Genomic DNA, 72,089 nt, shown 5'->3' on the forward strand with positions numbered 1-72,089 from the left:
CCTCCATTTATGAGGTGAGTGTGATATATTCCTCCCTCTTTGACCTATCAGTCTGGGGTGAGTGTGATTATGTTCCTCCCTCTTTGACTTCTTAGTCTGAGGTGAGTGTGGATGCGTACTCATTATATAGCTAGCTTCCTCCCTCATTGATTTCGATTATTGGGGTGAGTGTGTCTTATCGTGGTGTACAACACGGCATGTGTGGAAAAATTGTCATGGCTTAAATTGTGATATTGATTGGCAACACTGTATTCTTCAGTTATTTGACCAAATGGTGATATTGATTGGCAACACTGTATTCTTCAGTTATTTGACCAAATGGTGATATTGATTGGCAACACTGTATTCTTAAGTTATTTGACCAAATGGTGTTATTGATTGGCAAAACTGTATTCTTCAGTTATTTGATCGAATTGTGTTATTAATTGGCAAACTGTATTATTCAGTTATTTGATCAAATTTATGTTATATGAACTTTGTAAATTGCGAAATGGAATTGTGAACTATTTGATTTGTGATTTGTTAATAAAAGATTTATGTATCGCAATTCAAATTGTTATTGTGCACCACTGAGTAAATTTTACTCAGCGATAGCTTTTCATTCTTTATGCAGTGGAAATGTGAGCGTGTGAGACTAGGCTGCTAGTACTACATTGAGAGATCATCGGGTATATTGAGTATACCACATTTTGTATTTTGTACTGTAATGTATGTTCATTGTATGTATATATTGTTCTTGGTTTTGAGCAGTTGTAAATTAAAATTGTACATTGAAGTTGTAAAGTAAATTATGAGTATTTTTGCTTGAAAAATTTGTTCTGTATTTCTTTTATCTCAGCCTTTGAAAAATTATTGTGGATTTGAATTGAAAAACATATTTTGTTGAATTATGTTGGAGTTTGAGATTGAGAAAAATATTGAAGTGCTTTTTACAGGGTTTTTTTTTTTTAGAATTGTTTTGTCTAAAATACAGATGGCACTCTGCCAAAATTTTTACAGAAATCATTAATAGTCCAAATGTGTTAGTTGTTTCACTTCAGTTCAAAAAGGTTTTTAACACCTGTAAATAGTGCTCACTACTGTAAAAGAAGTAAGAAAAGTTTTTAAAATCCCTTGTAGTGTATTTAATGGGTTATCAGTAGATGGAGTTGGTAATTCATTAGGTATACTATGGGATCATGTTATGCCTTACAGAGGGGTAGGGTGTGACATTTTTGTTGAAAGAAAGCTAGGGAAAATGAAGGTTTGGGAGCTTGTTAATGGAGGAGTGAGGAAGGAGAGCATAAGTGATGTTTTGAAGAAGGAAGAGGCTGCTGGTTTGTTCCATATTTTTTGCCCTCTTTTTTTCTATTTTTAATGTATTATAATTGTCTTGCTTTAATTTGCTTGGCCATAGCATTTTTAATTACCTCATGCTTACATAAGCATGAAGTAATAAATCCCATAATTTTCATTTTCTTTTCTTTCATTGCCTATTCATTTTTAAATAATTTTTCATCAATATTTGTTCATATTTTATGTCATATATTTCACTTACATAAATGGACAAGTTGGTCAAAAATCATCTCTGAAGATGAAATGACCAAAATGCCCTCCTTTTGGCTTAACGAGCCAAAATTGTGTGTACCGATTGATTAAATTTTCCTTATGTTTTTGTTAACATTTTATTGTCATTGGAACCCCAATAATCCTTCCCTGAGGTCCCAAAAATTATTTCATAAAGTTTTCCCTGGGTCTCGGGTTGCTAATGGCCTTCATCGTTACTTCCCTTTCGGGTTACTCATTCTTGGGGTTTCGGCTCGTTTAACTTTAGTGTATTTCTTTCCTATAAAATTTTCCTTGATTTTTATGAGCATTATTTGGTTTCTTTATAACTCCCCACTTTAGTCTAATTATAATTTCAAACATTCTAGCTGCCCGGACTGATATTGGTCATTGGAACAGTAGACTGTACGGACTAACTAAAGTGAGAATGTTACATGACAAGTTTAAAGGAGTTAGTCAAAAGGTTGTACTCTTAGCTAACAGACTGAAGATTGGTCTCCTTGAGGACCAATGGCAACTCATCCATGGGTAAGTTCTCTTTCCTTGAAGACGACGCTTGTTTTGACTTGGTCACTCAACCATGGACTGGGATGATGGTCGTAGAAGGTTAAAGTCGCTTACTTGGTTTGGCCACTCCACCTTCGTTTAATGTCCATGAAATGTGAACAGAAGGAGGATTGGTAGCTCTCTGACAGTCAGTTCCACTCATTTTTGAAGATAAAGATAAAATTCGTAGGAAAAAGATTAAAGCTCTTACCGGAGTGTAAAACGGTGTCGAAAAACTTCAAAAGGCAGGAAAGAGCGTCGTAGTTGCTCTGAGAATCTTAAAATGGAATAAGTAGGAAAATGGCCAATACTCCTCCCTATTTATACCTGCCCGAGCATTAAATGCTCATCAAGCCCCAAGAGATGCATCGGTTAATGGGATTAGACTATTTTGATGACTCATTAAACGTGAATTCCAGAAACGTGGTAGAGAGATCGGATATTTAAAGAGCGATACGGAGAGATCGGTCAATGAGTGTGAGTTGTGAGATTAGATCAGATACAGTTATAAGAGATCGAAAAATAATGCAATAATAAAATAAAATAAACCATCAATTTTAAATAAATAAAACTTCATTTCATTTCCAAAAGTTCAGATTACATCATTTTAGTGATCTCTCAAGATCAACAATTACAAATTTCCCTTCACTACATTTTACCTATCTTGTTCTTGCGGTTTAGACCACTCTCAATTTCAAGATGCCATTCAAGAGATACGTGGAGATCGGGAGGGTAGCACTCGTCAACTATGGCAAGGACTATGGGAAGCTTGGTGTCTTCGTCGATGTCATAGACCAGAACTGAGCTACGATCGGAACCCCTAAGATGGTTAGGAGCCAAATGAACTTCAAGAGGCGATCACCGATATTAAGATTGAAATTAGTGGTCCCCTTGTCAGAGATTGGTCTGCAAGCCATACCAGTAAGCCGATCTGAGATCAATGCGGCAGTCAGTTTTGACCTTGATCGGTCAATTAGTCCAGTTTCCTCACCGTCATCAGACGATGCCCTCATAAACCTCTGATCACTGAAATTGTTCATTTTCAGGAGATAGAAAATAAAACATTCCGCAAAAGATTAAGGTGGTTGTTGTGAGAAGAATTCTTATCGGAAAAGCCAATAACGGGAAAATAAAATATTAGAAATTCACTAAAGAAAGGAGGTTTTGAGTATGTGAAGGACAAAATTCTCCTGCATATATATAGGGCCTTGGCATTTATTATGTGCAGAACTCAAAGTGGTTCATCTGTAATCGAAGGATTTATTGCTTTGACTGATATAAGTTGGAATCAAGAAATAAGAGAGATCAGGTAAAACAAGGAACAACCTATAGAGATCAGAGGTGATAGAGGAGTCCAATCGTTCCCAATCATAATCTTTAATTTATGAGTTTAGCCCCTTGCCATTGGAATGCAGGCGTTTAAAATAGCCCAGTACATTCCAATCTATTCCATTGATCATAATTGTAAGGATAGATTTGAAACCCTTAGATTAAAAGTAAATAACCAATTTGGCACCTTTTGTTCCCAACCTTCAGATCCATTCTATAAGGCGTGACTCCTAACCGTTGGATGAAAGGACAGGAATTTGGAATGCAATCCTAACCTTTAATTTTGATCATTTTTAATTCTGGAATGTAGGATTATGTCCTTTTAGATCCTAACCCTTTATTTCCTCTTGCTGAAATCTTGACCCTCTATATCTGAGCACCCATCTCTTATAAATACCTGCATGCAATGCTATGGAGGTAGCAGTGATTATTAAGGAAAAACCCTAGAATTTTGCTATAGCTTTATTTTCAATCAGGAACTCTCAAGGTTCCTGGAGACTTTAGAAATAAGTTTTCTAAAGAATCTTACCGTGAAAACTATAAGCCTTACAATCCATACCTTGAACAACCGCGCATTGTCTTGAAAACTCAATCACTGTCTGTCAAGAAGATCTCATTTCAATCATTTGTAACTCCTTAGAATCACCTTACCGTCTCAGTTTTAGTGGCTCCAGATACACAAGGACATCGGTACTAGCTTACACATTATTTCAGCCTTTTCTGTAAGCAAGTGCTCAACTTATCATTCTCAAATGTTCATGACATAGAGTCTTTGTTAGATCCTTCGTCACAACAAATCTTCATAATAAGTTTACATCGAATTAGACTTATTTCACCTTTTTTTGTGACATTCGTGAATTTTACCTTTTATTTTTACATTGTCCTAAAATTCTTTATGTTATTTTGTGTAAAAAAAAAAAGGTAGTTCAGGACACTGATATTCTTTAAGTACCATAAGGAGTACAAATGGGAGAAGACAATATGGAGATTCCCGATTAGGATAAAAATGATTAGGAATAGTACGAACAAAATGAGAGGTTAGCTACTCAGACTAGCTCTGAAAAATAGAAATGAGATCGAGATTCGAGATTAAGCTTGGACGGAAACCTCTAAAATAAGATGTCTAGAAGACTCCAAATGAGGAGTTGTAATAAGCTGAAGAAAGTTTGGATAAATAAATCATGAGATCGGAAATTAAAAGTCTGGGATAATATGAAAAGCAAGAGGTGACGTGAGCGATGCTCTCATATCTAATAGGGTTAAATGAGTTCGGTCTCATGACTGAGACCTTTTAAAATTCATTTTCGACGAATTAGAAGCGAACCAGGAGAGAGTCCTTTCCTAAATCCTCTTAACGAAAGTTCTAATATATACATTTTAAGAGATCGAAAGAGAGTCCTTACCCGAATTCTCTTAGAAAAAATTCTAATAAAAAAAACATTTTAAGAGGTTGGGAGAGAGTCCTTACCCGAATTCTCTTAGCTAAAACTTTAATAAAAACATTTTAAGAGATCGGGAGAGATTTTTTACCTCTCTTAGCTAAAACTCTAATAAAAACATTTTAAGAGATCGGGAGAGAGTCCTAACCCGAATCCTCTCAATGAAAGTTCTAATATATACATTTTAAGAGATCGAAAGAAAGTCCTTACCTGAATTCTCTTAGCAAAAATTCTATTAAGAATATTTTAAGAGATCGGGAGAGAGTTCTTTCCCGAAATCTTTTCAATCAAAATTTTAATATTACTAACACCTAAATATCGAGGTACATAACATGTGAGCTGGGAATCCTCCTCATTCATTATGAATCTTTAAGGACCCAAATAACACCTCTTTAGAATTAGAATCCCAATTCAAAGTGGAAAAATTAGATAAAATATGTAACAAATTAAATAAACAAAACACCAATTCACTGTAGGGTCACCCCATGCACCTATGTTCTTGGGAAACCCAAAATGGTGAGATATTAAATGCTCCTTTTATCAATAATAAGAACCTACATCGTGACTCTAAACCTCTCCAAATTATCAATCATAAGTTATTAAGAGCATATCGTTAAATTTGCCGACTCTCATTAAGAGACGTGGTGGGGTGCCTAACACCTTCCCCACCCGTGAACAGACTCTGAACTTAGAATTTCTATTTCGGAAGTGGTTTTTATTTTCAGTAATGGTTTCCTTTAATTTTCCTTAAAATTAAAATGGTGACTCCTCACTTTTTCCACTTTAGCGAGAATCGTTTGGCAACCGCAAAACCCTTGCGATAGCTTGGGGACTCCACTAGGGAGCTAAGACCAAAATAACCCTGGTTTAGAAGTCCAAAGAGAAAATTTAATTATGTGTTCTTATAAATCAATAATTATGGGGGTTAACTTCTAGAATCATAAGTTTTAATATTTTGATTATTACTATTATCTCTAACCGTTTTGTTTGTTTTGATTGTTTCATTTATTATAGTAATCCTCGTCTAAATTCCCTTGAATAAGGAAGAGGTAAATGTGTCCCTTCACACACTGATCACCTACATGATGTCCTCACACATTTTAGCCCTACACCCTGGCTCTCTCTTACCCTTTAAGAAGTAGGAGGGAGTCATATAGTGGTACCCATGGGTTTTTACCCCGTTAGTATCCGTGAAGACTTCTGCTTAGATTGGAACTTGTTTCACTTATTGTGATACTAGTGGATTTTTCCCATTAGTATCATAATGGTGAAATGAGGCTCTATTGTTTATAGTAGGGACAATTTGGGTACCTATGGCTTTAGAAAAGTGGACCTTGTGCTAAACTGTCACATTAGCCAGAGCCTATAGAAAACCATCCTTGAGAGTAGGACCATCCAATTAAATAGTACCTACCCGATGTCACGGTTACCCTATTTTAGGATAAAAGAGACGTACTTACTTTCACCTTACTTTATTTATATCTTTAGATTTTTTAAATAATATGAGGGTAATTTTGAATTATATTTCCAAGATAGTCTGAACACCTTCCTACTTTGATAGGTGCATAGATATTGTCACGCTAGCAGTATAATTCAAAATTACCTAAATTTATTCTGCTAACTTATTTCCTCTGCAGGTATTATAAATTGGTGACTGCAAGGGGTAAAGAAAACTTTAAAATGGAATCTTCGAGTTAGTCAACCGAAGAGGTTTCAAAACAAAAATGGGATGGTCAACAAAGATTCAAATCAATCCATGACTCGGAATCTTTACAGACTGATGAGATAGAAGCAGAAACCCATCCATTGCCCCCATTAGATCATACTAAAATTAAGATTAGAACAGCTGGTTTTGATGACTTATTAAATAGTTGGAAATCATTGCCCAATCATGCCCAGACGCAATTCAAGGAAAAATATGGGAAGATTGCCTCTCTGATACGGGTCAAAGCACAAGCTCCGGCACTAAAGGCCATGTTATCTACTTGGAATCCCAGTTATAGAGTATTTTCTTTCAATGATATTGATACGACACCCACGGTAAAGGAATATCAAACGCTGCTAGAGATCCCTTATGCAGCCCAGAATCATATTTATCTCAACCTTGATCACAGAAAAACATGGAAATGGTTCGTACACATAATAGGAGTCCCAAAAGAAGAAGCAAAAGTAAAAGAAACCGTTAAGGGAAACTTGCATGGGTGGCCTTAGATTTACATGAAGAAGCATTTGGAACAGCATATTCAGGGTAAGAGATGAGATAAGGCTTTGTTAGCTCTAGCTCTGAGGATTTATGGACTGGTCTTGTTCCCCGGAGGTTTGGGAATTGTAAATCATAACGTCACAGAATTGTTTTGGGCAGTGGATAAACAAAATGTCTGTAACACCCCTATGTTTGGTAGTGCGTTCTACTGTTCCAGTGACAGTGCCTGTCCAGACAGCTAGGATCTTGGAATTATATTTAAATGTTAGTGAGGAGACATAAAATAATAAAATACAAGAAAGGAAAATATAAGAAAAACAAATGAAAAGTAATAGCAATGAAATGAAACTAAGTTAAATGAGCCAAGACATGTGATGGGTATTTGCATGGGAAGTTACTACAGCGAGGCAATAGCCAGGCCAGGTGTAGAGAACCCTCAGAATTTAGTTTCGAGACATAATTAAAGACTTATTGAAGTATAAATGTCCTTAGAAATATCAAAGAAAAATTAATCAATTAGCACAAAGAAAAACGAGAAATCGAGAAAACAATAAAACTCAGTGCTACCGAAAAATCAGGAATGCAACCTGAATAGGGCCATTGGTTATTTGACATCCCGAGTTGCCTTTTGACCTAAATATCCATTAAAAATACATGATATTACACAAGGAAAGTGTCATCAAAAATTAAAATGGTGGAACATAATCTAAATAGCAAAAGATAGGAGGAAAATGTGGGAAATTGGAAACTTGGAATAAACAAACCTTATAATTGATTTTAGTGCTCCACTAACATCTTCTAAGTGGACCATTAAGCAGATTTGGGCAAAATTATTCCTTCATCTTTTCCATTTATCAAACCAGCCAAAACCTTTAGGAGAGAAACCTCCATGGCCATTGAGTAAAGCTCCATGGCCATTGAGTAAAGCTCCATGCAATACACTTGGAGCCCTCCTTTCCACTAAATCTCTTCTTTAAAGTTAATCCTTACTTTGCAAGGAAGAGTTTGATAGCAATTTTAAGAAGTTTAGTGAGGTTTTGATCAAGCTTCAAAAGTGGTAAGTGAGTGTTTTCAATTCTTGTTTCATTGAAAGTGTAACCAAGGTTGTGGGTAGTTGATTTATGGAAGAATTTTTGAAGTTTGATGTTTTAATGGAGATGTACATTTTGGCAGCCATGGAAATTCAGTATATGTAGCTTGTTTTTAAGATGTTGTTATTGATGGCAGCATGGATATGGGTATAATGGTTTGGAATTGGGTATGTAAATGGGGTATGTTCATGTGGTTAAATGGTGTAAATGGACTTGGGAAAATTCTGTGTTATAGTGTGCATATTGAGTGTAACACCCCTCATCGGACTACAGTGTAGCCGAGCAAGGCGTGCTACAATCAGTGCCGGAGCACCATAACTTATCTTACTTTATTTTTTTTAATAATTTTGAATTCATTTAATTTAATATCAATTATTTTTTTGATGGAGAAACCAGTGGAGTTTCCCCTATTTTATTATCGTTTGGCGTATTTCAATATTCACCTGTTTGAAATTCAACAATATTTTAAAATAAAAATCTCATCCATGCTAATCATAATTATCTCATCAATCATTCTCATAATTTTCTCATATTTCAAATCTCATCCATACATTTCAATTTGATAATCATTTCCATACATTTCCATTCATACTCAATTCATATGTAAACATTCTCAAATTACATAAGCAAAATTTTCAAATTTTCTTAATTTACATAATTTACAAAATAATTATAAAATTTCATAATTTACATGATATATAAATTAATTATATATGAAAAAGCTAATCTATTAATTTACATTGCATTCCTGTTAATTACCTATTCATAATATACATTACAATAAAATATCTAAGCTATTTATACAAAATATAAAATATATTCTATATGGGCCCTATCTACATGCATTGCTGAGGAGGTGACAACCTTGAATACTTCAGGCACTTCTGCAAATCAGAACTCCAAAATCTCTGTTTAATATTTTTATCTGGGCTTTACCTTCAGTACCTGCGCGAGGAAACAATTCCATCGTGCTAACCATTCCTGCTTAGTGGTGCAATAATATAACAAGGAAATAATATACAAATAAAGATAGAAATAAAACATAATTCAAATAACTAAGATTTATTTATACTTCACATGCTGTTTCTAAAATTTAATATGTTTTATCCTAATTTAGTCTTCTTTGGAAATATTTATTTCGCCAATATACAGTAATAATGTACATAAAAGAATGATCTAAAAATAATAAATTTATGCTTATATTATTATGTAAGTCATATTTGCAATATTTATGTATGCTATAATTTTCTTTGCTAATCTTTTAGCATTTTCTCAATACTTTATAGGTTGTCTCAGTTTATTTCATAATAAGTAATTTTAATATCGGTCCAGTTTATTTCGATTCTTTCTAATAAATAACTATTCTAATTTATTTTAAGTCATCTTACTCATTTATTTAATTTCTAATATTTTTAATTACTAATATTCTTAACTTATTTCAATAAATTTCATTGCCCAAGTAACCTATGACAGGCTAACTAAACTGGATAACGGGTCGTTGGCACTGGATACCGCGGTGCCTCGGGCCGTCATACCATGGGACGCAGAACGTCAACCACGTATGTAGTCAGTATGGCTAAAAAGCCATGATAATACATAATCGAGCATAAAAGCCATGAATACGGGCATAAAGCCATGAATACAAGCATAAAGCCTTTCGCAGTACTGCTAAAACAATACTCTATTGGCATGCCAATCTATCCAATCTGACACACGTGTCTAGGCAATACAAGGGCACATAATATCATCAAATATTAATATATTGTGTTTTATGACTTCATTATTTCATGATAAATTTCAATTATAATTCTTACATTCATTTGATCATTTATATGATCACAATTCTAAACAATGGTTCACATGTACCATTGTATTCAAAACATTTTTCCTTTCTCATTTATACATTCAAAAATCTACTTATGTAATTACAAATTTTATATTTCAAGTTGAGTAACTAATATTTTATGAATTCCATTTGTGATGGGTATATAAGCCTTAATTACCTATTCACATCAATTAGGTGACTTATTTTTCATGTTTCAAGTAATCCATAAACATTTCATGGATTTCAAATTTATGGCCTTAATTTCTTTTTAACAAATTTTGACTAGGATGCATAGTCCACATTTGTCATACAATTCTAAGCATTTAAGCTTAGAATTGGTTCTAGGTCTTCATCTTAGTTTGCTAATCATTTTGATTACTATTCACCTTACTAGTCAACCAAAATGTTGACTTTTTCATACTTAATGAATATGTTAATTCTAATTACACCAAGATCCCACATTTTGAGTTTTACATTTGCTAGTATTAATTGCCAATTGCAATTTAAAGTCCCCTAGATGCATTTCTAAATTTTCAGTTTTTATTACCTAAGTTTACTATTCCATTAGACAATTTTAAAGTGGAAACTGGGCTAACTTATCTTCATCAAAGTTGTTCCTTATTGTGTCTTCTTTAATTCCCTTTTTGAATCACTCAATTTGGAGTTTTTTAGCTCAAGTTATGGTCATTTTACCATAACTGGCCGGATTGACCTGTACCCAGATTTTCTGGGCAATTTGGTTCTGCCAGATTTGGTGACCTAGGTTTGGTTGGAAATTTGACTAGGTTATTGTCAGAATTTGGATTTGTGTTCTTCATGAAAGTTTTAGGTCTATGTCTCATCTTTTAGTTGGTAAAATTTCAGGTCAATTGGACCTTTCTACGCTGAGTTATGACCAAATGACTAAACACTGTTCATTTAGTCATTTTGCCCAGGCAGACTGCAGGTCACCCGGATTAAGGCAATTTTTAGGTCAACTTGGTTTGGTTTTCTGGGCAGGCTTTCTTCACTAAAGTTGTGCCATTATGTGTCTAGTTTCATGTTCAATTGTCCTTGCACCAATTGAACCTCTACAATTGAAGTTATTGCTTCCCAAACCTTCTGGACTCATGCCTAGTCTTGCAAGTCACCAAGGGCAGCCACACCACACTCAAATCCCACTACACAATTCACTTTATTTTTCATTTAAGCAGAACCAAATGGTCACTAATTGACCATTAAAGCTTACTTTCACCATTGCATGATCAAAGTCTCAATTTTATACTCAAACCCTAACTCTAATTTCCAATTCATGGCATACACACACCAAACTCATACCAAATCACTTTATCCATCATCTATACTCATCAATAACATAATTAAGCCACTTAATTTCATCAAAATCCAACAATCCTTAAACTTTCTCATGGCTGCCAAACTTAAAGATTTTATTTACTCAAGTTTTTCTTTTAATTTCACACAATTTCTACTTGATTTAGCATGCTTACAAGATTAAAGAAAGAAAAAAAATTGTTTAGTGCACTAACCCTTTTTTAGTAGAATTTTCCCAAGCAATTCCTTCACTTTCTTGGCTTTTCTTGGCTGCCAAACACTCCTACAAGGTGTGGGGGTAATTTTTTATTGAAGGGATCTAGGGTTTTTGGTGCAAGATAAGCAAGGTTTCCAAGCTTGGAAGCTTGAACTATGGTGGAAACCCTCTCCTCTCTCTTTTTTTCCTTTGTTACGGGTGATTGGGGAAGACAAGTGCAGATTGGTTTTTCATTTTGTCTCCTTTTTATTTAGTTTTTATCCCTTTTAAGAGGCTTGTCAATTTGTGATTGGGTGGAGAGTGTTTAATGAAATCATATGATGTCATAATTCTTAATTTCTTTCATTTTTCTTTCCTTTTCTTTTCTACTAATTTCCAATTCAAATTTTAGCAATATTTATTCATATTTTAGATCATAATAATTATTTACTTAACTGGACTAGTCGGTCAAAAATCGTCTCTGAAGGTCAAATGACCAAAATGCCCTCAGTTTGGCTTAATGAGCCAAAATTGTCTGTACCAATTGAAAAAAATTTTTCAGCCTTTTCTTGGCATTCTAATGTCATAGAAACCTCAATGAATCTTCTCTGGAGTCTTAAAAATTATTTTATGAATTTTCTCCGGGTCTAGGGCTCCTAGTTGCGAGAACCGCAACTTCCCACTAGGTTACCCATCGCTAGGGCACCGGCTCATTTAACTTGGTTGTATTTTATTTCTAAAATTTTTCCTAAATTTTTCTTATTAATATTTGAGTGATTTATGACTCCTCACTCTAGTCTAATTATTTTTCCAGATGTTCTAGCTGTCCGGACAAACACCGGTCACCGGAACAGTAGAATGTACGTAATTACTATAGTGTGGGTGTTACAATTCTTCCCCTCTAATTTAAATTTCGTCCTCGAAATTTACTAGGTGTTTTGGATTCTAAGATAATTCTTTTACCTTTTTATTGCTCCCTCTGTCTACTTCTTTTATATATATGGTACTATTTAGTCTTTTCAAATCTATCATTATACACTTAGGCATATCAGAAGGGAAGGATACTTTACCTCAAATTCACATTTGGGGCTTCTTGCTCCTCTCCAGCTTGGGTGACATTTGGAAGTGGTGTTACTATTGTACTTGGTCCTTCCACGACCTCTGTTTGGGTCTGTGGTAAATTCCTCTTAGGACAATCTTTCAGATGATGGTCTATGGCCTCACATCTATAATAGGCTCCAGTCAATCCCCTACATTCACCTTTATGCCACTTGTTACAATGACCACATTTTCTTGCTAGTCCTGGCGCACTCACTACTAGTGTTTCTGGTTGATCTCTTCTGTGTATAGGCCTGGGTCTAGATCTCCTACTTTGATCAGATGTCTGACTTAACTGTTCTCTCAGCCTCTTATTACTAGACTATTCAAATTTCCTCTTTTGCTGATCACCACTCCTCTTCTGTTCCTCTTCATGAACACAGCTAATATATTTCTTTAAGAACTCTATCAGAAAGAATTCCCAAGTTACGTCAGCTGGTGGCACTACCTTGGTTACAACATCCCACCACCGATATGCAGCTTCTTGTAACAATGAAACAACACACTTTAAACTTTGTTCTGGTGTGCAATGGAGTTGCTGCAGGACTCTTTCAGTCCTTTCTAACCAATACTCAGCCGCTGAATAATCATCTTCCTTTCTACAATTGAAATCTACAGCTCCATACTTCCTAATTTTTCCTAGAGGTGATTTTCATTGAGGCGGTGGTGGAATAACCCCGGTCATCTGTCAAAAGAATTCAGTCATCTGCTCAAATAAGGCCTGTTGGGGTTGTACAGAAACCTCTTGCACTGGTGGAGCAGGATCTCCCCGATTTCCAATATCACTCCCAGTCGGGATACGGCTTACTACTTCTTCTTCTACTGCCCTCTGCGATTCTGAGTCCATACCTTAACCTAAAATAACCAAGAAAATAGATCTGCATTAGTGTCACCTCGACTCATATGAATGCAATGCATGTCATGCACACAATCTTATTCTATCTATCTATACCTAGGAATGCCTAAACCGCGCTCTGATACCAATAAATGTAACACCCCTCACCGGACTACAGTGTAGCCGAGCAAGGCGTGCTACAATCAGTGCTGGAGCACCCTAACTTATATTACTTTATTTTTTTAATAATTTTGAATTCATTTAATTTAATATCAATTATTTTTTTGATGGAGAAACTAGTGGAGTTTTCCCTATTTTATTATCGTTTGGCGTATTTCAATATTCACCTATTTGAAATTCAACAATATTTTAAAATAAAAATCTCATCCATGCTAATCGTAATTATCTCATCAATCATTCTCATAATTTTCTCATATTTCAAATCTCATCCATACATTTCAATTTGATAATCATTTCCATACATTTCCATTCATACTCAATTCATATGTAAACATTCTCAAATTACATGAGCAAAATTTTCAAATTTTCTTAATTTACATAATTTACGAAATAATTACAAAATTTCATAATTTACATGATATATAAATTAATTACATATGAAAAAGCTAATTTATTAATTTACATCGCATTCCTATTAATTACATGTTCATAATATACATTACAATACAATATCTAAGCTATTTATACAAAATATAAAATATATTCTATATGGGCCCTATCTACATGCATTGCTGAGGAGGTGACAACCTTGAATACTTCAGGCACTTCTGCAGATCAGAACTCCAAAATCTCTGTTTAATATTTTTATCTGGGCTTTACCTTCAGTAACTGCGCAAGGAAACAATTCAACCGCGCTAAGCATTGCTGCTTAGTGGTGCAATAATATAATAAGGAAATAATATACAAATAAATATAGAAATAAAACATAATTCAAATAACTAAGATTTATTTATACTTCACATGCTGTTTCTAAAATTTTTAATTACTAATATTCTTAACTTATTTCCATAAATTTCACTGCCCAAGTAACCTATGACAGGCTGACTAAACTGGATAACGGGTCGTTGGCACTGGACACCGCAGTGCCTCGGGCCGTCATACCATGGGACGCAGAACGTCAACCACGTATGCTGTCAGTATGGCTAAAAAGCCATGATAATACATAATCGGGCGTAAAAGCCATGAATACGGGCATAAAAGCCATGAATACGGGCATAAAGCCATGAATACAAGCATAAAGCCTTTCGCAGTACTGCTAAAACAATACCTTATTGGCATGCCAATCTTTCCAATCTGACACACGTGTCTACGCAATACAAGGGCACATAATATCGTCAAATATTAATATATTGTGTTTTATGACTTCATTATTTCATGATAAATTTCAATTATAATTCTTACATTCATTTGATCATTTATATGATCACAATTCTAAACAATGGTTCACATGTACCATTGTATTTAAAACATTTTTCCTTTCTCATTTATACATTCAAAAATCTACTTATGTAATTACAAATTTTATATTTCAAGTTGAGTTACTAATATTTTATGAATTCCATTTGTAATGGGTATATAAGCCCTAACTACCTATTCAAATCAATTAGGTGACTTATTTTTTATGTTTCAAGTAATCCATAAACATTTCATGGATTTCAAATTTATGGCCTTAATTTCTTTTTAACAAATTTTGACTAAGATGCATAGTCCACATTTGTCATACAATTCTAAGCATTTAAGCTTAGAATTGGTTCTAGGTCTTCATCTTAGTTTGCTAATCATTTTGATTACTATTCACCTTACTTGTCAACCAACATATTGACTTTTTCATACTTAATGGATATGTTAATTCTAATTACACCAAGATCCCACATTTTGAGTTTTACATTTGCTAGTATTAATTGTCAATTGCAATTTAAAGTCCCCTAGATGCATTTCTAAATTTTCAGTTTTTATTACCTAAGTTTACTGTTCCATTGGACAATTTTAGAGCGGAAACTGGGCTAGCTTATCTTCATCAAAGTTGTTCCTTATTGTGTCTTCTTTAATTCCCTTTTTGAATCACTCCATTTGGAGTTTTGTAGCTCAAGTTATGGTCATTTTACCATAACTGGCTGGATTGGCCTGTACCCAGATTTTCTGGGCAATTTGGTTCTGCCAGATTTGGTGACCTAGGTTTGGTTGGCCATTTGACTAGGTTATTGTCAGAATTTGGATTTGTGTTCTTCATGAAAGTTTTAGGTCTATGTCTCATCTTTTAGCTGGTAAAATTTTAGGTCAATTGGACCTTTCTACGCTGAGTTATGACCAAATGACTAAACACTATTCATTTAGTCATTTTGCCCAAGCAGACTGCAGGTCACCCGGATTAAGGCAATTTTTAGGTCAACTTGGTTTGGTTTTCTGGGCTTTCTTCACTAAAGTTGTGCCATTATGTGTCTAGTTTCATGTCCAATTGGCCTTGCACCAATTGAACCTCTACAATTGAAGTTATTGCTTCCCAAACCTTCTGGACTCATGCCTAGTCTTGCAGGTCACCAAGGGCAGCCACACCACACTCAAATCCCACTACACAATTCACTTCATTTTTCATTTAAGCAGAACCAAATGGTCACTAATTGACCATTAAAACTTACTTTCACCATTGCATGATCAAAGTCTCAATTTCATGCTCAAACCCTAACTCCAATTTCCAATTCATGGCATACACACACCAAACTCATACCAAATCACTTTATCCATCATCTATACTCATCAATAACATAATTAAGCCACTTAATTTCATCAAAATCCAACAATCCTTAAACTTTCTCATGGCTGCCAAATTTAAAGATTTTATGTACTCAAGTTTTTCTTTTAATTTCACACAATTTCTACTTGATTTAGCATGCTTACAAGATTAAAGAAAGAAAAGAAATTGTTTAGTGCACTAACCCTTTTTGAGCAGAATTTTCCCAAGCAATTCCTTCACTTTCTTGTCTTTTCTTGGCTGCCAAAAACTCCTACAAGGTGTGGGGGTAATTTTTATTGAAGGGATATAGGGTTTTCGGTGCAAGATAAGCAAGGTTTCAAAGCTTAAACTATGGTGGAAACCCTCTCCTCTCTCTTTTTTTCCTTTGTTACGGGTGATTGGGGAAGACAAGTGCAGATTGGTTTTTCATTTTGGCTCTTTTTTATTTAGTTTTTATCCCTTTTAAGAGGCTTGTCAATTTGTGATTTGGTGGAGAGTGTTTAATGAAATCATATGATGTCATAATTTCTAATTTCTTTCATTTTTCTTTCCTTTTCTTTTCTACTAATTTCCAATTCAATTGTTAGCAATATTTATTCATATTTTAGATCATAATAATTATTTACTTAACTGGACAAGTCGGTCAAAAATCGTCTCTGAAGGTGAAATGACCAAAATGCCCTCCGTTTGGCTTAACGGGCCAAAATTGTCTGTACCGATTGAAAAATTTTTCTAAGCCTTTTCTTGGTATTCTAATGTCATAGAAACCTCAATGACTCTTCTCTGGAGTCTCAAAAATTATTTTATGAATTTTTTCCCAGGTTTAGGGCTCCTAGTTGCGAGAACCGCAACTTCCCACTGGGTTACCCATCGCTAGGGCACCGGCTCATTTAACTTGGTTGTATTTTATTTCTAAAATTTTTTCTAAATTTTTCTTATTAATATTTGAGTTATTTATGACTCCGCACTCTAGTCTAATTATTTTTCCAGACGTTCTAGCTGTCCGGACCGATACCGGTCACCGAAATAGTAGAATGTACGTAATTGCTACAGTGTGGGTGTTACATTGAGAATGGTTACAAGCTATCCAAAATGACCAAAATATGTTGTTAAATGTGTTAATGGTAAGGTACAAACCAGAATTGGCATGAATGAAGTAGTTTGGTAAGTGTTGAATATGTAATTGGTAAGTGATGAGAAGTGTGTGGTAGGGCAATGTGTGTTTTGGCTTAGAACCTTAAGTGTGTGACTCCAATTGGTATGAGACCAATTGGAGGTGAAACTAGGCACAAAATGTGCTAACTTTCATGAAGGAAGCTTGCCAAAATTCTGCCTAGAAGGTGACTTGAAAAATGACCAAATCCGGATTAGTGACTTGAAAGCCTGAAAATTGGCCATTTGGGCAGTAGTTAGTTTTTTTACCATAACTTACTCAAAACAGGTCCAATTGACTTGAAATTTTTATCATGAATAGTTAAGACATATATCTACAATTCTTATGAAGAAACCAAAGCCTAGAAATGGCCATAACCAAGCCAAATAGCTTGCACAAGTTCAGGTACCAAAACTGGCCGAACCAAAAGTGACCTAAAAATGACCTAAAGTTACCATTTTGGTGCATTCTGTCCAGCATTGGTAAATTGACCATAACTTGGTCTACACAACTCAGAATGACCTGGAATTTTGCCCCACATGCAATAAGATATAGACCTACAAGTTTGTAGTTTGGAGCAAAACCCGAAAATCGAGGGAACTAAGTCATCCGGCTAGATCAAATTAGTATACCGAAATCTGGCAAATTGAAATAAAATGCAATATACTTGAAAATGAATTTGGTAACATGTGCCAACACTAAAAGGCTATAAAATGGGACATATTGGTAACATTAAACATAATTCACTTAGAGTGCATCAAGGGTCAACATTATAGGTTGACTAATGAAATGAATTGAAGGGAATAGTAATAAGAAAATTTAAATATTGGATTTTATTGTTAGAAACAAATTCATTGAGTACTGAAACACTTTAAATTGTGTGTTTCAGTTGAAAAGGATATTGAGAAGCGTAAGGAACACTGAGTCAGGGCCAAGAGGCATATATCAGAGGTCTGTGCACAATACTTTTTATATTCACTGCTTTTACCAGAAAATTTATTTGGAGAAATGAGTTATGAATAATTTTTTATTGTTTTAGCTTTGGAAATTATTGTGTTGCCTACTTTGCAAATGGAAATTTTGAGATAAAATGTGATTTGTGGTTTGTATGAAACATTGTAATTTGAAATTATTTTGATTCACACTTGGCATGACAATATTACTATGTTCCACCTCCATTTATGGGGTGAGTGTGATTATATTCCTCCCTCTTTGACTTGCTAGTTTGAGGTGAGTGTGGATGAGTACTCATTATCTAGCCAGCTTCCTCATTGATTTCGATTATTGGGGTGAGTGTGCCTTATCGTGATGTACACACGACATGTTCGGAAAAGTTTGTGTCATGACCTTAATTGTGTTATTGATTAGCAAAACTGTGTTATTTAGTTATTTGATCAAATTGTGTTATTGATTAGCAACACCGTGTTATTCGGTTATTTGATCAAATTATGTTATTGTTTGGCAAAACTATGTTATTCAGTTATTTGATCAAATGGTGTCATTGATTGGCAAAATTGTGTTATTCAAATGTTTGATCAAATTTGTGTTATATGAACTTTGTAAATTGTGAGATGAAATTGTGAATTATCTAATTTGTAAATTCTCAATAAAATTTTTATATATCGCATTTCAAATTGTTATTGTGCACCACTGAGTAAATTTTACTCAGCGATAACTTTTTGTTGCTATCATAGGTAGACAGACTGACAGGGCAGCAGACTAGGTAGCTTGTACTACATTTTGAGATTTCACCGAGTATATTGAGTATACCATATTTTTTATTTTGTGCTGTAATGTATGTTCACTGTATGTATATATTGTTCTTAGTTTTGAGCAGTGGTAAATTAAAATTGTACATTAAAGTTGTACATTAAAGTTGTAAACTAAATTTGCAAATTATTTTGGCTTGTAAATATTGTGATATATTTCTTTTATCTCAGCTTTTGAAAACACTGAAAAATTATTATGGATTTGAGTTAGCAAATGTTGAGAAACTTATTGTGTTGATTGGATATTAGAGTTTGGGAATTGAACAAAATATTGGAAGTGCTTTTTACAGGTTTTTGAAGAACTGTTTTATTCAAAATACAGATGGCACTCTGCCAAAATTTTTACAGAAATTATTACTACTTTAAATGTGTTATCTGGTTTCACTTCAGTTAAAAATTTTTTAACACCTGTAAATAGTGCTCACCACTGTAAAAGAAGTAAGAAAATATTTAAAATCCCTTGTAGTGTATTTAATGGGTTATTAGTAGACGGAGTTTGGTAATTCATTAGGTATACTATGGGATCATGTTACGCCTTACGGAGGGGTAGGGTGTGACATGTTTTAGTGGTATCAGAGCAAGTTTTTTTTTTAAATTATGTTTTGACTTGTAATTTGAATATTTTTCCTTCATAGTACAACTGCTCAATGTCATTGTTTGATACATACAGTACATTACATTATAAATATGCACTAACAGGAGGAAATCTCCTTGTGTTATTGTTCAGGAGGTCTAAGATCCTCAAATCGACTATGGAAGAAGGGAATCGTTCAGTCGATCAATCAATAGAGGCTGAGGTACCACAATTCCCTCAATACCACAATGCCCTACTCAATTTGCTCAGCAGATGGGTGCGATGTTCCAACAGATGGCTGGTAACATGCCCACTCAAGCTCCACAGCAGACACCAGTAGTACAACCACAGCCTTCTACTAGGCAGTACGAGAAGCTGATTAAGTATGGGGCTACTAAGTTCAAGGGGATAGTGGATCCGCTAGAGGCAGAACAATGGTTGGAGAGGATGGAAAGAGTTTTTAGGAAGCTGTACTGCACCAATGAGCTAAAGTTTGAGTACTCAGTCTTACTTCTACAAGGAGATGCATATGACTGGTGGAAAATCATTCCCCACAGTTTGGTGGAACCCCCAGTGCTGACATGGGACGACTTCCTCAAAGAGTTTAGACAAAAATATATCCCAGATGCCTATGTGGACCAGAAGCTACAAGAGTTCTTAAGTCTGAAATAAAGGAACAGAATAGTGGCAGAATATGAGAGAAACTTCTCTCGATTGAGTCATTAGGCAAGAAGCCTGCTTACCACTCCTAGAGACAGATGTAATCATTTTGAGACTGGGTTAAGGCCTAGTCTAAGAATGCAAGTTGTGGGGTTCTGATACCAGAATTTCTCAGAGCTAATATCGCAAGCCCTGGAACTGGAAAGAATTGAGAATGAAGAAACAGTTAAAAAAGGTACAGAAGAAAAAGAGAAAATTAGAAAGACTACTGATCAAGTTCCTGATAGTGGGTCAGAAAAGAGGAAGCACTTTGGAGGATCTAGCTCACGCGAATCAGGTAGAGATAGATTTTCTGGACAGAAACCACTTCGATCTTATCAGCAAACTCAGCAGAAACCCAGAAATGCACTGTCGGATTGACTTTGTGAAACTTGTGGTAAACCACATAGTGGGGTATGTTATAGAGCCGTAGAAGCATGCTTTAATTGTGGAGAGACTGGTCATTTTGCTAGGGATTGTATAAATCCACGTCATTCTGGAACATTTATTACACCAGAGGGATCAACCCAAGTTTCTACCCCAAAGAGTTCACCATCAGTTAGGAGGTAGAGGTAGAGGTAGGGGTAGTACACCTAGAAGTCAGAGTACTGTGAATCAGCCAAAACAGGATGATGCTTCAGCTAGAGTATACGCTATACAATAGAGGGAAGAGGCTGAAACTTTTGACATCATTGCTGGTACTTTCTAAATTAGTAATATATATATATATATGTATTGTTTGACCTAGGGTCTGCATACTTTTATGTTAGTGCCAGTATTTTTTTGCCTTCCTGCTGTCCCTCATATAAAAAAATTTTTTAGTCACCTAAAAGTAACTTATAATAATGGAATTGCTCTAGATGAGGGCAAAGATGTTAAAGTTAGTAATTGTTAGTGGATATTGTAATCAGAATAAGTTTCGGATATTAGTGAATTCGAAAAAGATAAAAGATAGGAAAGTTTCATCTATTGGAATGTATCGTAGTAACTATGCAATGTTCTTGATGTTTGTACTGTAAGCTGTAGATTACAGTACTGACTTGAGATTATTGTGTAGAGCTACGTACTACTCAATAGTACACCAAGATGAGAATAGTTGCCAGCGACATCTGTTTTGGTATAGTTATGCCAGGACAGAATTTTATTATTGGAAATAAGTTTGAAAATCCTACTTAGGGATTTAAAACTCAAAAGTTAGAATATCGAAAGGTTATAGTTTAGTACAAAAGAAAGTAAGTTATAGAACATTAATAGATAAAAAGAGTTATGGAAGTAAAAAATTTGAACAGTTGGTTCAGATATAACAAAGAAATGTTACGAATGTGAGTAAGATTGTTGACTAGAATGGTCAAAGGACCCATGACTAGATAAATAATTCTAACATGACCTCAAGGGTCATCCAATAAGGAAACATGAACCGAAATATTAGACTGAGCAATAGTAAGAGAAGATTGGCATTATACAAACAAATTAAATGTTGTATTAGATTGTTAAAAGTTTTATACAAATTCAAAGGAAAGAAGATTGTATGATCATATAGAAAGGAGAAAATAAACGTGTGATTATTGTAAGATGGCTATTGGGTAAAAATCCGCCGACGAAATTTATTTTAAGGGGGGGGAGAATTGTAACACCCTATGTTCGGTAGTGCGTTCTACTGTTCCGGTGACAGTGTTTGTCTGGACAGCTAGGATGCTTGGAATTATATTTAAATGTTAGTGAGGAGACATAAAATAATGAAATACAAGAAAGGAAAATACAAGAAAAATAAAGGAAAAATAATAGCAATGAAATGAAACTAAGTTAAACGAGCAAGCATCGCAAATGATGGGTGACCGTGATGGGAAGTTACTACAGCAATAGCCAATCCCAGATCAGAGTGAACTCTCGAAATTTAATTTCGAGACATAATTAAAGACTTATTAAAGTATAAATGTCCTTAGAAATATCAAAGAAAAAAAAATTAATTAGTACAAATAAAAATGAGAAATCGAGAAAACGACAAAACTAGGTGTTACCGAAAAATCGGGAATGCAATCCGAATAGGGGCATTGTGGTCATTTGACATCCTGAGTTGCCTTTTGACCTAAATGTCCATTAAAAATACATGATATTACACTAGGAAAATGTCATGAAAAAATAAAATGGTAGTACACAATCTAAATAGCAAAAGATAGGAGAAAAATGTGGGAAATTGGAAACTTGGAATAAACAAACCTTATAATTGATTTTAGTGCTCTACTAACATCTTCAAAGTGGAACATTAAGCAAATTTGGGCAAGAATATTCTTTCATCTTCTCCATTTATCAAACCAGCCGAAACCTTTAGGAGAGAAACCTCTATGGCCATTGAGTAAAGCTCCATGCAACACACTTGAAGCCCTCCTTTCCACTAAGTCTCTTCTTTAAAGTTAATCCTTACCTTGCAAGGAAGAGTTTGATATCAATTTTAAGAAGTTTAGTGAGGTTTTGATCAAGCTTCAAAAGTGTTAAGTGAGTGTTTTCAATTCTTGTTTCATTAAAAGTGTAACCAAGGTTGTGGGTAGTTGATTTATGGAAGAATTTTTAAAGTTTGATGTTTTAATGGAGATGTACATTTTGGCAGCCATGGAAATTCAGTATATGTAGCTTGCTTTTACTTGTTTATGGTTGTTTAAGATGTTGTTATTGATGGCAGCATGGATATGTGTTTAATGGTTTGGAATTGGGTATGTAAATGGGTTATGTTCATGTGGTTAAATGGTGTAAATGGACTTAGGAAAATTCTTTATTACAATGTGCATATTGAGAATGGTTACAAGCTATCCAAAATGACCAAAATGTGTTGTTAAATGTGTTAATGGTAAGGTACAAACCAGAATTGGCATGAAAGAAGTAGTTTGGTAAGTGTTGAATATGTAATTGGTAAGTGATGAGAAGTGTGTTACGGCAGTGTGTGTTTTGGCTTAGAACTTTAAGTGTGTGACTCCAATTGGTATGAGACCAATTAGAGGTGAAACTAGGCACAAAATGTGCTAACTTTCATGAAGGAAGCTTACCAAAATTCTACCTAGAAGGTGACTTGAAAAATGACCAAATCTGGATTAGTGACTTGAAAGCATGAAAATTGACCATTTGGGCAGTAGTTAGTGTTTTGACCATAACTTACTCAAAACATGTCTAATTGACCTAAAATTTTTACCATGAATATTAGACATATATCTACAATTCTTATGAAGACACCAAAGCCCAAAAATGGTCAGAACCAAGCCAAATAGCTTACACAAGTTCAGGTACCAAAACTGGCCGAACCAAAAGTGACCTAAAAATGACCTAAAGTTACCATTTTGGTGCATTCTGTCCAGCATTGGTAAATTGACCATAACTTGGTCTACACAACTTAGAATGACCTGAAATTTTGCCCCGCATTCAATAAGACATGGGCCTACAAGTTTGTAGTTTGGATCAAAACCTGAAAACCGAGGGAACTAAGTCATCCGGCTAGATCAAATTAGTATACCAAAATCCGGCAAATTGCAATAAAATGCAATATACTTGAAAATGAATTTGGTAACATGTACCAACACTAAAAGGCTATAAAATGTGACATATTGGTAACATTAAACCTAATTCACTTAGAGTGCATCAAGGTTCAACATTATAGGTTGATTAATGAAATGAATTGAAGGGAATAGCACCAAGAAAATTTAAATATTAGATTTTATTATTAGAAATAAATTCATTGAGTATTGAAACACTTTAAATTGTGTGTTTCAGTTGAAAAGGATATTATGAAGCGTAAGGAACACTGAGTCAGGGCCAAGAGGCATATATCGGAGATCCGTGCATAATACTTTTTATATTTACTGCTTTTACCAGAAAATTTTTTTGGAGAAATGAGTTATGAATAGTTTTTTATTGTTTTGGCTTTGGAAATTATTGTGTTGCCTACTTTGCAAATGGAAATTTTGAGATAAAATGTGATTTGTGGTTTGTATGAAATATTGTGATTTGGAATTATTTTGATTCACACTTAGCACGACAATATTACTATGTTCCTCCTCCATTTATGGGGTGAGTGTGATTATATTCCTCCCTCTTTGACTTACCAGTCTGAGGTGAGTGTGGATGAGTACTCATTATCTAACTAGCTTCCTCCCTCATTGATTTCGATTATTGGGGTGAGTGTGCCTTGTCGTGATGTACACACGGCATGTTCGGAAAAGTTTGTGTCATGACCTAAATTGTGTTATTGATTGGCAAAACTGTGTTATTCAGTTATTTGATCAAATTGTTTTATTGATTGGCAACACCGTGTTATTCAATTATTTGATTAAATTGTGTTATTTTTTGGAAAAACTGTGTTATTCAGTTATTTGATCAAATGGTGTCATTGATTGACAAAACTGTGTTATTCAAATGTTTGATCAAATTTGTGTTATATGAACTTTGTAAATTGTGAGATGGAATTGTGAATTATTTGATTTGTAAATTGTCAATAAAAGTTTTATATATCGCATTTCAAATTGTTATTGTGCACCACTGAGTAAATTTTACTCAGCGATAGCTTTTCATTGCTGTCGCAGGTAGACAGACTAACAGGGCAGCAGACTAGGCTGCTTGTACTATATTTTGAGATTTCACTGGGTATCTTGAGTATACCATATTTTGCATTTTGTGCTGTAATGTATGTTTACTGTATGTATATATTATTCTTAGTTTTGAGCAGTTGTAAATTAAAATTGTACATTAAAGCTGTACATTAAAGTTGTAAACTAAATCTGTAAATTATTTTGGCTTGTAAATATTGTGATATATTTCTTTTATCTCAGCTTTTGAAAACACTGGAAAATTATTGTGGATTTGAGTTGGCAAATATTGAGAAACTTATTATGTTGATTGGATATTGGAGTTTGGGAATTGAACAAAATATTGGAAGTGCTTTTTATAGGTTTTTAAAGAACTATTTTATTCAAAATACAGATGGCACTCCGCCAAAATTTTACAGAAATTATTAATAATTTAAATGTGTTATCTGGTTTCACTTCAGTTAAAAAAATTTTAACACCTGTAAATAGTGCTCACCACTGTAAAAAGAAGTAAGAAAAGATTTAAAATCCCTTGTAGTGTATTTAATGGGTTATCAGTAGACGGAGTTTGGTAATTCATTAGGTATACTACGGGATCATGTTACGCCTTACGAAGGGGTAGGGTGTGACAATGTTAATCCAGTACCAGCCAGTCTTGCTGAGACCTTCTTGACTCTAACATATTGCCAGCAACAGGGTAAGGGAGTCATTAAGTGTTGCATCCAGTTGTTGTATCTTTGGATCCTCAGTCATATCTATTCACTAGAAACTAAGGTCTAACCTGGTACTTTGATCAGCCCATTATTGAAAAGATGGTGAAGTTAGTAATAAGTCAAAAGGATGAACAACAATGGCAAGAGCAGATTCTAAGCTTGAGTAGTCATAATTACTGCTGGAGGAAGTTATGGACTATGGGCCAACCCATCTTGATCAGCACAGGAGGTCATCATTTTGTACCATTGGTAAGGCTAACTGGATGCACAAGTTATATCCCAGCCATGGTAATGAGGCAATTCGGCTCAACACAATTCATTCCCAAACTTTGAAGGATTCTGTCAAACTCATTTCTATCATGAACCCGGTAGAGAAGACAAACTTAAAGCTTTGCGCAAATCCTGGGAAAAGATGATCTTGATGGAACGGTCGCCTAAGGGGCCGAGTACAACAAAGTAATATTCCCTATGGAGAAACAAGAGGGATAAGGAGTATCGAATCACCAAACTGATAGGGTCCGGGGAGAGCATATCTCACCAAGAAGTCTTTTTAGAAGAAGTTAATACAGGATTGGGTAGTCCTCTTCAAAGTTCGACCACTGAGAACCAACAACTGAAGGAACGCATAAAACAGTTAGATGATCAATAGCAAATATTTGAAACGAAAGTAAAAAGACTTAGAGAGGAGATGATGGCAAGGGAAATGAAACATGAGGGATAGAAAGCCCAATGGGAAAAAGAGAAGGCTTTGCTCCAAAGCACAATAAAGGAGAAAGAGATACAAAATGATAAATTACGAGAAAGATTGGAATATCATAAGATACTAGTGGAAGAATACAAGCAAGAAAACAAGAGGAGGAAGCTTGAGCTTAAGGATCAGGCACAATTAATCAAGGATATCTCAAAAGAATGTGCCAACGAAAGAAAAGAGAAAGATAGACAAGCCACTCTTTATCAAGAATTGCGAGGGAATGTTGACCTATTAGAAAAGATGATAGCACAAGGGAAACAAGAACTACTGCCTGAATCCGAATATGCTTTGAATGTTAGTAGTATGCGCTAGAGCATATCATTTTATATGTTTTTTGTACATATTTTCCTAATAAAAAGCAATTTCACTTTTCCGTTTACATAATGTATTTATGTGTAATAGAAAATTTCCATTAATATTTTATTAGAAATTCTTTTCTTACGTTGTTAAGAATATGAGTGACAGTATTTCTAGCACAAAGTATCATAAATTGGATCACAATCGAGGATACTTCACAAAGGACATGACTTATCTAGAAAGATTGTAATCATGTTTGTTCCCAAGGTATTTATATGAGATATAAATAAGATGGAGTGGTGAGTCTCATGCTACATAACAAACATGATAGGCACTTATACATGATCAATAGGCCAAACCAGTGACGCATATGACAAGCACATAGAGTTTACTCTTGTCAATGCATTGTCATATATCATATCAGTGCATGTAACACCCCTCACCCGTCTACAGCGTAGGCGAGTAAAGCGTGCCACACAGTGTGCCAAAGCACCTGATCTTATCTTATTTCATTTCAATTATTGATTTATTTATTGGGAGATATGGGAGTGGCATGGTTAACTAAATTATTTAATAAAATTCTAAACTCAAAGAAAATGCCTGATGAATGGAGGAAGAGTATTTTAGTACCTATTTTTAAAAATAAGGGAGACATACAGAGTTGCTCAAACTATAGGGGAATTAAACTCATGAGCCATACTATGAAGTTGTGGGAGAGAGTTGTGGAGCATCGACTACGTCATGATACTTCTATCTCTCTCAATCAATTTGGTTTCATGCCTGGTCGTTCAACTATGGAAGCGATCTTTCTCATTAGAAGCTTGATGGAGAAATATAGAGATGGGAAGAAAGATCTACACATGGTTTTTATTGATTTGGAGAAGGCTTATGATAGTGTTCCAAGAGAGGTCTTATGGAATGCGTTAGAACAAAAGAGGGTATCTATTAGGTACATACAAGTATTGAAAGATATGTATGAAGGAGCAACTACTATTGTGCGCAGTGGGATGTTACACAAGAGATTTTCCGATCTCAATTGGATTACACCAAGGATCAGCCATAAGCCCTTACCTTTTTGCATTAATTTTAGATGAACTGACGAAACATATACAAGAGAGTATTCCTTGGTGCATGATGTTTGCGGATGATATTGTTCTGATAGATGAGACACGAGAAGGAGTCAATAGGAAGCTAGAACTTTGGAGAAGTACTCTAGAGTCAAAGGGTTTTAAGTTAAGTAGAACGAAGACAGAATACATGCATTGCAAGTTCAGTGAAGGCCAAACTGGTGATAGGGAAGGAGTTAGTTTGAATGGAGTGGCACTGTCCCAAAGTAATCACTTTAAATATCTAGGCTCAGTCCTTCAAGTAGATGGGGGATGTGAGGAGGATGTTAGTCATAGGATTAAAGCCGGATGGTTGAAGTGGAGACATGCCACGGGAGTTTTATGTGATCGTAAGATTCCCAATAAATTAAAAGGAAAATTCTACCGTACAGCCATACGACCGGCTATGCTATATGGTAGTGAGTGTTGGGCACTGAAAGAGTCGTATGCATCTAAGATAAGAGTTGCAGAGATGAGAATGTTAAGGTGGATGAGTGGCCATACTAGACTAGATAAAGTCCATAATGAAAGTATTAGAGAAAAGGTAGGAGTGGTGCCAATTGAAGATAAGTTGAGAGAAGGGAGATTGAGGTGGTTTGGTCATGTGAAGCGTAGACATACGGAGGCTCCAGTTAGACAAGTAGAGCACATTAGGCTAGAGGATAGAAAGAAAAAAAGGGGTAGACCTAAATTGACTTGGAGGAGAGTAGTACAGCATGACTTAGAAGCATTACACATTTCTGAGGATTTAACCCAAAATCGTTCAGAGTGGAAAAAGCGAATCCATATAGCCGACCCCAAATTTTTGGGATAAAGGCTTAGTTGAGTTGAGTTGTATTGATTTATTTATTCAAATCTTTATCTAAGGTTTAGGCATTAACATCGTTTATTAAAGTCTAACTAATGTGGCAAATACCATATGATTTCAATAATCAAAATCACAGTCTCATTTATAATCATACTCAACTCTTATTTCGAAATCCTCAATTTCATCAATGTACATAATTTGCATCTAATTACATAAAATCACAGTCTATATATTATGCAAATTGATTACATCATATACGTATTCAATACAATTTCTTAATTTGAATTACAACATAAGAAATAATTAAGATATACAAAATACATAGTATGCTTAATGTGAGCCCTATCTACATGCATTGCTGAGGAAACTATAGCACTTCTGCAAATCTGGACTCCAAAAATATCAGTCAACTGTCTACTGGTTTTACCTTCAGTACCTGCGCGAGGAAACAATTCCATTGCGCTAAGCATTTCTGCTTAGTGGTGCAATAATATAACAATAAAATAATATATATATATAAATAAAGAAAGAAACAAATCATAATTCGGATACTCAAGAATCAATTTAATTTGGTATGGTATTTCTAGTATCAACTATCTTATATACTAGTTTGTTCCTCTTTGAAAGTGCTTAGCTCATAACCTTTCAGTAAATATACTCAGTATACAAATTATTCTAACTATATTGTATTTTAAGTCTCTACAGTTCTGCAAATTGTATTTTTATTATGTTTCTATTGCTAATCTCTTTTACTCATTTCATTCAATACTTAATTTAATTGTACTAAAATTTCATTATACTTAACTGTCTGAATTGAATAATATTTTAATTGACTGCCCGTGTAGCCTACACACCGACCAGACTGGATAAATGAATATAGCACTGGGTACCTAGTACCTCGGGCTGTCACACCATCAGTTACAAAGTATCTCCCAGTGTGCAAACAGTGGATAAACTAGTACTGGGTACCTAGTACCTCGGGCCGTCACACCATCGGTCACAAGTATCTCTCGGTGTGCAAACAGTATGGCTAAGAAGCCATATAATCAGTCAGTAAGGCAATGAGCCAAGTATTATAACATAATCCGTATAGCCATAGGCTATTAAAATCATAGTGTGGCATAATGAGCCATAAAACATAGTGTGGTGTAAAGCCATTTACAATACAACTGTTAGAACCCTATTGGCATGCCAACCTATCCAAACTAATCAACTAGGCAAACTAGGGCATATTACAATATTACATATTTAATTCTTTATTTTTAGGGTTTATACATCATACCTTTCACTAGACAATGAACATGTTGACCTTTTTATATATCATGGATAAGTTGATTCTAGTATCAACATATCACAATTCGTATTTCAATATGCTGCCAGTGTAGTGCAATTTACAAGTCTCACAAGTTGGCATTCATTGCCAAATTATTTCTAGGCTTCATTGCATATTATTGTCAAATTTTTAGTTTTAGTGTACTAGATTGATCTAGCTAAATGTCCTATTTCCATTGGTTTTTAGCTTCTGATCAAAGAAGAAAATTTATAGCTCTATGTCTTATTAAACTTTTGGCATAGATTTCAGGTCATTCTAAGTTGTATAGATCAAGATATGGTCAATTTACTAAAGCTAGACAGATTGCATTTTCAATGCAACTTTAGGTCATTTTTAGGTCAAGTTCAATTCTGGCAGATTTCGTACCCTAACTTGGGCAATCAATTTAACTTGGTTCTTGTCATTTCTAGGCTTTGGTTTCTTCATAAGAGTTATAGCTCTATGTCTAATCTTTCCATTGATATAAATTTCAGGTCATTTGGACTTGTTTCGAATGAGTTATGGTCAAATGAGTGACTACTGTTCATATGGTCAAATTCTGGGTTGCAATGGTTCTGGACAGTTTTTATACCTCAACTTGTGCAAGCAATTTGACTTAGTAAATGACATTTCTGGGTTCTATTTTCTTCACCAAAGTTGTAGCCCTATGTCTAAGCTTTCTGATGGTATAAATTTCAGGTCATTTGGGGTAGTGTAGACCAAGATATGGTCATTTTACCATGGGTGGTCAAGTTGCACTTATATTGCACAATTAAGTCATTTTTAAGTCAAAGTCAATTCGGCCAATTTTTGTAACCCAACTTGGGTAATCAATTTGACTTGCTTAATGGCATTTTTGGGCTTGGTGGTCTTAACCAAAGTTGTAGCCCTATGTCTAAGCTTTTCAATGGTATAAATTTTAGGTCATTTTGACCTATCTACAGTGAGTTATGGTCATTTGATTAACTACTGTTCATATGGTTAAAAATTCTGGGTTACATGTTAAGCAATTCCAGATTTGGTCATTCTTTTAGGTTACTTCTAGGCAGAATTTTGGCATGACCTATGCATGAAAATTGACCTATTATAAGTCCCATTTCACCTCCAATTGGCCTCATACCAATTGGGGTCACTAATCTCCATTTACAACCTAAAATGCATACTGCCCTAATTAACCACACTTTGTATTAAAATTTTGCATTTCTAGTGAACACCATACACATTGCATCTTGGTCAATTGTCTAACAATAATTCAATACAATCAATATCTAGCCACAATATATTTGATCAAGTATCCAGCAATTCAATCAATGTCCAAATACAATTCAACTCAAGCAATTATCCATCAACTCAATGCAATTTAATCAATTGTCCAATATCAATTCAATTGCTCAAACTTAATCCAACTAATCAAGATCAATAATATACATTTAATTGTTCTTAAATCAACATTAATTATATATGAATTTAAGGTCTTCCTAAGCCCATCAAAGCTGCCCAATTTACACTTATACTTCCATCTCCCTTATTGACTTGCTAACTTCACTTTCAATGCATAATTCACACATACACATGGTAATTAAACTCATATACATTTAAGCACTCTAATTAACCCTTCAAATCACCAAATACATGAAGAATTAAATCATACTCCCATGGACACAAGGGCTGTCGAATTTAAAGCTTTGTTAGTACTCATCAAATCCTTCAAATTTCTTCACTAAACTACTCATCTCAACCTTAATACAAACTTTAGTTAAGAGGGCTAAGGAAAACTAGCACTAACCTTAACTTGAGCTTAAAAAAAGTTCACCAAATCCCTTTCTTTTTGCTACCTATCTACTGCCCATGGTGTGAGGATCACTTTTAATGAAGTGACTTGCAAGAAATTATGGCTTGAAGATGGTGAAATGGGAGCTTGCATGGGCGATCGTGGAGGAAGAATATGGAGAATTAAATTCGGCCATGGTTGTGCAAAATGAAGAAAATGAATGTTGAAATGGTGATTACTGTCCTCATATGGGTAATAATAGCCCCACTAAGGTTAGTTAAATTGTTATAATATTCGAAGTTTTCATTATTTCATTTACACCCCCCATATTTCCTTTATTTAGATTACATATATGATTTCTAATTTTCATGGGGTTTTCAAAATTTAATACTACTTATTTTTAATGGAAATTTAGGTCAAAAGTTGACTCTAGGTGTCAAATGACCAAAATGCCCCTCTTCGGGTTGTATTCCTGATTTTTCGGTACTACCGATTAGGTCCTTGACCCACCGATTTCTTTAATTTTTGTTTTTCATTTATACTAACTTATTAATTTTTTTTTGACATTTTCAATGTCAATTACACCTTAGTAGACCTTTAATTTGATCTCAAAAATATTTTCCGGGGTTCCCCGAGGTCCAGGGCTAGTCAACTGTCCTCGCCGTAACTTCCTGGTGCAGTCACCCATCGCTATCGGTTCGGCTGGTTTAACTTAGCCACATTTTATCTCTTTTATTTTTTCTTAATTTTTCTCATCACATATTTCATTGTTTTATACTTCCTCACTGTCATTACAGTATAGTTCCAGACATTTTGACTTTCTGGGGCAAACATTAGCAGTCGGAACAGTAGAACGTATGGACTACGAAATGAGGGTGTTACAGTGTATATAATCTTTAGACCTGAGATAATGTAGTTATCTTGTATATAGGTGGTTTGAGTTTGATACTACTTTCATACTTGTACTGTGTATGGGTATATGGGAATGTGTTGGCTCCTACTACTTATATATGGAGATAGGTGTTGATCAAGATGGAATCTGTTACCTTAAGTAAATAGGAATAAAATTCGATGTTCATTTAATTATTCTTGATGTTTCAAGTTCCCAGCCAGGACAGACAGATTTAGTCAGAAAAGAGTTTCTGACAAAAAAATCTAATTAATCAAGAGCTAGAATTGAAAGAGAGCATAATGTTCATAGCAAATGGGGTTTGACAAGAACCATGACTCCAGCTCGAATTGGGATTTTGTAATAGAGAGATTCTAATGCATGGTAACATATGATTGTAGGTTCATTTACGGTATTCCTTATTACTGATTGGGTGGCCATGGCACGCTAAGCTAGGTGTCAACCATGGTCTATGAGATGCCTAAAATGATTTAAAGAAATCATTTAGGGTAAGAAAGAGTTCTGATGATATTAAGAGTTAATATCATATCTCATTGCCAATTAGTGATGAGCCAAGTAAGTCACACACATGTACAAGTTAATCACCAAGTTGAATGTGATTTAATTGATTAATTAAAGAGTTTAATTAATTAATTAAATAGGTTTGGTTTGCAATAAGATTGTAAAGTCCCTGGTATGGCTTGAAACCAAATCTAGGTTATCAGATGTATAGTATAAGCTAAATTTATATTTAAAGTGTTTAGTTATGAATTTAATTGTGAGAAATTAATTAATGGAGATTAATTAATTGATTTATATTTGATATAAATTGATTAGAAGAGGAAAAATAATTATTTTGGGTTAAGAACTCAAAATTAAAACATAAGGGTAATTTGGTCATTTCACATGGTGATATGTGGCACCATGAGATGGTGACACATGGCATCGTATAACTTTGCTATTTGTCTTCCTATCATGCAAGGTGATAAAAGTCAAGATTAAGTCTAGCTTTGACACTTGGCTTAATGTGATTAAGTTAATTAAAAATAAGATGCAATGTGGTGGTGATATGTGGCAAAGGGTTTAAGTGATTATTTGACCTAATTATAAAAGGGAAAAGAAAAAAAGAAACACATAATTCTCTCTATTATTCTAAAGGTGGCGACACCTCTCTCCCTCTCCCTCCTCTTACTTTTCTTTATCAATTCAAAGAGAATCACTCCATTTCCTTTGAATTAAAATCGCTAGAAATTCTTTCTAGTCTCCTATACACACATATAACCTCTATAAAAGTAAAACCCCAAATTATAATTGGTTGGCAAGGCTTGATAAGCAAAATTGGGGGCTGACCACTGGTGATCTTGGTGTGGACAAGCTAGAGGGACAACACTTGGGGTCCTAGGTGCTTCATAAAGGTGCCAATTTCATCCATAGTGCATCAAAGAGGTTAGTGCCCAAATTCCTCTTTTAAACTAGGGTTTAATTAAATTAATTTATTAATTCACAATCTTAAATGGCAAATGAAGATCCTAATATATGTTAAAAGTGTTTTAATATGCAATTGAGCATTGAAATTAATTAGGCACATAAGAGATGTGGCATGATGCATGAAACCCTAAAAGAAAATTTTTGAAATTCAATGCTCTAATGAACCAATTACCATGCTTCTGCTCCTTCAATTGGTATCAGAGCTACTATATTTTCCATTAGGATTGATTATGAGATTTAATTGTGTGATTTGATCTAATTTTGATTGATTCAAGGCTGTTTGGATTCACCATGGTGGCGGCATGAAATTGATTCACACCCTAAGGGTGTGTTTCACCTATGTGCATGGTTTATGAGCTTATGATGCGATTGTTATATATTTTAAGGCCTACAATTAGTCTTATACCTAATTAAATTGTTTAACTAGGAATTTTAATCACATAATTAATTTTTGAAAATTGTTTTCAAGATATTAATTTTGGAAAGAGTTTCTAAATTTAAGTTTATTTGAATGAGATTCAAATTTGAATTTTTTTGTTGAATATATGATATTCAATTTAATTTTTTTAGTATGTATATTTTATTTAATTGTTAAATTTTAATATGCATGATGGATGATCATGGACAATAAAAGACCAATGTGATTGAATTTATTTCTTTTATTTTTCTTTGGGTTGTAAAATAATTAATTTTATTTTAGTGGCATGTATTATAAGTGTTGTAATAATTTAGGTAATAATTTTATTTATTTGAGGACTTTAAAGTCCATATTCTTATAAATTCACATTGGTATGCCAAGGATTACAATGTAATTGGATTGCAAGAAGAATAAGGAGGTCAAGAGCATTAGTGGGACTAGTTGGAGAAAATCAAGATCAAGTGTTGATTATGTACTCCTTCGGCAACTCTTATAAAATGAATGAATGAAATACACCTAGGAATGCCCTGATTCAATTCTTGGTGTGTTAGAATTAAATCCCTTAGAAAGTCCATGATCATACCATATTAATTGTTTTTACATGTATGCATGAGATGTATGGGAATGTATGCAAGTATATGATATATGCATGCTAATTGGATAATGTGCAAAGTGAGACCATAATAGTAATTGTCACACCCTACCCCTCTGTAAGGCATAACATGATCCCGTAGTATACCTAATGAATTACCAACTCCGTCTACTGATAATCCATTAAATACACTACAAGGGATTTTAAAAACTTTTCTTACTTCTTTTACAGTGGTGAGCACTATTTACAGGTGTGAAAGACTTTGGTGAACTGAAGTGAAACAACTAACTCATTTGATTTATTTGGAATATCTGTAAAAATTTTGGCAAGGTGCCATTTGTATTTTGGACAAAACAGTTCTTCAGAAAACCTGTAAAAAGCACTTCAATATATTTTCAAATCTCAACTCCAACATTTTTATCAACACAACACATTTCTCAAGTCAAATCCACAGTGATTTTCAAAGACTAAGATACAAAGATATAACACAATTTTTACAAGCCAAATAACTCATAATTATTTTACAACTTTACTGTACAACTTAAATTTACAACTGCTCAAAACCAAGAACAAAATATACATACAGTGAATATATATTACAGTACAAAATGCCACATGTGGTATACTCACTATACCCAAAAATCTCTCGCTGGCGATACTAGCAGCCTAGCCTGCTGCCCTGTCTGTCTCTCTACCTGCGCGGACAATAAAGCTATCACGAGACAATGTCTCGATGGTGCACAACATTAACCAAATACAAATTTTAAATCACAATTCATAAATCATATCAATAGTGGATACTTAAAACCATAGTTAAATTCAAGACAATAAATGTCAACAAGAATTTAAACTCCATTTGTTAATATCACAATAATTTTAAATAAGTCAGATCATGGTTGAATTCAATAGACAGTATATGTCAATAAGAGTTTAAATCAATTTCACAATCTCACAATACATAATAACACAATTCGATCAAATAACTGAAGAATACAGTGTTGCCAATCTATAACACAATTTAGGCCATGACACAATTTTTCCATATATGCCGTGTTGTACACCACGACAAGACATGCTCACCCCAATAATCGAAATCAATGAGGGAGGAAGCTAGCTATATAATGAGAACTCATCCATACTCACCTCAGACTGGGAAGTCAAAGAGGGAGGAACATAATCATACTCACCCCAGACTGATAAGTCAAAGAGGGAGGAATAATCACACTCACCCCATTAATGGAGGAGGAACATAATATCCGTGTCATGCCAATTGTGAGTCAAAACAATTCCAAACATTTTATTCAAATGATCCGTAAGAATCCAATAAATTTCCAAAGTTATAATTTCATTCACAAAATGGCAACACAATTCGTAATTCACTTCAATTTCCACAAAAACCATTTTCATTGCTTTTCAATCAATAAGTATCCATCAAATACCATTCAAACAATTTTTCACAGTTTCAAACCATTCACAATGTTTTTCAATCAATAAGTGTCCACCAAACACATTTCCACAATTTAAAACAATGATATGCAAATAGTCAATATTTATTTCCATTGAAAATAATTCAAAAGAAACAGTTGTTGTGCACAAACCTCTGATGACTGTCCCCCTGATCTGGACTCAGTGTTTCCTTCCCTTTTCCTGAGTCTTTGGTAACTGAGAAACACAATTTGAAGTGTTTGATACTAATTTAAACTGTCTCTATCGATGGTGTTTGGTAAATAATGCACTGAACTCAATTATTTACTTAATCACCTAATATACCGACCCTCGTTGCGTTTTAGGTAAATTAGGTTTTAGTGTCGTTAATATGTCACATTTGATAGGGTTTTAGGTTTGGTATGTTTTACCAAAGTCATTTCCTTGCTTAGTGCATTTTAATGCAAATTGCTGGATTTCGGGACACTGGTTTGACCTAACCGGACGATCTAGTTCCCTTGGTTTTCGGGTCTCGGTCGAAACTACAAACTTGTAGATTTAGGTCTTATGGACCGCGGTGCAAAATTTCAGGTCAATCCGAGTTAAGTAGACCGAGTTATGGCCATTACACTCTTGCTGGTCAAATGGTACCATTTTAGGTCAATTTTAGGTCAAATTGGTCAATTCTGGTTCGGCCAGTTTTTGGACCCGAACTTGTGCAAGTTGTTTGACTTGCTTATGGTCATTTCTGGGCTTTGGTGTCTTCATAAGACTTGTAGGTATGGGTCTTAACTATTCTTGGTTAAAATTTCAGGTCAATTGGACCTGGTTTGAGTGAGTTATGGCCTAAACACTCACTGCTGCCCAATTGGTCATTTTTCAGGTCCTAATTGCACCTAATCCGAATTGGTCATTTTTTTAGGTCACCTTGCAAGCAGAATTTTGGCATGGTTTCTCAATGAAAGTTGGCACATTTTGTGCCTAGTTTCACCTCAAATTGGTCTCATACCAATTGAGGTTACACATTTAAGGTTATAGGCTAAAATGTGTACTGCCCTCAATATGCTTTTCACACCCCATTCAAAACACATATTTACCTTGCGAAGTTTACTTCCATACCCTACCAAATCAGTTTTGGTACATTACCAAAAGCACTTTCTACTTTACATTAACATTATTTTGGGCAGATTCCAATCAGCCTCAACACACCAATATCATTCACAATTACAATTTCTAAGTACAATTACAAACACACCTAACCATTACAAATTTTACACACACTTTACAAGATCAATCTACATACATATCATCAATCCTTCTAGGTTAATATTCTGCATACATTTCCTTCAATATATACCATTACTCAAGTGTCCCCAAGCTGCCACAAACCATTCTTCAACATCAAAGTGCCGTCCATTTTACAATTTCCCATCCAAGTGCATAAATCACCACATAAACATGAAATAATTCACTTGGTTACTAATTCATCATGATCAACACCATTTCTCATCAATTATATGCACAAATATCTCATCAAAAACGTGACTCATAGCTGTCCAAAATGAAAACAACAATAACTCTTCAAACTCAAAATTTTCTTTCACCAAACTAACACCCATAACATGAACATAAACTTTAACAAAGAAATTCTCAAAAATGCAAACTTACCTTTAATTGTAACTTGCTAAACCTTCATCAAACTTCTCAAAATTAGTATCAATATCTTCCTTGTGATGTGTAGACAAAGTTTAATGAAGAACACTAAGAGGTTGGAGTTGAAAATGGAGAGTTAAGAAAGCTTGCATGAAAAATGGCTATGGAGTTTCCTTCACTCTTCAATTCGGCAATTTGAATGCAAATGAGGAAGATGACTTATTCAGCTGCATTTTAAGTGTACACATGTCCCACTATGTATTTAATTAATCCCCTTAGTGGTCCACTTAGTCACTTAATCATATAATAAAGTAATTATTCATTTATTCCACATTTAACCCATAATTTCCACTATTTATTTTAGGTACCACCAATTTAATTTTTCATTTTATTTTCTAAGTGTGATACTATTTATTTTTAATGGACATTTAGGTCAAAAGACACTTGGGATGTCAAATGACCATAATGCCCCTGTTCGTGGCATTCTGATTTTTCAGTATTCTGGGTTTTGTCTGCTTTTCGATTTCTCACTTTTCTTTGTACTAATTATTTAATTTTTCTTTGATATTTCTAATGATATTTATTCTTCAACAAGGGTCTATTTATGTCCCAAAAATGTTTTCCGAGGTTCCATGATCCAGCGATCCAACGGTCCACGCGTGACTTCGGTCACGTCACCCATCGTTAGGTTTCCTACTCGTTTAACTTGATCACATTTCGTTGCAATCATTTTTCCTTTGTTTTTGTTGTCCTTGCTTTTCTTTTATTTCAATATTTTATGTCTCATCACTCTCATTTCAGTGTGATTCTAGGCATCATAGCTGTCCGCACAACACCGGTCACCGGAGCAGTGAACGCACTACCGAACTTAGGGTGTTACAATTCTCCCCCTTAAATAAATTTCGTCCACGAAATTTTACCCGATAATCATCTTACAATAGTCATACGTTTATTTTCTCCTTTCTATATGATCGTAAGACTTTTAACAATCTAATACAATGTTTACTTTGTTTGGATAACACCAATCTCCTCTTACTATTATGTTGTCTAATATTTGACTCACGTTCCTTCTTGAATGACCCTTGAGGTCATATTAGAATCATTCATCGTGCATTGGTCCTCGACCATTCTAGTCCATAGTCTTCCTCACATTCGAATATTTCTTTGTTACATATGAATCAACTGCTCAAGTCTCTACTTCCATAACTCTTTTTATCTCACAATGTTCTATAACTTACTTCCTTTTTATCTTGAACTATAACCTTTCGATATTTTAACTTTTGAGTTTTAGATCCTAAGTAGGATTTTCAAACTTATTTCTAACAATTAAATTCTGTCACGGCATAACTATGCCAAAGCAGATGCCGTTGGCAACTATTCTCATCTAGGTGTACTATCGGTTAGTACGTAGCTCTACACAATAATCTCAAGTTAGTCTTGTGTCTGCGACTACAAGATAAACATCAAGAACATTGCATAGTTACTACGATACATCCCAATAGATCAAACTTTGTTATCTTTTATTCTTTTTGAATTCACCGATATTCGAATCTTATTACGATTACATTATCCATTAGCAATTTCTAAGAACCTCCTTGCCCTTATCAAGAGCAATTCCATTCTGCATCTTACTTTTACGTCCTCTTGCCTTACATTAAGTAGGCTCACTAATTAGCTTTATAATTTATGGTGTGTTAGAAAATACTTTTCACGATAAACTCTTTCAAAACTAATTTCACTTATTATCACAATCCTTATCTTAAGGGCTAATCACTAATGCGTCAAAATTTATTCCTCTAAGCGAATAACAACAGAACATATAGTTCTAACACTAATGTAAAAATATGAAAATTCAGGTCAAACAATACATATATATATCTCGGTTGCTAATTGAGAAAGTACCGAGAATGATGTCAAAAGTCTCGGTCTCTTTTACGTAGATAGCGTATACTCGTTGAAGCATCACCTGTTTTGGTGATTCACGATGATCGACTTCTAGGTGTACTACCCCTACCTCTACCTTTGCCTCTACTAGCGATGGTGAACTCTTTGGGGTAGAAACTTGGGTTGATCCCTTTAGTGTAGTAAATGATCGAGCGACTGGATTTACACAATCCTTAGCAAAATGACCAGTCTCTCCACAATTAAAGCATGCTCCTACGGCTCTATAACATACCCCACTATGTGGTTTACCACAAGTTTCACAAAGTCGATCGACAGCGCATTTACGGGTTTCTGTTGAGTTGGTGATCGGATCGAGGTGGTTTTTACGTCCAAAGATCTATCTCTACCGGACTTCTTACTATCTCTGTCATTATCCCCAAAGTTTTCCTCTTTCCGGTGGGACCACTAGAACTCTGCTCACGACTTTCCCTCTTTTACGCCTTCTCGATTTCTTTTTCTCAAGAGCGCTTGATTCAATTCTTTCTAATTCTAGTGCTTGAGAAATAAGTTCAGAGAAGTTGTTATGTTTGAATCCGACCACTTGTAATCTGATACTAGGCTTCAAGCCGGTTTCAAACCTCTTACATCTCTCCCTGCTGGTAGAAAGTAGACTTACTGCATAATGGCTTAGGCGGGAGAATTCCCGTTCATACTCGACCACCGATGCCCCTGTTTGGACTTAGGAATTCTTGCACACGGTCTACATAAGCATCGGGACATATTTTTGCTTGAATTCCCGAGGAAGTCATTCCATGTTAGCACCTGCAGTTCTATCGGTATGGGGATGGTTTTCCACCAGTCATAAGCATCCCCCTGTAGCAAAGATACTGAGTACTCAAATCTAAGCTCCTCTGTGCAATGCAGTTTCTTGAATACCCTATCCATCCTCTCTAACCATTGTTCTGCCTCTAGAGGATCTACTGTCCCCTTGAACTCTGTAGCCCCATACTTCATCAATTTGTCATATTGTCTAGCAGAAGACTGTGGTTGTACCACCGGTGTCTGTATTGGGACTTGAGTAGGCACATTACCATCCATTTGTTGGAACATTGTAGCCGTCTGCTGAGCGAACTGAGCAGAGAACTGCGGTACTGCAGGGGCTGGTGCTACTGAACCACTGACATTATGTAGGCATGGGGCATCCCCTTGCACCTCAGCCTCAATAGATTGATCATTGAACGATCACCCTCTTCCATAGTCAATGCGAGGATTTTAGATCTCCTAAACCAATAACACAAGGAGATTTCCTCCCGTTAGTGCATATTTATAATGTAATGTACTGTATGTATCAAACAATGATATTGAGAAGTTGTACTGTGAAGAAAGAATATTCAAATGACAGGTGAAAACAAAATTTAAAAACTTTGCTCTGATACCACTAAAACATGTCACACCCTACCCCTCTGTAAGGCATAACATGATCCCGTAGTATACCTAATGAATTACCAACTCCGTCTCGATAATCCATTAAATACACTACAAGGGATTTTAAAAACTTTTCTGACTTCTTTTTATGTGGTGAGCACTATTTACAGGTGTGAAAGACTTTGGTGAACTGAAGTGAAACAACTAACTCATTTGATTTATTTGGAATATCTGTAAAAATTTTGGCAAGGTGCCATTTGTATTTTGGACAAAAACAGTTATTCAGAAAACCTGTAAAAAGCACTTCAATATATTTTCAAATCTCAACTCCAACATTTTTATCAACACAACACATTTCTCAAGTCAAATCCACAGTGATTTTCAAAGACTAAGATACAAAGATATAACACAATTTTTACAAGCCAAATAACTCATAATTATTTTACAACTTTCTTTGTACAACTTAAATTTACAACTGCTCAAAACCAAGAACAAAATATACATACAGTGAATATATATTACAGTACAAAATGCCACATGTGGTATACTCACTATACCCAAAAATCTCTCGCTGGCGATACTAGCAGCCTAGCCTGCTGCCCTGTCTGTCTCTCTACCTGCGCGACAATAAAGCTATCAATGAGACAATGTCTCAGTGGTGCACAACATTAACCAAATACAAATTTTAAATCACAATTCATAAATCATATCAATAGTGGATACTTAAAACCATAGTTAAATTCAAGACAATAAATGTCAACAAGAATTTAAACTCCATTTGTTAATATCACAATAATTTTCAATAAGTCAGATCATGGTTGAATTCAATAGACAGTATATGTCAATAAGAGTTTAAATCAATTTCACAATCTCACAATACATAATAACACAATTCGATCAAATAACTGAAGAATACAGTGTTGCCAATCTATAACACAATTTAGGCCATGACACAAATTTTCCATATATGCCGTGTTGTACACCACGACAAGACATGCTCACCCCAATAATCGAAATCAATGAGGGAGGAAGCTAGCTATATAATGAGAACTCATCCATACTCACCTCAGACTGGGAAGTCAAAGAGGGAGGAACATAATCATACTCACCCCAGACTGATAAGTCAAAGAGGGAGGAATAATCACACTCACCCCATTAATGGAGGAGGAACATAATATCCGTGTCATGCCAATTGTGAGTCAAAACAATTCCAAACATTTTATTCAAATGATCCGTAAGAATCCAATAAATTTCCAAAGTTATAATTTCATTCACAAAATGGCAACACAATTCGTAATTCACTTCAATTTCCACAAAACCATTTCTGATGCTTTTCAATCAATAAGTATCCATCAAATACCATTCAAACAATTTTTCACGATTTCAAACCATTCACAATGTTATTCAATCAATAAGTGTCCACCAAACACATTTCCACAATTTAAAACAATGATATGCAAATAGTCAATATTTATTTCCAATGAAAATAATTCAAAAGAAACAGTTATAGTGCACAAACCTCGATGGTATCCCCACGATCTGGACTCGATGTTTCCTTCCCTTTTCTGAGTCTTTGGTAGCGAAACACAATTTGAAGTGTTTCAGTACTAATTTAAACTGTCTCTATCGATGGTGTTTGGTAAATAATGCACTGAACTCAATTATTCACTTAATCACCTAATATACCGACCCTCGTTGCGTTTTAGGTAAATTAGGTTTTAGTGTCGTTAATATGTCACATTTGATAGGGTTTTAGGTTTGGTATGTTTTACCAAATTCATTTCCTTGCTTAGTGCATTTTAATGCAAATTCTTTGGATTTCAGACACTGGTTTGACCTAACCGGACGATCTAGTTCCCTCGGTTTTCTGGTCTCGGTCGAAACTACAAACTTGTAGATTTAGGTCTTATGGACCGCGGTGCAAAATTTCAGGTCAATCCGAGTTAAGTAGACCGAGTTATGGTCATTACACTCTTGCTGGTCAAATGGTACCATTTTAGGTCAATTTTAGGTCAAATTGGTCAATTCTGGTTCGGCCAGTTTTGGACCCGAACTTGTGCAAGTTGTTTGACTTGCTTATGGTCATTTCTGGGCTTTGGTGTCTTCATAAGACTTGTAGGTATGGGTCTTAACTATTCTTGGTTAAAATTTCAGGTCAATTGGACCTGGTTTGAGTGAGTTATGGCCTAAACACTCACTGCTGCCCAATTGGTCATTTTTCAGGTCCTAATTGCACCTAATCCGAATTGGTCATTTTTAGGTCACCTTGCAAGCAGAATTTTGGCATGGTTTCTCAATGAAAGTTGGCACATTTTGTGCCTAGTTTCACCTCAAATTGGTCTCATACCAATTGAGGTTACACATTTAAGGTTATAGGCTAAAATGTGTACTGCCCTCAATATGCTTTTCACACCCCATTCAAAACACATATTTACCTTGCGAAGTTTACTTCCATACCCTACCAAATCAGTTTTGGTACATTACCAAAAGCACTTTCTACTTTACATTAACATTATTTTGGGCAGATTCCAATCAGCCTCAACACACCAATATCATTCACAATTACAATTTCTAAGTACTATTACAAACACACCTAACCATTACAAATTTTACACACACTTTACAAGATCAATCTACATACATATCATCAATCCTTCTAGGTTAATATTCTGCATACATTTCCTTCAATATATACCATTACTCAAGTGTCCCCAAGCTGCCACAAACCATTCTTCAACATCAAAGTGCCGTCCATTTTACAATTTCCCATCCAAGTGCATAAATCACCACATAAACATGAAATAATTCACTTGGTTACTAATTCATCATGATCAACACCATTTCTCATCAATTATATGCACAAATATCTCATCAACAACGTGACTCATAGCTGTCCAAAATGAAAACAACAATAACTCTTCAAACTCAAAATTTTCTTTCACCAAACTAACACCCATAACATGAACATAAACTTTAACAAAGAAATTCTCAAAAATGCAAACTTACCTTTAATTGTAACTTGCTAAACCTTCATCAAACTTCTCAAAATTAGTATCAATATCTTCCTTGTGATGTGTAGACAAAGTTTAATGAAGAACACTAAGAGGTTGGAGTTGAAAATGGAGAGTTAAGAAAGCTTGCATGAAAAATGGCTATGGAGTTTCCTTCACTCTTCAATTCGGCAATTTGAATGCAAATGAAGAAGATGACTTATTCAGCTGCATTTTAAGTGTACACATGTCCCACTATGTATTTAATTAATCCCCTTAGTGGTCCACTTAGTCACTTAATCATATAATAAAGTAATTATTCATTTATTCCACATTTAACCCATAATTTCCACTATTTATTTTAGGTACCACCAATTTAATTTTTCATTTTATTTTCTAAGTGTAATACTATTTATTTTTAATGGACATTTAGGTCAAAAGACACTTCGGGATGTCAAATGACCATAATGCCCCTGTTCGGGTGGCATTCCTGATTTTTCGGTATTACCGGGTTTTGTCTGTTTTTCGATTTCTCACTTTTCTTTGTACTAATTATTTAATTTTTCTTTGATATTTCTAATGATATTTATTCTTCAACAAGGGTCTATTTATGTCCCAAAAATGTTTTCCAGGGTTCCCATGATCCGAGGCGATCAACGGTCCACGCCGTGACTTCCCAAGTCTGATCACCCATCGTTAGGTTTCCTCGTTTAACTTGATCACATTTCTTTGCAATCATTTTTCCTTTGTTTTTCTTGTACTTTCTTTTCTTTTATTTCATTATTTTATGTCTCCTCACTCTCATTGAAGTGTGGTTCTAGGCATCCTAGCTGTCCGGACAACACTGGTCACTGGAGCAGCAGAACGCACTACCGAACTTAGGGGTGTTACAGTAATCAAGCTGACCACTAAATCTTCCAAACAAATGATTAAGTTGGAAATGGTATAATTAAAGTAATTATATCATGGGCCCTCCATCGAGGCAATTATTGTAAGAAATTTTAAATACTTGCATATGATGCATTTAATTTAAGAGATTTTCTTAAGAATAATTGTTAAGCATGAGATGTTGTAAATATGTAAATAGTTGATGGCCAATAGTGGATGTGCCTGAGGACATTAAAATTATTTGCATGTTTAGTAGTTTAATGGGATCAACTTGACTAATGCAAGATAAATCAATAATGGATGTGCCTGAGATTTTGAGCATTAGGGGCTAGATAAATGATTGAACCTCACATGAGATGTGATGGACAAGGAGTTGTTCACTTATAGTTTATTGTAATTCCAATAATGGATGTGCCTGAGGATGATTAATAAGACTATAAGAATTCAATCACCCATTAGAAATCCATCCAACTAGGATTTCCGTTTCCTACTTTGGAAGTGTAGGATTCGCCAAGTTAGTGGGAGGACCAATTTGATTAAAAGACCATAATTATTTTGGTTAATTACTTGATACATTTACTAATTAATCTAGTTATTTTCTGCTGTTAATTTTCTGATAATAATGAGCACACAACAACCACCACCATCCAATATTCTTGCGAGCATACTTGAACACAATAGGTTGATGGGACCTAATCATTCTGATTGGTTAAGAAATTTAAAACTTATCCTGAACCTAGAACATATTGGATATGTTCTAGACTCAAAGGTTCCTATTCCCTTGCCTCCAGAGGCTACTCAAGAGGTACTAAATACTTTGGGCAAGTGGAAGGAGCATGATATGAGAGCCAAATATTGCATGCTTGCTTCTATGAGTTATGGTGAGCACAGCAGGATACACCTTCAGAAGGTATATCTATATCTTGTTTTTTAGATTCTAATGATACACATAGTTTATCTACAGCTTGGTTTTAGATACTGGTGGTAGTTCTCACATTACTTATGATATGTAGGAACTAGCAAATAGTAGTAGCTTGCATGCTCAAGATTTTAGACTCTGGATTAGCGATGGCTCAACTGTTGATGCTTTAGCCATAAGATCAAAATCTTTTTACATGTGTGGACATATTTTGTGTTTAAATAACATATTATATGTACCTGATACTTTTAAGAACATCATTTCAATATCTAGTTTGACTAGAAATGGTTATGAATTTCAGTTCACAAATGATGTTTGTAATATTTATTTTGGAAATAAATATGTTGGCTCGGGTTATATGCATGATGTTCTTTAGTATTTGGACAATAATGATAAACACAAATTGAATGCAAGCAATCTAATTAAATGTAATGCCATGATGAAAATCAAATCTAGTCCAAAATATCTTTGGCACTTAAGATTAGGTCATATTGCAGAAGATAGGATTACAAAACTATAGAAAATGGGGATTTTATCCTCATTAGGTTCTGAACCTAATCCAACTTGTGAATCACGCCTTTAGGGGAAAATGACTAGATCACCCTTTATTGGATAAGGACTAAGAGCTAAAAATATTTTGGAGCTAATACATAGTGATGTATGTGGTCCATTTAAGGAAATGGCTAGAGGCGGTTTTTATTACTTTATTACCTTTGCTGATGATAAAACAAGGTTTAGGTATTTGTATTTGATGAAACACAAACATGAATCCTTTGAAAGGTTCAAAGAATTTAAATCTTAAGTAGAAAATCAAACGGAGAAAGTATTAAAACTCTTCGACAAATAGTGGAGGTGAATAGTTAAGTACTGAATTTGATGAATAATTGACAGAGCATGGCATTGTTTCCCAGCTGACTCTTCTAGGAACGCCACGGTTGAATGGTGTATCTGAAAGGAGAAATCGTACCCTATTAGATATGGTATGTAGTATGATGAGCTATACTGATATGTCGGTCTCCTTTTGAGGATTTGCATTAAATTCAGCTTTGCATATTCTGAATAGGTTTCCATCAAAATCAGTTTCTTCCACACCTTATGAGATATGGCATGGAAGAAAATCGAGTCTTAAGCATGTTAAGATTTGGGGTTGTACAGCTTATATCAAAAAGCTGAACACCGATAAATTGGAAACTAGATCAGAAAAAGGTCGATTTGTTAGATAACCAAAAGAAGGTTTTGGATATTATATTTATTTGCCTACATCACAAAAGGTTGTGGCAAGCAGAGATGCCATATTTCTTAAACAATAGTTTATTCAAGAAGGAGGCAAAGGAGGGCAAATACAGTTAGAATTAGAGAATTTTGACCAACCAACAGATCAAATGGATATAGATCCATCTAGTTAACCTATACCTATTGATGAAACATCTACAGTAATTCCTTGTAGATCGACCAGGATATCTCACCACCCAGTGAGATATGGTTTTCTTTATGAAGATGAACAAGAGTTGTTTACTCATGAAGAAATAAATCATGGAGATGATCCACTTACCTATAAAGAAGCTATATCAAATATAGACTCTTCAAAATGGATTGAAGCTATGAAATCCGAAATTGATTCCATGCATAAGAACCAAGTTTGGGACCTTGTTGATCCACCTGAAGGTATTATACCTATAGGGAATAAATGGGTTTTCAAGAAAAAAATTAGTTCTGATGGAAAGGTAGAGACCTATAAAGCAAGGCTAGTTGCGAAAGGGTTTCACCAAAGGCAAGGAATCGACTATGAGGAGACTTTCTCACCTGTTGCCATGCTTAAATCAATTAGGATTCCATTAGCAATAGCTGTATACTATGATTATGAGATTTGGCAAATGGATGTCAAAACAACTTTTCTCAATGGATACAATGATGAAAACATTTTCATGGAACAATTTAGGGGTTTTGAATCCCAAGATTGTTCCAAGGTATGCAAGCTACAGCGATCCATTTATGGGTTGAAACAAGCTTCGAGGAGTTGGAACATCCATTTTGTTGAAGCCATTAAGTCATTTGGTTTTATCAAAAATGTGGATGAACCATGTGTATATAAGAAGGTTAGTGATAGTGCTATCATTTTCCTTGTCTTATATGTGGACGATATTCTATTGATAAGTATTGACATAGGTATGTTGACAACTGTAAAAGTATAGTTGTCAAATACATTCTCCATGAAAGAAGGGGAGGCAACCTATATTCTTGGAATTCGCATCTATAGAGATAGAGCGAAAAGAATAATTAGTTTATCCCAAAGTCTATACTTGGAAAAAGTGTTAAAGAGGTTTAACATGCTTAATTCCAAGAGAGGATTGTTAACAGTAAGACATTTTTCTAAAGAGATGTCTCCAATGACACCTGAAAAAAGAGATAAAATGGCTAAGATTCCATATGCTTCGGTTATTGAAAGTTTAATGTATGCGATGATGTGTACTAGGCCAGATATCACATATGCTATTAGTTTGACTAGCAGGTTTCAATCCAATCCAGGTTTGGAATACTGGATAGTTGTCAAGAATATCCTTAAGTACTTGAGAAGAACTAATGATTTATTATTGATTTATGGAGGTGGTGACTTACAATTGGATGGTTATACTGATTCTGATTTTCAATAAGATATCCATGATAGAAAATCTACCTCTGGGTTTGTGTTCATTTGTAATGGAGGTGTAGTTAATTGGAAGAGTTCCAAATAGAGTACAACTGCTGATTCCACTGTAGAGGTCGAGTACATTGCTGCATCAGATGCTACAAAAGAGGTTGTTTAGATAAAGCAGTTCATGATAGAACTTGTAGTGGTTCCTTCCATTGAGTCAGTTGTTCCTCTCTACTGTGACAACAATGAAGCGGTCATACTGGCCAAGGAACCCTAGTCTCACCAGAAATCCATACACATAGAAAGGCGCTGTCACATTATCAGAGAGATAGTTGGGTGAGGCGATATAGCCATGCAGAAAATAGTGTCAACTAAAAATCCAGCTGATCCATTCACAAAGCCTATGTTTCAAACATAGTTAGATCGATATCTTGAGAAGATAGGTATAAGATATTGCAATAAATGACTCTAGTGCTAGTGGGAGATTTTTAGTAGTATGCCTTAGAGCATATCATTTTGTATGTATATTGTACATATTTTATTAATAAACGGCAATTTCACTTTTCTATTTACATGATGTATTTATATGTAATAGAAAAGGTCCATTGATATTTTGTTAGAAATTTTTTTTCCTAAGTTGTTAAGAATATGAGTGACAGTATTTCTAGCACAAAGTATCATAAATTAGTTTACAATCGAGGATACTTCACACAGGACATGACTTATCCAGAAATATTACAATCATGTTTGTTCCCAAGGTATTTATATGAGATATAAATAAGATGGAGTAGTGAGTCTCATGCCACATAACAAGCATGATAGGCATTTATACATGATAAGTAGGCCGAACCAGTAACGCATATGACAAGCACATAGAGTTTACTCTTGTCAATGCATTGTCATATATCATATCAGTGCATATAATCTTTAGACTTGAGATAACACAGTTATCTTATATATAAGAGATTTAAGTTTGATACTACTTTCATACTTGTATTGTGTATGGATATATGGGCATGTGTTGGCTCTTACTAGTTATATATGGAGATAGGTGTTGATCAAGATGGAATCTATTACCCTAAGTAAATAGGGATAAAATCCTATATCCATTTAATTGTTCTTGATGTTTCAAGTTCCTATTCATGATAGACAAATTTAGTCAGAAAAGAGTTTCTGACAAGAAAATCTAATTAATCAAGAACTGGAATTAAAAAAGAACATAATGTTCATAGCAAATGGGGTTTGACATAAACCATGACTCCAGCTCGAATTGAGATTTTGTAACAGAGAGATTTTAGTGTATGGTAACATATGATTGTCACACCCTACCCCTCTGTAAGGCATAACATGATCCATAGTATACCTAATGAATTACCAAACTTCGTCTACTGATATCCCAATAAATACACTACAAGGGATTTTAAACTTTTTCTTATTTCTTTTTACAGTGGTGAGCACTTTTGACAGGTAATATTTTTAACTGAAGTGAAACCAAATAACAAATCTGAGTATCAATAATTTTTGTAAAAACTTTGGCAGAGTGCCATCTGTATTTTGAATAAAACAATTCTTCGAAAACCTGTAAAAAGCACTCTAATATATTTCTTTAATCCCAAACTCCAATAATAGTTCAACACAATAAATTTATCAACATTTGTCAACTCAATTTAACATTAATTTTCCAGTGTTTACAAAAGTTGAGATAAGAGAAATATGTCACAATATTTTTACAGTCCAAAATAATTTACAATTTTAGTTTACAACTGCTCAAGACCAAGTACAATATATACATACAGAGCACATTCATTACAACAAAGACTACAAAAATATGGTATACTCAATGTACCTGACGAAATCTCAAAATGTAGCACAAGCAGCCTACTCTGCTGCTCTGTCCATTTGTCTACCTGCTACAGCAATGAAAAAGCTATCGCTGAGCCAATGTCTCAGTGGTGCACAACATTAAGAAAATACAATTTAAAACCATAAACCATAAATTATATGAACTGTGGATACTTAAAATCATAGTTGAATTCAAAAGACAGTGAATGTCATAAAGAATTAAACTGTAACATCCTCCCCGTAGCAACTCCGTACATCCTACTGTTCTGGTGACCGGTGTCGGTCCGGACAGCTAGAACGTCCGAAAAAAAATAATTAAACTAAAGTCAGGAACCATAATTAACTCAAATATTAATAAGAAACACTTAGTAAAAATTTTAGAAATAAAATACAACCAAGCAAAACGAGCCGGTGCCCAAGCGATGGGTAATCAGGAGGAAGTTGCGGTTCTATAACGAGGAGCCCTAGACCCAGGGGAAAAATTATAAAATAATTTTTGGGACTCCAGAGAAGGGTAATTGAGGTTCCCATGGCATTAGAATTCCAAGAAAATACCTAGAAAAATTTTTCAATCGGTAGAGACAATTTTGACCCGTTAAGCCAAACGGAGGGCATTTTGGTCATTTCGCCTTCAGAGGTGATTTTTGGCCGACTTGTCCAGTTGAGTAAATAATTAATATGACATAAAATATGAAGAAACATTATCAAAAATTAAGGTGAAAATGAGTAGAGAAGAAGAGAAAAGAAAAATGAGAATAAATGTCAATTTTGACATCATATGATGTCATCTAAGAGTTACCCACCAATCACATTTAGTCAACACTTAAATTAACTAATAAAATATGTATAAAAACACAACAAAAGCTCCTAAAATTCCAGCAGCCATCACTTTTACAAAGTTCACCCGTAACTCTCAATTCCCATAGCCAAACCTCCATTGATTTTCAACCAAAGCTTCCTTTCTCCTTTGTTTCCACCACTAAACCCTAACCCCTTTCATTAAACTTTGACTATATCACTTGGGAAAGCTCTTGGCAGCCAAGAAGAAGAAGGAAATTGAAGTTTTGAGTGGGGAAAAATTCTACCACTTGAGGTTAGTGCACCTATATCCATTAAATTCTTTATTTTCATGGTTTAGGACTTGAAACTAGTAAGAATTGTGATTTAAATTAACAAAAACTTATGTGTATAACATCTTGAATTTTGGGCTGCCCTAGCTATGGAATAAGGGGAAGTGTTTTAATGAGCTTAGAGTGGAATAGAAACCATGTTGAAGTGATAAACATATGAGCAATGCATTGGTAGCTACTAAGATACATGGCATAAACCATGAATTTGAATTAGGGTTTGGAAAGGTGAAAATGTGACTTGGCTTAGGAAATTATTAGAGAGCATTTTAATGGTCAATTAGTGACCATTTTAGGTAATTTGACCAACAAATGGACTGAAGAACAAGGTTGCAAAGAGGGATTGCAGGCTGCCCAAGGACAGCAGCATAGGGACTGAAAATTCAGTCCCTTTGCACTGCCATAACTTGGGCTGTGTTAGTCCAATTGATGTTTGGCCAATTGAACATGAAACTAGGCTTATAATGGCACATTTTTGCTGAAGAAACCATGCCCAAAAGACTAAAGCAAGAGGACCAAAACTTGGCCCCAATCCGGAACCCTGAAACTGCCTCTGCAGAATTGACCAAATGAATAGTAACTGTTCATTTGGCCATAACTCACTGTAGATTTGGTCAATTGGCCTGAAATTTTTACAGCAACAAGCTAAGACATAGACAAACAACTTTCATGAAGGAACCTACCCCAAATTATGGCCCGAACCCATCCAAACAAGTGGTTCCAATCACTGTTCATGCACTGTAGATATGGTAATTTTCTGCAGAATGCATATTCGGACAGCTTGGGTTTTTGGGCCATATCTGGAGCTACAAAACTCCAAATGGAGTGATTCAAAAAAATAAATTCAACTAGACAAAATAAGGAACAACTTTCATGTTTTACATTTCTTCAAATTGGCAATTTTGCCAAAATGACCTAAGCTTGAGAAAGTGACCAAAACTAACAAGTTTTAAATGCAAAATGAGGTACATTGGGAGTGTTAAAACCAATGCACCTATGTTCTATGCAAAAGTCAACTTTTTGTTGACTATTGAAATGAATAGTGACATAAAAACTTCAAATTCAAAAAATTGAAGAATTCAAAATTATCAAATGCCTTAGTAGGCCTAATGTGATTGGTTTGGATAGGTTGGCATGCCAATAGGGTTCTGATAGCAGTACTGCGTATGATATATGGCTTCATTGCCATTCTGTGATGTGATAGCCTATGGCTATACTGATTATGATGTTTTACTTGGCTTTATGCCTTATTGCTTATATGGCTTATTAGCCATTCTGTTTGCACACCGGGAGACACATTGTGACCGATAGTGTGACGGCCCGAGGTACCTGGTACCCAGTGCTAGTTTACCCGTTTATCCAGTCCGGTCAATTTGTATAGGTTACCTGGGCATGGAAAAGTATAACTGTAATTGAACTGATTGTTAAAGAAAATACGAAAATTAAATATCAGAAATGATTACGATAGAATACAAAGAAACTCAAGATCATGAAGAAAATAAATAAACATAATGCATGGAGAAGTTAATATCATAAAACATAATTAGCCCTCGACTAAACATTAAGTTGGTAATTATTCAGTTCTTATGAATACAATGGCTAAGAAATTATGATTTTTATTTGCATATTATTTCTTTCTATTTTATTATTTGCACCACTAAGCTTTATGCTTAGCGCGTTGCTTTGCAACGTGAGGTAAGAAGATCTTGATCGAGAGCCGGTAGACCACGCAGTTGGGTAAGTCCATCTTGCGATTCTGCATAGTGTCCGTGTCACCTCACAGACTCTGATTGCATTGGTAGGACACTAGGTGTCATTTTGGTATTTTGTAATTGATCTTATTTTCTCATGTGTAAATGAACTTATGAAATGTAATTTGATGCTCATGTAAATAATGAGAATTGTGTTTGTAAATGAAAAAGTGAATGTTTATCTATGATTTATGCATGGTATCATATGAGATGGATGAATGAGAACTGAGATTGAACATTGTTGAGAATTTGAGAAATGGAGTTGAGATGATGGAAAATGAATATAGGAAGTGTTTTTCACAGGTTCCGAAGAACGGTTTTCTCCATTTTTAGCCGGTACTCCGCCGGATTTTCTTTAAAATTTTCGGAACCTCAAATAAATTATAATTTCGACAAAAGGCTTAAATAAATTATATTTCACAAGTTATATTAAAAAGGAAGAATAAAAATGAATTAAGATAAAATAGAGTGCTCGGCACACTGAGTGGCATAACTTGCTCGGCTACACTGTAGTCGGGTAAGGGGTGTCACATTTAGTGGTATCAGAGCACGGTTTAGGCGTTTCTGGGCCTAGATTGAGTCCATACCATGCATTGCATTTGTAAGAGTCGAGGTGACACTAACGCAGATCTGTTTATCTTTCTTATTTTGAATAGGATATGGACCCTTCATCTCAGAGAGCCGTTGAGGAGGAAGTGGAGAGTCATGCTCCACCTGCAGCAGCTGAGACTGGGGGCATGGGAGAACCTGCTCCACCAGCTCAGGCAGAGCCTGCTCAGCCTCCACAGGCCATGTTTCAGCAAATGGCCGATTTCTTTAGACAAATGGCCGGGGTAATGCCGCATTCACCACCACCACCACTCCACAAACAGTAAATCACACTGAAAAATTGAGAAAGTTTGGAGCAGTGGACTTCTATGGCAAGAGAGAAGATGATTCTGTTGCAGCCGAAAATTGGTTGAACAGAACAGGCAGAGTCCTAAAACAACTCCACTGCACTCCAGAGCAAAACCTGGAAGCTGCCATCTCTTTGCTGCAAGATGATGCATATGAGTGGTGGGACACTGTGTCTAGTGAAGTGCAGCCAGAAGCTGTAACTTGGGACTTCTTTCTTTCAGAATTTAAGAAGAAATATGTGGGTACTGTATACCTGGAAGAGAGAAGAAGAGAATTTATTAACCTGAGGAAGAGACAATTGTCAGTGGCTGAGTATGAGAAAGAATTCGTTCGATTAAGCCGCTATGGAAGGGAGATAGTCCCAAATGAAGCTGAAAGATGCAAGAGATTTGAAGAGGGACTAAATGACAACATCAAGATCCAGCTCACTGCCTTGGGAATCACTGACTTCACTAAGTTAGTGGAAGCTGCATTAAAAGTGGAGAAAGTGAGAGTAAATGAACAAAATAGAAAAGATAGGCAGCGTAAGAGGGAATTTGGACCAGGACAGTCAAGTATACCGACTGATAGTAAGAAGTTTAAGGGTCCTAGTTCACAAGATCAGACACAAGGCCACAGAGGCCAAATGGGAATATCTATAGCTAGTTCCCCGGGAACAATAACAAGGGGATCAACTCTAATGCCTGAATGTATGCATTGTGGTAGAAGACACAGAGGGGAGTGTCGACTGTTAACTGGAGAGTGTTTCAAGTGTGGGGCTACGGATCATTTCATAAGAGATTGCCCTCAGAGGAGTGGTTCAATAGCTCCGGTACAAGTTGATAGACCTTCCCCTGTAGTTCAAAGGGGTAAAAGATCGGGTAGAGCAGAAATGGCTGACATTTCACAGAAGATTGTTTCTGAGACCGTTGAAAAGCCCGAAGTCAGGGTGGCACCACAAGTATATGCTATGGAAGCTCAGGAAGAGCCAAACCTGCATAATCGATGAGGCGATACAAGGAAATGAAGAAACAAGAAGGTAGCAACTCCCCGATTACTTAAGTCAGGTAAATTTCGAGGACGAAATTTAAATTAGAGGGGAAGAGTTGTAACATCCTCCCCGTAGCAACTCCGTACATCCTACTGTTCTGGTGACCGGTGTCGGTCCGGACAGCTAGAACTTCCGGAAAAAAATATTTAAACTAAAGTCAGGAACCATAATTAACTCAAATATTAATAAGAAACACTTAGTAAAAATTTTAGAAATAAAATACAACCAAGCAAAACGAGCCGGTGCCCAAGCAATGGGTAGCCGGAGGGAAGTTGCGGTTCTCGCAACGAGGAGCCCTAGACCCAGGGGAAAAATTATAAAATAATTTTTGGGACTCCAGAGAAGGTTAATTGAGGTTCCCATGGCATTAGAATGCCAAGAAAATACCTAGAAAAATTTTTCAATCGGTACAGACAATTTTGACTCGTTAAGCCAAACGGAGGGCATTTTGGTCATTTCGCCTTCAGAGGTGATTTTTGGCCAACTTGTCCAGTTGAGTAAATAATTAATATGACATAAAATATGAAGAAACATTACCAAAAATTAAGGTGAAAATGAGTAGAGAAGAAGAGAAAAGAAAAATGAGAATAAATGTCAATTTTGACATCATATGATGTCATCTAAGAGTTACCCACCAATCACATTTAGTCAACACTTAAATTAACTAATAAAATATGTATAAAAATACAAAAAAAGCTCCTAAAATTCCAGTAGCCATCACTTTTACAAAGTTCACCCGTAACTCTCAATTCCCATAGCCAAACCTCCATTGATTTTCAACCAAAGCTTCCTTTCTCCTTTGTTTCCACCACTAAACCCTAACCCCTTTCATTAAACTTTGACTATATCACTTGGGGAAGCTCTTGGCAGCCAAGAAGAAGAAGGAAATTGAAGTTTTGAGTGGGGAAAAATTCTGCCACTTGAGGTTAGTGCACCTATATCCATTAAATTCTTTATTTTCATGGTTTAGGACTTGAAACTAGTAAGAATTTTGATTTAAATTAACAAAAACATATGTGTATAACATCTTGAATTTTGGGCTGCCCTAGCTATGGAATAAGGGGAAGTGTTTTAATGAGCTTAGAGTGGAATAGAAACCATGTTGAAGTGATAAACATATGAGCAATGCATTGGTAGCTACTAAGATACATGGCATAAACCATGAATTTGAATTAGGGTTTGGAAAGGTTAAAATGTGACTTGGCTTAGGAAATTATTAGAGAGCATTTTAATGGTCAATTAGTGACCATTTTAGGTAATTTGAACAACAAATAGACAGAAGAATGATATTGCAAAGTGAGGATTGCAGGCTGCCCTAGGACAGCAGCATAGGGACTGAAAATTCAGTCCCTTTGCACTGCCATAACTTGGGCTGTGTTAGTCCAATTGATATTTGGCCAATTGAACATGAAACTAGGCTTATAATGGCACATTTTTGCTGAAGAAACCATGCCCAAAAGACCAAATCAAGAGGACCAAAACTTGGCCCCAATCCAGAACCCTGAAACTGCCTCTGCAGAATTGACCAAATGAATAACTGTTCATTTGGCCATAACTCACTGTAGATTTGGTCAATTGGCCTGAAATTTTTACAGCAACAATTTAAGACATAGACAAACAACTTTAATGAAGGAACATACCCCAAATTATGGCCAGAACCCATCCAAACAAGTGGTTCCAGTCACTGTTCATGCACTGTAGATATGGTAATTTTCTGCAGAATGCATATCCGGACAGCTTGGGTTTTTGGGCCATATCTGGAGCTACAAAACTCCAAATGGAGTGATTCAAAAAAATAAATTCAACTAGACAAAATAAGGAACAACTTTCATGTTTTACATTTCTTCAAATTCTAACAGTAACAGTGTCCAATGGAACAGTGAAGTTGACTCACCAAAACTGAAAATTCTGCTAGTGTGAGTTACACTTTGGAATGGTATTAACACTTAATGCCAACAAGTTTTAAACACCAAATGTGGTATTTTGGGAGTGCCAAAGTCAATGTACACATTTTTATTCTAAAAGTCAACATTTTTGTTGACCAATGGTGAATAGTGACACCAAAACCACAAATTGGCAATTTTGCCAAAATGACCTAAGCTTGAGAAAGTGACCAAAACTAACAAGTTTTAAATGCAAAATGAGGTACATTGGGAGTGTTAAAACCAATGCACCTATGTTCTATGCAAAAGTCAACTTTTTGTTGACTATTGAAATGAATAGTGACATAAAAACTTCAAATTCAAAAAATTGAAGAATTCAAAAGTATCAAATGCCCTAGTAGGCCAAATGTGATTGGTTTGGATAGGTTGGCATGCCAATAGGGTTCTGATAGCAGTACTGCGTATGATACATGGCTTCATTGCCATTCTGTGATGTGATAGCCTATGGCTATACTGATTATGATGTTTTACTTGGCTTTATGCCTTATTGCTTATATGGCTTATTAGCCATTCTGTTTGCACACCGGGAGACACATTGTGACCGATGGTGTGACGGCCCGAGGTACCTGGTACCCAGTGCTAGTTTACCCGTTTATCCAGTCCGGTCAATTTGTATAGGTTACTTGGGCATGGAAAAGTATAACTGTAATTGAACTGATTGTTAAAGAAAATACGAAAATTAAATATCAGAAATGATTACGATAGAATACAAAGAAACTCAAGATCATGAAGAAAATAAATAAACAAAATGCATGAAGAAGTTAATATCATAAAACGTAATTAGCCCTCGACTAAACATTAAGTTGGTAATTATTCAGTTCTTATGAACACAATGGCTAAGAAATTATGATTTTTATTTGCATATTATTTCTTTCTATTTTATTATTTGCACCACTAAGCTTTATGCTTAGCGCGTCGCTTTTGCAACGCGTAGGTACTGAAGATACTGATCGAGAGCCAGTAGACCACAGATTGGGTAAGTCCATCCTGCAGTTCTGCATAGTGTCCGTGTCACCTCACAGGCTACAGTGCATTGGTAGGACACTAGGTGTCATTTTGGTATTTTGTAATTGATCTTATTTTCTCATGTGTAAATGAACTTATGAAATGTAATTTGATGCTCATGTAAATAATGAGAATTGTGTTTGTAAATGAAAAAGTGAATGTTTATCTATGATTTATGCATGGTATCATATGAGATGGATGAATGAGAACTGAGATTGAACATTGTTGAGAATTTGAGAAATGGAGTTGAGATGATGGAAAATGAATATAGGAAGTGTTTTTCACAGGTTCCGAAGAACGGTTTTCTCCATTTTTAGCCGGTACTCCGCCGGATTTTCTTTAAAATTTTCGGAACCTCAAATAAATTATAATTTCGACAAAAGGCTTAAATAAATTATATTTCACAAGTTATATTAAAAAGGAAGAATAAAAATGAATTAAGATAAAATAGAGTGCTCGGCACACTGAGTGGCATAACTTGCTCGGCTACACTGTAGTCGGGTAAGGGGTGTCACATAAACTCTATTTTACAATATCACAATAAATATTAATAAATCACACACACAGATTAATCATGATTTCATAGTCCAATTCGTCCCAAAAGCCGATGGCTAGTAAGGAATAACATAGCTAGCTAGCAAATAAATGAGTACACATCCTATTCTTCCTCAACAGGCACACACCTCAACACTTTAGCCAGACAGGGAATTCAAAGTGAATTCATCTCACTCGACAAGCTAGCGAGGAATTCAATCAATATACATGATAGCTGTGGTTTCAGTGGTTTCAAACCATTTGCAATATTTTTTAAGTAATAAGTATCCATGAAATATCATTCAAACAATTTTCACAATTTAAGCAATAACCATATAATTTGTCATAATTTATTTCAATTAAAAATCAAAAGAAATAACTGTTGTGCACAAACCTCTGAAGAGTAACCTCTTGGCCCTGACTCAGTGTTTCCTTCCCCTTCCCTGAGTCTTTGCTAACTGAAAAGCACAATTTAAAGTGTTTCAGTACTCATTTAAACTGTCTCTAATAATAAGGTTAAATAATTAAATTTATTTAATACTATTGCTTTCATTAGTCAACCTATTATGTTGACCTTTAATGTGCTCTAGGTGAATTAATTTTAATGTTACCAATATGTCACATTTTATAGTCCTTTAGTGTTGCTAATTCCGTTTTTAAGTGTATTGCATTTTATTGCAATTTATCTGATTTCGGTATGCTATTTTGACCTAGCCGAATAACCTAGTTCCCTCGGTTTTTGGTTTCTGGTTTGACTTACAAACTTGTAGGTCTATGTCTTAGTGAACTTTTGCCACAAATTTTAGGTCATTTGGAGTTTACTAAACCAAGTTATGGTCATTTTACTATTGCTTATCAGATTGCACTAAAATGGAAAACTTAGGTCATTTTTAGGTCATTTCCGGTTCTGGCAATTTTTATACCCGAATTTATGCAAGCATTTTGACTTGCTTATGGTCATTTATGGGTTTTGATGTCTCCATAAGAGTTGTAGCTCTATGTCTAAGCTATCCATGGTATAAATTTCAGGTCAATTGGACTTGTTTTAAGTGAGTGATGGCCAAAACACTGATTACTGTCTAAATGGTCAATTTTAAGGTTTGCAAAGTCACTAATCCGGATTTAGTCGATTCTCATGTCACTTTTTGGATAGAATTTAGGTAGGCTTTCTTCATGAAAGTTGGCACATTTTATGCCTAGTTTCACCTCCAATTGGCCTCATACCAATTGGAGTCACACAATTCCATTTATAGCCTAAAATACATACTACCCTTAACACATTTTTAAGGCACCAAACCAAATGCACATTCAACTTACCAAATTTAAACCTTTCATACCAATTCTGATTTGGTATGGTACCAAATCCATTCCTCATTTCACATTATAATTAATTTGTGTAGTAATAAACCAATTGTCAATACACCAATTACAATTCCAATTCACCCGATCCAATTCTAACAATATATACACATAATCACTCCTAACCATAACATATAATTTCACTAATAAATTACATATATACTTATCAACTTTAAAATCAAATTTCATCAAATAATCTTCACAAATTCAAGAATTCCTCATGACCTTCTCAAGGCTGCCGAAATGCTCCAATTTACCAAAGTTTCCCATACTTTCTTCAAATTCAAGATCAATTGCTTAATCACCACATACACTTAATACACATTGGCTACAACATCTTATAACATTAATCAACATACTTTCCCATCATTTACATATAAAAACAAGCTAAACATTTTAACTTTCATGGCTGTCAAAATGGTACATCACCAATAATTCATCAAACCTCAAAACTTCTTCCATAAATCAACTCACCACAATATCAACTCAAAGTTTAACAAAGAAAGGATGAAGAAATGGCCACTTACCTCTTATGGAATTCCTCAAAACTCCACCAAATTCCTTCTTTCTTATTCCCTAAGTGCTGCCCAAGGTGTGGTGGTCAAGTTTAATGAAGAAATCTTAACCATTGGGAGCTTGGATCATGGATGCATGGAGTTTAGAGCTTGGATGGCCATGGGAGAGTTTGGGAGCTTTTTGGTTCGGCCAAGGGAGAGTTCGAGTAAGAAGATGGCTTTGCAGAAGTTAGTGGAAGATGACAGATTTTTAATTGATTTACAAAGTGCTTAGTGGTCTACTAATGTAGAAATAACATTAGTTTAATTCAACTTTTAATTATTCCAATTCTTACCCCCTAATTTTCCTTATTTATATATTTCATTTACAATTTCATTTTTCATGAAGTTTTTCAACTTTAATGTCACTTATTTTTAGTGGTCATTTTGGTCAAAAGGTAACTCAGGGTGTCAATTGACCACAATGCCCCTATTCGGGTTGTATTCCCGATTTTTCAGTAACACTGATTTTTGTCGATTTTTTGATTTCTCATTTTTCTTTGTACTAATTAATTAATTTTTTTTTAACATTTCTAATGTCACGTATACTTCAATAAGTCTTTAATTATGTCTCAAAACTAAATTCCGAGGGTTTCCTGCAGTCCTGAGGTCGGCTATTGCCTGTGCCATAACTTCTCCGTGTGGTCACCCATCGCTGCTGTGCTAGCTCATTTAACTTAGTTTCATTTTCTCTCTTTTATTTTTCCTTAATTTTCTTGTATTTTCTTTTCATTTATTTCATCATTTCATGTCTCCTTATTAACATTTAAGTGTAGTTCTAGATATTTTAGCTGTCCGGACAGACACTGCTCATCGAAACAGTAGAACGCACTACCGAATATAGGGGTGTTACAATGATTATAGGTTCATTTAAGGTATTCCTTATTACTGATTGGGTGGCCATGGTGTTAGTAATATGCCCTAGAGTATATCATTTAGTATGTATCTTGTACATATTTTTATTAATAAAAGGCATTTCCACTTTTCCCTTTACATAATATATTTATGTGTAATAGAAAAGGTCCATTGATGTTTTGTTAGAAATTATATTCTTGAGTTATTAAGAATATGAGTGACAGTACTTCTAGTACAAAGTATCATAAATAGGTTCACAATCGAGGATACTTCACAGTAAGGACATGACTTATCCAGAAAGATTATATTCATGTTTGTTCCCAAGTTATTTATATGAGATATAAATAAGATGGAATGGTGAGTCTCATGCCATATGACAAACATGATAGGCACTTATACATGATGAGTAGGCTGAACCAGTGACACTTATGACAAGCACATGGAGTTTACTCTTGTCAATGCATTGTCATAAATCATATCAGTGCATATAATCTTTAGACCAGAGATAGCACAGTTATCATGCATATAGGTGGTTTGAGTTTGATACTGCTTTCATACTTGCACTGTGTATGGGTATATGGGCATGTGTTGGCTCCTAATAGTTATATATGGAGGTAGGTGTTGATCGAGATGGAATCTGTTCCTCTAAGTAAATAGGGATAAAATCTTATGTTCATTTAATTGTTCTTGATGTTTCATGTTCCTGGCCAGGATAGATAAATTTAATCAGAAAAGAGTTTCTGATGGGAAAATCTTTTTAATCAAGAACTGGAATTAAAAGAGAACATAATATTCATAACAAATGGAGTTTGACATAAACCATGACTCTAGCTTGAATTGGGATTTTGTAACAGAGAGATTCTAGTGCATGGTAACATATGATTATAGGTTCATTTAAGGTAAACCTTGTTACTAATTGGGTGGCCATGGCATGCTATGCTAGGTATTTACCATGGTCTATGAGGTGCATAAAATGGTTTAGGAAAATCATTTATGGTAAGAAAGAGTTCTGATGATATTAAGAGTTGATATCATATCTCATTGCCAATTAGTGGTGAGCTTAGTAACTTACACACATACACAAGTAATCACTAAATTAAATATGATTTAATTAATTAATTAAAGAGTTTAATTGATTAATTAAATAGGTTTGGTTTGCAATTAGATTGCAAAGTCCCTAGCATGGCTTGAAACTAAATCTAGTTTATTGGATGTATAATATAAGTTAAATTTATATTTAAAGTGTTTAAATATGAATTTAATTAATGAGAAATAATTTAATAAAGATTAATTAATTGATTTATATTTGATATAAATTAATTAGAAGAAGAGAAATAATTATTTTGGGTTAAGAACTCAAAATTAAGATACAGGAGCATTTTGATCATTTCACAGGGTGACATGTGGCACCATGAGATGGTGACATGTGGCACCATGTGATGGCGACACATGGTATTATAAATAAGCTTGCCAAATGTCTTTTAATCATGTAAGATGATTAAAATCAAGATTAAATATAGGTTTAACACTTGGCACAATGTGATTGGGTCAATTAAACCTAGAACCAATCAGAGGGTGACATGTGGCAAGAGTTTAATGTGTTGACCTAGCTATATAAGTGATGTTATGAAAAGAAAATAATACAACCAGCAGCTCCTCATCCTTGGCGCTGCCACCCAAGTGTCTCCCTTCTCTTCCTCTTCATCTCTCATCTATTTCAAGAGATTCTCTTGAATTAAAAAAACTAGAAATCGTTTCTAGTGTCCTGTTTACATCTTTAATCTCTTAAAAGGAAAAACTTGATTTTCTAAATAATAGAAAAAGCTTTAGAAGCTGTTTAAGGGCTGCCATAGGTGTTCTTGGTGTGGACAAGCTAGAGAGACAATATCTGGTGTCCTGAAGATGAATCTTAAAGGCGCAAATACACTGTAGTGCATCAAGAGGTTAGTGTGTTTGTTCTTGATTTAATCTAGGGTTCTAAAATTAATCTGATTAATTTTAAAATCTTAAATGGAAAATACATATCCAGAAACATATTAAAAGTGTTTTAATATGTTGTTTATCATTGAAATCAAATAGATAAAAATAAATCTTGCATGAAGCATGTGACCCTAGGTGAAAATTTTTGAATTCAATGGTATAAACTTGTGTTTTTCATGCTTCCGCTCCATCAATTGGTATTAGAGCCACTATATTTGCCATTTAGATTGTTGGTTATATGATTTAATTGTGTATTTTGATCATGAGATGATTTATCCATTGCTGGTTGCAATGGATGTGTGGCGACATGCAAGAGAACACCTAATGGTGCGTAAGGTTATGGTTCCATGGGTGGCTCAAGGTTTAGCTTTTTAATTAGAATTGTTGTAACACCCTCTCTGTAGCAACTCAATACATTCTACTGTTCTGGTGACCAGTGTCGGTCCGGACAGCTAGAACGTCCAGAAAAATATTTAAACTAAAGTGAGGAACCATAATTAACTCAAATATTAATAAGAAAAATTTAGGAAAAATTTAGGAAATAAAATACAACCAAGTTAAATGAGCCGGTGCTTAAGTGATGGGTAACCTAGTAGGAAGTTGCGGTTCTCGCAACTAGGAGCCCTAGACCTAGGGAAAAATTCATAAAATAATTTTTGGGACTCCAGAGAAGGGTCATTGAGGTTTCTATGGCATTAGAATGCCAAGAAAATACTTAGGAAAATTTTTCAATCGGTACAGACAATTTTGGCCTGTTAAGCCAAACGGAGGGCATTTTGGTCATTTCGCCTTCAGAGGTGATTTTTGGCCGACTTGTCCAGTTAAGCAAATAATTATTATGATATAAAATGTGAATAAATATTACTAAAAATTGAATTGAAAATGAGTAGAAAAGAAAAGAAAAAAAATGAATTAAAGGAGAATTTATGACATCACATGATGTCATTAGTGTGCCCTCACCCAATTACATTGTGACACATGTCTTTAAACTACTTAAAATGAGTTAAATGGGCAGAAATGAAAGAAAACAATCAGACTTTATCTTCTTTTCTTCTTCTTGCCGAGACCTCACTTCTCCCTCCCTCCATTAAAACTCAACCAAGCTTCCAATTTCTCACCCAATTCACTTCAAAACCTTGATTTCCTTTCATTAAAAATTTTCCTTATCACTAGAGCAAACATTGGATAGCAATTTGAAGAGGAAAAAAAGAAGTTTTGCAAACTTGAGAATAGCTCCAACAAGGTTTGTGTCCAATCTTCTACCCTTTTTACTTAATTTATGTTTATTGCCATGAAATAAGTAAGAAAATGTAAGAAAAACAAAATAAAACTTATGTGTGTCCATCCCTATAATTTTGGCAGCTTAGGGGTGGGTTAGGATTTGATGAAATTACTTGAAACAAAGTGGTTATGAGCTGCCCTTAGCATGAGATAAGTGATTGAACATGTAAGAGTAAGTGAAATGCAAGTGTAATGCATGAATGAACCTTGAAAATGTGGACACTTGAACAACATTAGGGTTTGCTCATGTAATGATATATTAACTTTTTAATGGTCAATTAGTGACCATTTGAATATGTGTGAGAAGGAATTGAAGTGAGTAAGAATGTTGGATTTGAGTTTAGTGTGGCTGCCCTAGGTGACCTACAGAATTGGACATGAGTCCAGCAGGTTTGGGCAGCCATAACTTGAATTGTATAGGTTAAATTGGTGCAAGGCCAATTGAACATGAAACTAGACACATAATGGCACAACTTTGGTGAAGAAACCATGCCCATAAGACCAAATCAAGTGGACCAAAAGCTTACCCCGATCCGGGTGACCTGCAGTATGTTTCTGCAGAATTACCAAATGAACAGTGTTTGGTCATTTGGCCATAACTCAGTGTAGAATGGTTCAATTGACCTAAAATTTTACCCACAACAAGCTGAGATATATACCAACAACTTTCATGAAGAAACCTAACCCAAATTATGACCATAACCTATCCAACAAGTGAGTTAAAGTCACTGTTCACTGCACTGTAGATATGGTCAATCCAGAAAAATTTCAATCCGGCCAGTTGTGGTTTTTGGACCATAACTTGAGCTAAAAAACTCCAAATGGAGTGATTCAAAAAAGGAAATTCAACTAGACAAAATAAAGAACAACATTCATGTTGATCATTATGCCAAACTCCCACTGCAAAATTGACCAATGAAACAGTAAAGACAAGGAGTAAAAATTGAAAATTCTGCACAACTAACATTAAGCTTAGAAATGGTATTGGGAACCAATACCAACAAATTTTGAATGCAAAATGTGGTATGTTGATGATATTAAAACAAATGTACCTATTGCCTATGAAAAAGTCAACATTTTTGTTGACCAATGAATGGAATAGCAGCACTAAAACTTAAATTCCAAAAATTATGAAATTTAAAAGTGTGAAATGCCCTAGTATACCTAACAAGATTGGTTTGGATAGCTTGGCATGCCAATAGGGTTCAGTTAGCAGTGCTGCACATGGCATTATGCCATTCTGTGATTTCATGGCTTTTAGCCATTCTGACATTGTGTTGAGACTTGGCCTTGTGCCTAAAGTTATTACAGCTTATTAGCTGTTTTGTTGCACGCCGGGAGATACATATGTGACCAATGGTGTGATGGCCCGAGGTACTTGATACCCAGTGCCAGTTTACCCGTTTATCCAGTCCAGTCGTCCAGTATAGGTTACTTGGGCAACCAAAAATGATAGTGGATAAATTTAATGAAATAATGAATATAACAAGTACAAAATAAGTAAGTCTACAAATGCTCAACGAAAATTTATTTGCAATGAGACATCAATGCATTCACTGCATATTTACTTTCTATTATTTCTTTTTATTTTATTATTGGCACCACTAAGCATTATTGCTTAGCGTGTTGCTTTTGCCACACGTAGGTTCTGGAGATACTGACCGAGAGCCCAGTAGACCACAGACTGGGTGAGACCTCCTGCAGCTCTGCATAGTGTCCGTATCACCTCACCATCTTCAGTGTATTGGTAGGACACTAGGTTTCATTTTGGTATTTTGTAACTAACTTTTATTTTCTCTTGTGTAATTCAGACTTATGTAATGTATTTTGATGTTAATGTAAATAAATGGAAATTGTGTTTATGAATGGAAAATTGAGTATTTATTTATTGCTTATGTATGAATACCATGAGAAATGAATGATTGAGAAATGGAAATATTGTTAAAAAATATTGAGATTTTGATGATTATTGGAGTTTGAGAATGATTGGAAATGATTAGTAGAGGTGTTTTTCACAGGTTCCGAAGAACTGTTTTCTTCATTTTTAACCGGTACTCTGTCGGATTTTCTATAAAATTTTTGGAACCTGAAATAAATTATAATTTCAATAAATGACTTTGATGAATTATATTTCACAAATTATATTCAAAACTATGATAAAAATAAATTAAGGAAGAATAAAAATGGTTGAGATAAAATAGAATGTTCTGGTATACTGTGTGACATATTTTACTCGGATATACTGTAGACGGGTAAGGGGTGTCACATTTAGTGGTATCAGAGCACGATTTAGGCATTTTTGGGCCTAGATTGAGTCCATACCATGCATTGCATTTGTAGGAGTCGAGGTGATAATAATGCAGATCTGTTTGTCTTCGTTATTTTGAATGAGATATGGACCCTACATCTCAAAGGGCAGTTGAGGAGGAAGTGGAGATTCATGCTCCACCTGCAGTAGCTGAGATTGGGGGTAGGGGAGAACCTGCTCCACTAGCTGCAGCAGAGCCTGCTCAGCCTCCACAGGTCGTGTTCCAGCAAATGGCCGAATTCTTCAAACAAATGGCTGGGGTAATGCAACCACCACCACCACCTCCACAGCAGAAATCACACCTGGAAAGACTAAGAAAATTTGGAGCAGTGATTTCTTTGGCAAGAGAGAAGATGATTCTGTTTCAGCCGAAAATTGGTTGAACAGAATAGGCAGAGTTTTAAAACAACTCCACTGCACTCCTGAACAAAATCTAGAAGCTGCTGTATCTCTGTTGCAAGATGATGTATATGAATGGTGGGATACGGTGTCCAGTGAAGTACAGCCAGAAGTAATAACTTGGGACTTCTTCCTCTCCGAATTCAAGAAGAAATATGTGGGTAGTGTATACCTAGAAGAGAGAAGAAGGAAATTCATTAACCTGAGGTAGAGACAGTTAATAGTGGCCGAGTATGAAAAGGAATTTGTCAGATTGAGCCGCTACGGGAGGGAGATAGTCCCTAATGAAATTGAAAGGTGTAAGAGATTTGAAGAGGGATTAAATGACAATATAAAGATCATGATCACTGCCTTGGGAATCACAGACTTCACCAAGTTAGTGGAAGCTACAATAAAAGTTGAAAAAGTAAGAATAAGTGAGAAGACAAGAAGGGAGAGACAGCAGAAGAGGGGCCCGGGTCAGTCTAGTTCATCTCCTGCACTTGGGAAGAAGTTCAAAGGTCCACCTACATAAAGTTCAGGTCAAGCACAAGGTAAGGGTCAGTCTCAGGGGCCCAGGCCATAGTTCACCTCTGGGAGAGGTCAGTCTACACCATCAGTGGGCAGCTCTCCAAGGACGGGGTTCAGGGGACCAGCCCCAGCATCTTCTACATGTCCACATTGCCTGAAGTGGCATAAGGGGGAGTGTTGGAGAGTGACGGGTGCCTGCTTAAGGTGTGGGTCAACAGAGCATCAGTTGAGGAACTGTCCACGCAGAACTACTACAGCTGCTCCAACACAAGCAGACAGACCTGCTCCTGTACCACAAAGAGGTAGGAAATTTGGCAAATTTGAGGCAGTGGGACCATTACAGAGGCCTGCATCTGAGCCAGCAGAGAGGCCTGAGGGTAGACCACCTGCCAGAGCCTATGCCATGAGAGCTCAGGACGAGCAAGATGCCTTGGACGTCATCAGGGGTACGTTCTCCCTCTACAATACATCTGTGCATGCATTGGTGGATCCAGGATCCACTCATTCATACATCTGCATCAACTTACCTATAGAAAGGGGGATATTAGTAGGGGAGAGTGACCAAGACATTCTGGTCACTAATCCATTAGGCCACAGTGTAGTGGTGAACAAAGTATACAAGGGTTGCCCGTTAAGGATTTAGGGGTATGAATTCTTGGCAGACCTGATTGAGTTGCCTTTCCATGAGTTTGACGTGATTTTGGGAATGGACTGGTTATCACGTCATCAGGCAATAGTTGATTGTAAATTGAAGATAATTTCTTTGAAAACTCTTGAGGGTAATGAAATTATAGTTGTGGGGGAAAGGACAGATTTGTTGTCCAATGTCATCTCAGCCACAGTTTCAAGAAAACTGATGAGAAAAGGCTGTGAAGCCTACCTAGCACATGTGGTGGATACTAGGCAGGCTAAGCTAGATCTGTGTGACATACCCACAGTAAAAGACTTCCCAGATGTGTTCCCTGAAGAATTGCCTGGTTTGCCACCAGAAAGGGAAGTTGAATTTGCTATTGAGATACTGCTGGGTACAACACCAATCTCTATTGCTCCTTATAGGATGGCACCCTGAAATTGAAGGCGAAAATCCGATTCTGAGTTACTGGATAAGGGGTTCATACGCCCCAGTGTGTCACCATGGGGAGCTCCAGTGCTATTTGTTAAAAAGAAGGATGGGACATTGAGGTTATGCATCGATTATCGGCAGTTGAATAAAGTGACTGTGAAGAACAAATATCCGTTGCCTAGAATCGATGATCTGTTTGATCAGTTGAAGGGAGCAGGAGTATTTTCTAAAATTGATCTTAGATAAGGGTATCATCAGTTGAGGGTGAAGGATGTAGATGTGCCAAAGATTGCATTCAGGACTCGGTATGGGCATTATGAGTTTCTGGTGATGCCCTTTGGCATAACAAATGCACCAGCAGCATTCATGGACCTTATGAACCGTATCTTCCATCCATACCTAGATCGGTTCGTAGTGGCCTTTATTGATGATATTTTGGTGTATTCCAAGACCAGGGAAGAACATGATGATTATTTGAGAATTGTTTTGCAAACCTTGAGAGAAAAAAAGCTGTATGCTAAGTTGTCCAAGTGTGACTTCTGGTTGAATGAGATTGCATTCCTTAGACACATAGTATCAACTGATGGGATTAGAGTGGATCCCAAGAAAATAGAAGCAGTGATGGAATGGAAGCCTCCCAGGAATACAACTGAGGTCAGAAGTTTCTTGGGGCTTGCTGGGTATTACAGAAGATTTGTGAAGGGATTTTCCTTAATAGCTGCTCCAATGACCAAGTTGTTACACAAGAATGTCAGATTTGACTGGAATGACAAGTGTCAGACTAGTTTTGAGAAGTTGAAGGCTATGTTGACAGAGGCACCAGTGTTAACACAGCCAGTGTCAGTGATGAGAATCAAGCTACATCCACAACAAAGGATTTCATCCAAGGTCCAATTACTAGAGCTAGAGCTAAATCACTTCAGAATTTAATTTGTGAAATCATAAGGAGCAAGGATTATAAGCTGGAATGGCATGAAGAAAAATATAAAGGATTAAATTTGGTGAAAATTATGCTTAGAAGTGACCAGGTGTCATGTGGAGCATTAGATTACATGGAATAACCTGTGGACATGCATGCACCAGATCCAACCCATGTACATGTATCTGCTGGCACCTTTTTCAAGGAATATTCCATCTGTTATAACCACTTCTCTTTTGGACTTAAATGCCCTTATTTGCTGTTGCATTAAATTTACTTTTTATAAGGAGTTTTTAGTCTTTTGATAGATTAATTTTTGTTTGGACTTAAAGCTCCTTACAGCTGTTACTAAAGTAGAGATATTTTTGTCTTTAGTTTTGAAGCCAAGAGGCTATAAATACAAGTGTAATGAGAGAGTGGAGGACACACTTGAATATTAATGAGAGATTGTTTCTACTCCTCTAGTGAGTAAATTGGCTGTTGCCTTTGTTCTTGTGATGGTCATTAACTTCTTTGAGATTCTATCTTGCAAGGTTTAATGTGCATAATATTCTTGGTTTATTCATTCTCCATATGAATTAGGTCAAGAATCCCATTTACGATATTTTCTTTGAATTACACAACAATCGATTGTCTTTGGTTCAAAGATTCAAATTCACACATCTTGATTTGGTGCTTTCCATATTGTTCATTTAATTCTTGAATGTGGGTTTTCAAGTTACCAATTACTTGAAGGTTCACATCAGTTTTGGTATCAGAGCAAAGGGACGTCGTCCAAACAAGGTAGATTCTCTATTTGCTTTTTATTCTTTGTGTTTCTTACCTTCTTCATATTTGCTGTTTGGCTCTTGGGGTTTAGTTGGACCTGTTTGTTTAAAAATTTGTTTTGTTGGGTTTGTCTTAGGGTTTTGGGTTAATCAAGCTAAAGCGATTATTCTAGCCATCCATTTTGCTTCCTTCATTTTGTTATTAAGCATGAGAGATTATCTGGTTCATTGAGTTTGACTTACCAATTTGGCCTGAAACTGTACCAGCATTATTTGGGTGTGTTTAAGACGTTGGGTGTAAATTTTGGAGGTTGTTTGATATTGTTTGCCTGCTGAACCAAAATTTTGTGGCAGACCCGATCAAATTATGTTCACATAGCAAATAGACCCAGAAATTCCTGAAAATTTACAAGGTGTTTATACCCCATATCAGTAGTTCTCATATTAAATTTCAGCTTAAAATTCAACCATTTGTGTAGGGAACCAAAATTTTGCGGCAGAATCGATCAAAATAAGTTCACATAGCAAATATACCCAGAAATTTCTGAAAATTTACTGAGTGTTTATACCCCATATCAGTAGTTCCCAAATTAAATTTCAGCTTAAAATTCATCCGTTTGTGTGGGGAACCAAAATTTTGCAGCAGACCCGATCAAATTAAGTTCACATAGCAAATCAGCCCTGAAATTCCAGAAAATTTACAGGCCATTTGTGCCACATTTGAGCTATTCTCAAATTAAATTTCAGCTCAAAATTTAATCGTTTGTGTGGGGAACCAAAATTTTGCAGAACACGATTATATTTGATTTACATAGTAAGTCTGTCAAGAAAAGCGTGAAATTCTTGCAAGCAATTAGTCGAGATTGGGTTGCATTTGCCTACTCAATTTCAGATCAAAATACACTCATTTGCTTGGTGATCCTAAATTTATGCAATTCTTGGTGTATTGTGTGAATCTAGTAATTGTGATAAGTTGGTGGCAAACTTGGATATTTAAGCTTAATATCTCTACTTTAGGTTGTCTCTTTTCCAGCTTACTACTCTTTTATTTTGGTGTCTTCTTTCTTGATT

This window comes from Hevea brasiliensis, chromosome 2, assembly GCF_030052815.1.
Source record: "Hevea brasiliensis isolate MT/VB/25A 57/8 chromosome 2, ASM3005281v1, whole genome shotgun sequence".
Classification (NCBI taxonomy): Eukaryota; Viridiplantae; Streptophyta; class Magnoliopsida; order Malpighiales; family Euphorbiaceae; genus Hevea; species Hevea brasiliensis.